This window comes from Rutilus rutilus (genome assembly GCF_951802725.1).
Source record: "Rutilus rutilus genome assembly, chromosome: 8".
Lineage (NCBI taxonomy): Eukaryota > Metazoa > Chordata > Actinopteri > Cypriniformes > Leuciscidae > Rutilus > Rutilus rutilus.
Window position 1 is genome coordinate 31,780,959 of NC_140222.1, and position 51,418 is coordinate 31,832,376.

The following is a 51,418-nucleotide window of genomic DNA, read 5'->3' on the forward strand; positions in this document are numbered from 1 at the left end:
GCGAGCCAGTCCTGGCCAGGCCCTAGCTCCTCCATAACAAGAAGAGAGGAGCAAAAGGGCCAGTGTGAGTGCATGTGCTCCCCCCTTTCAGGAGGGACCTGGTTGTTGCACACAGCCATCCAAGCCCTGATGGTCATGGCCACAGGGTGTTCAAGAGATTGTGGCACCACTACATCATGCCTCGTCTCTCTCTCAAAGCCCTCTGGGTACTGCTCTGTTTACCCCACCACCTCTGGTGTTTCCAGGGCTTTCATTTGAGCTGGAAGCCTTGGTGCAGACATGGCAGAGGCTACATCTGTACACTTTCCCCCCCAATCGCTCTGCTCCCAGTTTTTCCAGCTAGAGTTGGACGGGATAGAGTTAGGCTATTGCTAGTTGTTCTTTTCTGGCTGGTCCAGAGTGTGGACCTTTCTCAAACCTGATGTCTCTCCCTGGGAGATTCTGTCTAGGAGGGATCTTCTTTTCCAGGCCCGGGCCACGATATTTCACCCCAGGCCCGAGATGTGGAAGCTGTGGGTCTGGTTCCTGAGGGGTACCAGCTCATAGATTGCACTCAAGACCGGGTTACTTTCCAAAGGTGCCGTTTTTGAAAAGGTATCCTAAAGAATGCGCCCCCTCAGTATTTCAAGTTTACCTGTGGGACGCACAATGGGCCTCATCCCTGAGTAACAGAGCCCACTCCATAGAAAAGGACTGTGTGTCTCTTGGGAATTTATTTCATTTATTATATATGTTTGTGTTGCGGCAGGCTGGCCCTTTCCACACACACAATCATGGATATTATTGAATTGGATTGACCCCAGGCTTGAGTCCTTTAGGTTTATCCATTCCATTCATTTCAGGCCTCTATTTATGGTCTTGGTTTTGCGGTGACGCCATGTCACCTGACCAATAGAATTGGCGTTTCCACACATGCTTCAGACACCGGCTCATGCAGGAGCGTTCCCTGTTGCGTCAATGTCATCGCTCAGTGTTAGTAATGTATTATTCGGCCTATGTTGTACAGTTTGTTACAAACCATATGTATTGTTTTGTCCCATTATGAATATTTTAAATTATTAATTTTCCTAGTGGCTGCAGTACCAAAAACAGAAAATGTTTTGGGATGAGAGCTGGATCATCAACTACAATAATATCATGTTTGGTAAGAGTTTTTACACTCATCCACTGTCTTTAAATGTGTTACTGCTAAATATAAAAATATTTAAATTCACAACATTATTTTTTTTTATTAATTTAGCATGACACAACAATTTACATAATTTCAAGTCAATCTTTTTTTTTTTTTTCACTGAACATCCTGTTTTGCTTCAAAACGCAGCACATTTTACCTACATAAAAAAAATAAACAATGTTTGGGTCATATGTAAAGTATGCTACACAGGTTCTTGTAGCACCACAAGTCTTTGGACAGTAAAGAGGAACTCCACTGTGAGTAGAGTTACAGATGTGACGGTCTGCACTGCAGTGAACGCCAACTTCAAACCACAGTTCATTCAGGCCGGCATCTAGTGAGTGTTTGCTACAAATGAATGGTTTGGTTTTGTTTTATTGTATTGTCGACTTTTATTTGTTGCTTTGTTTTCTTTGCTTTGTTTTGCTGACTTTTTTGTTTTGTTGCCTTTGTTTTTGTCTTATCTTTGGTTTTTTGGGGTTTTTTTTCAGTGATGGAAGGACTGTAGCAGTGAAACACATCCAGAAGAAACACTTCACCTTGACTAAAACAATCAGAAAAGAAGTCAAAGAGGTCAGGTGAGTAGCTGTAGCCACAAATCTTATAAATTACATTAACCATACCAAATCAGTGAATGCCTTTATTAGATTTTAACTAACATTTAAATTAAAGGTGTTTTTTTTTTTTTTTTTTTTTTTACACACACCAGGGAGCTTGATCACCCAAACCTCTCAAAGTTCATTGGAGGGTGCATTGAAGTTCCTTTCGTGAGCATTATCACAGAGTACTGTCCAAAAGGAAGCCTGGCAGACGTGCTGTTGAACGAGGACATCCCCATCAACTGGGGTTTTCGGTAAATACAGTGCTATGCATAAGTTTAGACACCCATGCTAAAGTTGACTAAAAAGAGGAATAAAAAAATCATCTTTTGGAAATTGAACTTAATGCCTTAATTAAAAAAATTAGGAAAAATCCAACCTTTAAGGACACCAATTTTCTTTGTGAATGAATAATGTATCGTAAATAAATAAATGTTCTTCCTTAAAATACAGGGTGCATAAGTGTGTACACCCCTATGTTAAATTCCCATAGAGGCAGGCAGATTTTTATTTTTAAGTATTTTTAAAAAAAATTTGTTTAGGATACTATGCATCCTGATAAAGTTCCCTTGGCCTTTGGAATTAAAATAGCCCCACATCATCACATAGCCTTCACCATACCTAGAGATTGGCATGGGGTACTTTCCATAAGATCATCTCTCAATGCAAATCAAACTAGCTTTTAGGCTAACTGAAATAAAACCATGCCAATCTCTAGGTATGGTGAAGGCTATGTGATGATGTGGGGCTATTTTAATTCCAAAGGCCAAGGGAACTTTATCAGGATGCATAGTATCCAGGGTCCATGAAGTAACTGGCCTTTAAAAATAAAAATCTGCCTGCCTCTATGGGAATTTAACATAGCGGTGTCCAAACTTATGCACCCTGTATTTTAAGGAAGAACATTTATTTATTTACGATGCATTATTCATTCACAAAGAAAATTGGTGTCCTTAAAGGTTGGATTTTTCCTAATTTTTTAAATTAAGGCATTAAGTTCAGTTTCCAAAAGATGATTTTTTATTCCTCTTTTTAGTCAACTTTAGTATGGGTGTCTAAACTTATGCATAGCACTGTATGTCTTGTGGCATTGTGGGAAAGCTCTTTAGAAGCTCCATGATGGAACTTTATAAATAACACGAACACGTTTGTCTACAGATTGTCTTTTGCTACTGATATTGCCCGAGGGATGGCATACCTGCACCAGCACAAAATATTTCACAGCCGCCTTCATTCTCATAACTGTGTGATTGACGATCGGTGGGTCTGCAAAATATCAGGTACATAATGCTAGATTTTTTAGAGGTGCATTTCTTACTCATATTCTTACTTAATTCAATTATGAATTAAGACATATTTAATTATACAGATTATGGGCTGATGGCCTACAGAAAGGAGGACTTTGAGGACATGAGCACCAATTTCCAATGTCAAAACGTCTATCACATTTATTGCGCCCCTGAAGTTCTTCTGAGAATCGGCACTAGTTTCACAGCCGCGGCTGATGTGTACAGGTAGGAGAAATGGTTTTTTCAACCATCCTTTTAAATTTTGATATTTAATGATTTATCAAACAAAAACATGTTTGGAATATCTTTAAGCGAGGTTAAAAACCTGGAATATTTTTTAATTAAAAACCCTGGATCACAAAACCAGTCACAAGTAGCATGGGCATATCTGTGGCAATAGCCAACAATACATTGTATGGGTAAAAATGATCGATTTTTCTTTTATGGCAAAAATCATTAGGATATTAAGTAAAGATCATGTTCCATGAAGATATTTTGTAAATTTCCTACCGTAAATATATAAAACATTTATTTTCGTGAGTGGATGCATCACAGTCGCAAACATAAATGGACAACTTTTACGGCGATTTTCTCAATGTTTCGATTTTTTGCACCCTCAGATTCCAGATTTTCAAATAGTTGTATCTCAGCCAAATAGTGTCCTATCAAACCATACATCAACATTTCAAGAAATTGACCCATGTGACTGGTTTTGTGGTCCAGGGTCCCATATTTAAAATTCACTAATTCACTTCTCTGTTTACTTATTTGTGACAAACAAACAAAAATAAATAAATTTGTAAATAAATAAATAAGCTAATAATCAATAAATAGACACGATGGGGACTATAAAATGTACTGCATAACAGTTATGACCCTGTTTTTTGTTTTGTTTGTTTTTTTAATCTTTTATATCTTTGCACACAAGGAAATGCTTTGTATATTTTAAAGATACATCCCAGAGCTGCAATTTGTTCTCAAATAAAACACAATCTCTCAGAAGCATAAAATAAACATTCCTTTTCTTCCCGTATCTCAAGCTACTCTGTTATTTTGGTGGAAATCGCCACTCGCAGTGACCTCATTTCAGTAAGTATACAAGGATCAGGAAGGTTTGGGGGTTTTAGACAGTTATTTGGATAAGAGGTGATGATAAGAAGTGCAATTACTGTCATATGAGCAGGAACAGGCAGATTCAGTGAAGCTTGATGTTATGTGGCGTCCATCGCTTCCCAAACTAGAGGCTGGGAAATCGGACAATGATTGCCCTGATCCAGATGATTACTGTGAGGTTTGTATTGTTGTATCTGATGCATTGCACTTGAATGCTATTTACATTTCCTCTTTTTGAATCACTTCGAAGTTATGTGCTCTTGATGAGATAAATGAAAAGCACTCAGTGTTCATAGTCAAATTTCACGCAGCTGATAAAGAGATGCTGGTCCCACAATGTCGCCATGAGGCCGACGTTTGAGCAGGTGAAAAAGATTCTTGAAAAAATGAACCCGCACAAGGTCAGCCCTGTGGATATGATGATGAACCTGGTATGTATCTTAGTCAAGCCTTTCAAGATTTATTCCAGTTTTACCACACATACACGCACACACACGCACACAGTACTGTGCAAAAGTCTTGGGCACGTTAGTATCCCCCCCTGTATAATCTGATCTCACCATCATCCAGTCTGTCTGTGATTACATGAAGAAACAGAAAAAACTGAGACAGACTAAATCCAGAAGAACTGTGGAATTGTCTCCAAGACTCTTGAATAAACTTTCTTCATGTAATCTCAGACAGACTGGATGATGGTGAGATCAGATCATACCGGCTGTTGTCAGACTCGTTGTGCATTTAAAAAATATCACTGGATTATTACAAGTAATGGCAAAAGCAATGTTTGTAAATGTAAACTGATATTTCCTACCGTCACACTTATAAATAACTGGCTTAAACCATTTTTAGGGCCGAAAATACTAACGTGGCCAAGACGTTTGCACATTATATATATATATATATATATATAAAACATTTTATTAACTTTTCAAATAATTTTTCACTTTTATATTTTCACATTTCAGTTTAATGTTTAGGAATTCTATTATGTTTTTTTCCCCCCACATTTATTATTATTATTATTATTATTAATATTTTTAAATATTTCTATTTAGGTCTAATTTTTACTTTTTATTATAGTTTTATTTATTTATTTATTTACAGTTAATAATTTTCACTTATATATCAGTTTTTTACTTCTAATTTTCATTTAGTTTAAGTTTTTAAACTAACATTTATATTTTATTCTATTTCAGCATTATTTCAATTGACAGAAATGTTTCTAAAAGTATTATTATTAAAAAAAAATTAAGTCCACCTTTGTTGTTTTTATTTTCTAGATGGAAAAGTACAGTAAACATTTGGAAACCATTGTAGCCGAAAGAACACAGGATCTTCTTCAGGAGAAGCAGAAGACAGACCGTTTACTCTACAGTATGGAAGTGTATATGGCTGATGAAAGTTAATTATCCATAATAAAAAAAATTCAGAGAAGAAAAAAAAAAAATCTTTCAAGGAATGAATGTCCAAATGGTTCCACCTACTGGACATTTAAAGTACTTGCGCTGTGACTGTTTCCAGCTTGAAATGTTTGGTGCATTTATTAACGATAAATAGATAGAACGATAGATAGATAGATAGATAGATAGAACGATAGATAGATAGAACGATAGATAATGATTATGTTTGTGTCAGGCATGTTACCAAAACAAGTAGCTGATGATCTTCGTCAGGGATGCACAGCAGAAGCCCAGAGTTACTCCAATGCCACTGTATATTTCAGGTACGAATGAAAATTATGAAGGACTGAAACAATAAATATTTGCTTTTAAAGACATTGGGTTATATATACTGTACTACTGTTCAAATATTTAGGTTTGTTAAGATTTTTTTATTTCTTCTATGCTCACCAAGGCTGCATTTACAGTAAAAACAGTAATATCCAGCAACATTATTCCAATTTAACATAACTTTTCTATGTTAGTATTTTTTAAATGCAGTCAGAACAGCTTTTATTAGAAATACCCATGTTTTGTACCTGTTACTTTTGAACATGTGCATTCTGCTGAAAAAAGTTCTTTAGTAAAAAATCTGATCCCAAACTCTTGAACTCGTTAGCATATTATAAATTATTATATGATATATTATAATACCATGTAATAATAATAATAATATACATATATGATATATTATAATATAATAATATCAATTATTTTGTGTTTCTTTTGGGCAGTGACATAGTGGGCTTCACCCAACTCTCAGGGTCCAGCACCCCTCACCAGGTTGTGGATTTTCTCAACAAGCTTTACACCACATTTGATGACATCATCGACAACTATGATGTGTACAAAGTGGAAACTATAGGAGATGCTTGTGAGTGCGATTGCAGAGATTCTGCTTCCTTTGTATGTCACACTTTCGCATTAAATTGCACAAAAATCAATGAAACCCCCCTCCCTCCGCAGATATGGTAGTCTCAGGAGTACCGAAAGAGAACGGGATCAAACACACTGGGGAAATTGCCAGCATGGCGCTGGACTTGATCAGCGTCTGTCACGCGTTTGAAATCCCACACAAGCCCACCACACAGCTGAAGATACGGGCTGGCATTCACTCGGGTCAGCATGGCTTCCATTAATCATCTTTCCTTGAAATTAGCGTCAAGCTGCCTACCATTTTAAACGCATATTGTTAACTCTGTCCTTTGGATGAGACAGAATTTTATGAACTTTATTTACAGAATTTTATGTTATCTTAGGCCCAGTTGTAGCTGGGGTGGTTGGCACCAAAATGCCACGATACTGCTTATTTGGCGACACTGTAAACACCGCGGCCCGCATGGAGTCCACCAGTGAAGGTATTTGGGCAAACGCAGCTGTTTACACGGCGTCAATTAGTAACTGACCCTGTCCGACATTTCCGGACGAATGGAATCTTGTAAATATTTGTCTTTGGGTAGCCTACTGTTTTAAAGGGATAAAACTGAATGTTGGTTACGGTTGGATCCAAATATTTCCCTCTCCATACTTCTGTGCAGATCAAAAAAGCTAAAGCTATCTAAGTAGGCCTACTGTGATATTAGTACCAAAAAACTGGATCATTATACAACTTTTTGAAAACTTGTCAACTTTTTTGGGCTTGTCATTTCCTTTCCACATGCCTTTATATTTCGTATTGTTGTTATGATGCTTATAGCTTTAAAGATCCAGTGCAGTGGCTCTTCAGCAGACCTTCTACACACACTTGGCGGATACGTGCTGATGTGTCGTGGGTCTCTCAATGTGAAGGTAAGATGGTCAGTTCAGGGCACTTGTTTGTGTATGAAAAGAAGCCACCCACAGAGCTATCATTTTGCCTGTCGTAATTAGTGGCAAAATATTTCGTTCATTCACCCTGGTTGCCATGGTTAACTTGCAAACTTTGCATACTACGAAGCCCCTAAAGGGATTTGGTGATGAAAAAAATATATATTTCAGTGATTTTGCATTCTTTCGTAAAACTTCTGTATTTCCTCGAGAAACTTTGTGTTCAATCATTAAACTTTTGTGATGAAATGACACATTTCGGTACCAATTTTACATTTTGGCAAATTGGTGGCTAATTACGAATTCGTACAATCTTTCATATGTTTTCGTACGATCTGCCTACGTATGTTTAGCGGTTCTTCATGCGTACTTTTTTTCTAACAATCATACTTTTTTGTAAGATTCACATTGTACAATACATTTGTGAGAACGCAAACGTTTTTAAAAGAACGTAAAAATTTCTCGGTGGAACACGATCCTTTTGTGTCAGAACGCAAAAGTTTCGCAAGATAACGCAAACGTTTTGCGAGTGAATGCAAATGTTCTTGAGGAAAAGCAATACATTTGCAAGAGAATGCTAAATATTTGTGAGGGATTACACGGGTTTCTCCGTGGAACACAACACCTTTTTGAGAAAAAGCTACATTTTTTGTGAGCAAACGCAAACGCCAAAAAAAAAAAAAAAGTCTTCAATCTTCATATCCCTTAGGTGCTCCATAGCATTATGGCTTGACAAGATGATTAATGTGCTGATACATGTTGTGGAAAAAATAAACACTGTATTATCGGTTAAAAATAGGATAAATAGCTTACATAAACAATGTTTTTAAAAAATAAGTAATTCAATGACAGTTATGAAGTAAGAGATATTTTTGTCAAAATGATGTATGCTCATCCTCATTACTTTTAAAAAAAGTTTATTTTATTATATATTATTGTCTATTAAATGTATTAATAATAATAATTAATATATTATTTTAAAATTGTTATTATACATTATGAAATTATTATTATAATGAGTGATATTTTTATTATCATAATATTTATACTAATAAATATGCCAATATACCAATTATGGTTACAAGTTCCATCATTACCAACACAATTCAATGAAACTTGTGACTATAGTTGGCTAATGATGCTTTCGGGAAACGCAGCTCTGGTATATTATAGATCCTTCTACCAAATCAATCTTCTATTGATGTTTTTCCTTCCTGAAATGATGGTATATGGTCCCCAGAGGCTGAACTCTGACCCCAGCTCAGCTGTGCCTCTCAATTAGGGTCCGGTCTCAGCTGGCTTTTGTGTTTTCACTTGTGTGTTCATTATGTACAAGCAAATGCACACCTCTGTGCAGTCACGCTCTCTCCCCTCTTCCTTTCTTTTGTATGATGCTGTCCTTCAGGGCATTGTGTTTAGGAGATTTACTGATTGCGATTTTTTTTTTTGTTAAACAGGGCAAAGGCGAAATGACAACTTGGTGGCTGGAGGCCAAAAGAGACCCTTTGTCCCGGGAAGACGAATCTTTGGGTCTTCCCATTCCTGTTAGCAGTTAACTTATGTGCTGCAGTATAAGCACAGTCATGACAGAAACTTTAAAAAATAAAATTGTTTAGCAAATATGCTAACGGATAACAGTTTATAATTACTGTAGGTGTATATATATGTGCAAAGTATTATTTGATTGCTGCTATGCTGAAATGTTGCTGCTTTCATTGTATATTTGACTAAAATGTTGTAAAATGTTTTGTCTGGAATGTTGTAAAAATTGCATTTGTCATAGGAAGGCCAAATGTGTTTGTATAGACCTTTAATTATAATGTTTGTGATTATTTTTGTCTTCATCAGAACCTAGTTGTATTTTTAAGTTAGATATGCTGAAATAAAATGGGTAGACAAAAACGTTGCTTGTCTCATGTAAATGTCGCTATATTTAGTATTGCATTTTGGTAGATTGTTACTATAACTAGCCTATTTTAGTTTTTAGCACCTGCATTGACTGCGACGAAGTCTATTGGTCGATATTCCGCAGGGGGCATGAGTTACAGCCAATGACACACCCTCGTATTCGTTGCATGGCAACGCGTTTGCTTGTGACTGTTTTCGTTCAAGGTTGAGCCTGAGCAGAACGCGCCTGCATCAATGTAACTACGTGCCACAATAAGACGGTTTATTACGCAAACTTCAAGGGAAAATGTATCAGTCTGTGCAAATGTCGGGAAATGAAGCTGACAAGCCTCACGAGTGCTTTTGAATGCCAAAAGATACGCGGTAAGTCCTCGTTTGTTTACCATCTGTATGTTATTCCTAAATAGTAAAGATGTAAAATCGCTTTTATGTCTCATCATCATCATGTAATTTTGAGTAAATTCAGCATCCTAATGCAGAAATCCTTCTTCTCACCTTAACCTACTTTAGACCTGATAGAGGTGTGTTGCCTACTATCCAGTAATACTGAGCTTCGGATTGCAGTGTTCATATATGGGCCATTCTACAGAATTGGTGCAAACTGCTGTCCCTCATCCAAAAAACACATTTGAAAAGCATTTAATTATTAAAATCTTAGATGTTTACTAAGATCCTTCAATTATCTATTGAAACCCACAATAATATTTAAGATATCAGTAAGCTTTATATATATAAAATCATCATTTATGGGCTACTTTCAATTAGGAGGTGGCTGTCCCAAACCCTAACCCCTAAATTTCAACTTGTGAAAATGATATTGAAAAATTTTTGCACATTTTTTCCATTCTTAAAAAAACAAACTGAGACTGATTTTAACCACACCCCTACATTTTTGATCAGGAAATATTCCTGTGTCCCTCTCTCTCATGTGCTATATGGTAAGTAGATTGATCCCATCATTTTGAGGTAAATGTGTTCTAAAGTCTAAAAATCTGTGTGTAACTTTAAGGAATGTCACTACCAAACAAATTTTTTGTTTTACGAAAACTTTTTTGGATGTTATTCCATAAAATGTTGTTGTTATATGTGTTCAACTGTTCTGACCAGTGATTGCTAACCATGTGCTGATTAGCATCTTCGAGCTAGGCTCAAAAGTATCTAAAATTGTCACTACCAAAACAGTCACAACCGAAACATGTCTTGAAGTTTCGGTTGTGACATTATTGTTTTGGTAGTGACAAAAGGGAACACATAATCCTTTATTTGGAAGAATAAACTACATTTTAGTACAGTTATGCAAATAATTACTACTGTAGTATGTTTTAGTATGCGTGATTCTGTTAAAATTCTGTAATGTGATGTGGTTACAATTACTTAAGGTTGCAGTCCATGATACTAGCTTAGGTGTAAGGTTGTTGTCAGTAATGTTAATTTCTATGATTAACTTGACAGGGAGAATGACAAAACACCAACATGCCTAAAAAAAAAAAAAAAAAAAAAAAAACACTACAACAGAGAGAATAAGTGAAGACCCAGTGAAGTACGAGGAATACTTAAGGAAAGAAAGAGAAAGAAATAAGAAATGAAGGGAAGAAGGAAAGTTGAAGAGTATCAGTGAATTATCTGACAGGGAGCAAAGACATGTCAGAAAAGCACGGAGGAAAAGACAGAAAAGACACAGGATGATGGTGAAAAGACAAAAAGAGGTGGAGACATTTTGCAGGGCTTTCACACCACCTAGCACTTCCAGTGAGGGTGATCAGACACCAGTGCACATACACACTGGGGGTTAGGGTACACACACACACACACACACACACACACACACACACACACTACAGTGGTTCTGGAGATTTATCTGAATGAGGAAAATTATTCTGAAATTAATGTTTTATGTAAACACACACACACACACACACACACACACACACACACACACACACACACACACACACACAGTTCAGTGGTTCTGGAGATTTATCTGAATGGCTCATAAACAAAATGTGAAAATAAAACAAAGTGGTTCTGAAACAGTCTACATTGTAAGTTGTTGTTGTTTTTTTAGGAAGAAAATCTATGAGCATACCTCTTCTCACTTGCACCTCAAGACCCAAAGTATAGAATAGCTCTAGGTGTTCTTATACGATATTTACTGTCAGATGTGTGTCTGCTATATGTACTGACTGCATATGTGCATCATAGTTATTTATTTATATTAACATAAAATGTGGACAGTCTGATTCAGCCATGGCAAACTAAGTATTGTGGTCACTACCAAAACATTACTGTCACTACCAAAAATGTGCAGTTACTACCGTAACATGGGATGTTTTGTCAAAAATAAAGTATATTGAATTATCAACTAAGATGTTATGATAGTGTTTGGTTCAATGCATATTCAAACTAATGAATCCTTAACTTTGAAATCAGTACGATAAACTTTATGCCTTCTACAAAGAAAGATTGGGTTCAAAATACAAAAAAAATCTCATAAATTACACTTAAAATATTATTAAAATTATAATCTTTATTGATTTAACCTGTAAAAATATTTTTAAAAAATAGAAAAAATATATATTTATAAGGGAGATGTAAACAAAATCTTAATAGGTCATTATAAGCCTTCTTAATAAATTATTTAATATTGTGTTTCGGTAGTGACAAATTTGGGGAGAAGGAAAATATTCCAGCATTTTCTGAAAATACAATATGAGAATTAACTGCACAATTACTAGAAAAGCGTACCTTGGATATTATACAATTTGCATACATGCAAAATTTGTGGGGAAAAAAAACAAAAAAAATTCAAGATGTTTCCAACTCTGACTTTGCACCAATTCTGTAGAATGGCCCATATATATATATATATATATATATATATATATATACAGTGAGGAAAATAAGTTTTTGCAAGTTCTCCCACTTGGAAATCATGGAGGGGTCTGAAATTGTCATCGTAGGTGCATGTCCACTGTGAGAGACATAATCTAAAAAAAAAATTATAAATCCAGAAATCACAATATATGATTTTTTAACTATTTATTTGTATGATACAGCTGCAAATAAGTATTTGAACACCTGTCTATCAGCTAGAATTCTGACCCTCAAAGACCTGTTAGTCTGCCTTTAAAATGTCCACCTCCACTCCATTTATTATCCTAAATTAAATGCACCTGTTTGAGGTCGTTAGCTGCATAAAGACACCTGTCCACCCCATACAATCAGTAAGAATCCAACTACTAACATGGCCAAGACCAAAGAGCTGTCCAAAGACACTAGAGACAAAATTGTACACCTCCATGACACACATGGTAAAGGTTTTAATTCTTAAACAAAATTTCAGTCTGTTCTTTAGAAAAATCTATCGCTAAACTTAATTCAGACTTTGGATATGGTGCATGAGTCATTGTTTATATCTAGAGTGTTTTCATTTAGTTTTTTCTCCATTTTTGAGCTTGGCAAATATGGTACCAGATGCGTTCACGCCATGCCATAATTACCATAGTAATTCTGATCTGTGAAAAGCCTTCACGTGCTTGTAGAACTTGTAGGCCTAATTAAAATCTTAAAAATACTGCCTTCGGAGGACGCATTGCAAGGTAGGAAGGCATCAAGGAATCTCCGAATTCAACTTTAGCTTCCTGTCTCCTGAGATCCCTTCATCTGATCGATTTTTGAAGGCAGCATAGATGTATCCTTCGCTGCCTTTGATATCCCACAATCCTGTGCTTTCCATTCCGTGACAGTTAAATAATAAAGATGGTGTCTGAAAGTTGCGGTTGGTGGTCAGTTTGTTTGTAAATATACGTTTTTGACCACCGTTTTCACTTTTGATGTAATTTCTAGCTTAAATATTCGCTTAGTTATCACTAAACCTCGCTTTATTTTGCTGTATATCATTAAACCGTTACTGTGCCTCAGAAGTCTGTCCGAAATCAGTTTTGTGAGGGGCCCTCGTGCACAAACGCTATCTGCAAAGTCATTGCCTGATAGGGCAGTGAGGCAACAAGTCACATGCCTTTTGTTTTTGGACGCAGCCAACACTTAAACTCACAATTTTCTGAGAGTTACGACTTGTACTATGTGGCTGCTGTACCACTGCAGATGTAAGGTGTGTACGACTTGAAGCGACTCGTTGTTTTTTTACATCAAAGTACCGTGAGAGCAATTCGAAAGCATACGGAGCTCTTTATTTATGGTAATTATGACATGGCTTGAATGCAGCACATCATACAGGTTTTGGAATGACCAAGGCAAGTAAATAATGACAATGGTCAAAATATTCCTTTAAATTAATTGCATTTGGCATATTAAGTCATTACTTAGAACATAGTTGATATTAGTAACAGAGATTTCAGATCCGTGCTCCAGATAACCAAAGTCTTGTGGGAAAAGGGAAAGATTAGGCGACTCAAAATACTGTGGAAAGTTATTTTAAGGACAGGTTCCCCTCCTAACCTCATTTAGAGCAGTATTCACATTCACTTGTTGTAACTGTAACAGCATGCACAAGTAATCTTGAGAGAAATCTTTACACTTATTAGTGCGTTTTTTTATTTTTATTGTGGATTATTTTATGTATGTGTACGTTTCTTGTTCATTTCCAGAACTTATACGCATTATTGACTAGAATGTCTCCTTCAAGACTCTACACAGCATCTGTGATGCCTCCTCTGGCTTTAAGTTCTTTCAGTGTCTCAAGCAACTTCTGCACGGAAGAGAATATCTCTGAGTGCATTCTGTACATCAATCAGGTAGGTGCTCTTATATTTGTCTGCAGCTTGTCTTGTGGGTTCGAAGAAGAAGACTCTAGACAAGAACAAACTTGAATCTCGTATTGTAAATGGACTCACGTGGCAATGGCATGAGTACTTTTGCCACTCTTTACATTCGCAGGAGTTGTCATCCCTGTGCTTTCCGCCAATTTTCCGTAACTCAGACGGCATTCGTGATCTGGATGCTGTGGTTGCCCTAAACAACATACATGACTTGCTTCAGCTACACCGTCGAGGTGTTGGAATGATGGAGGAGCTGGAGGTGGAGCAGCTCAAGTCCAGCAGCGACCTCCACTACCAACACCTCACCAACTCCAGACTAAAGGTTTGACTGTGTTACTACATACAAAAAATTAATCATTTTTTTATGGAAGCTTGTTTTTGCCATGGAATAAAAAAAATTTAAAAGATAATTGCAACTTTTTATCTCACAATTTTTTTCTATCACAATTGCGAGTTATAAATGATGGGATATAAACTCGCAGTTGCGAGAAATTAAGCTTTTTGTTCCGCAATTCCGAGTTTATATCTCACAATTCTGACTACTTTCTCTTTCTATAAACTCGCAATTGGGAGAAAAACATCTGAATTTTGAGATATAAACTCGGAAGTGATTTAAAAGCTTATTTTCTCGCAACTGAGTTTATATCCCATAATTTATAACTCGCAATTGTGATAGAAAAAAATTAAGATAAAAAGTTGCAATTATCTTTTCAATTTTGCAAATTATCTCGAAATTCAGACTTTTTTTCTTTAAGAAAAGTCACAATCTCAGACTTTAAACTTGCAATTCTGACTTTTTTCTCAGAAGTGTGATATAAACTTGCAATCTGAATTGTGAGATACAAATTTGCAATTCTGAGAAAAAAGTCAGAATTGCAAGTTTGTATCACGCAAGAATTGTGAGAAGTCGCAATTACCTTTTATTTATTTTTTTATTCAGCAGAAACAAGCTTCCATAGTTTTTCCAGTAAAACTAAAAAACAACAAAAAAGTTTCACTGTTTTGTAGGACCAGCTTGATCTTTCGAAAAAGGAAAACATGCGCTTGCACGAGAGAGAGCGTCAGCTGGAAACAAATATAAAGACTTTGCAAAATTGCCTAAAAGATGCAAAAGAAGAGGTATGAAAATTTAATGAGAAAGTTGCAAAGTTGTTGTTTTTTTGGTTCTACAGCGGTGGTTATCCTCAGTCTTTTGTCAAATCAGATATGGTCTTTACTTTAATAGGTGCAAAGGCTACAGGGTATCATTGCAAGCCGTGCCACACAATACAACCATGACATCAAAAGAAGAGAAAGGGAGCACAACAGAGTAAAGGAGCGCCTCAATCAACTACTCATTGCCAAAAAGGAAAATAAACAAGGTAATATGTATTACTTGTATATCAACCAATAATATTACTGTATATATAGTGTATATTTTTAATAATAGATACAATATTAGGAAGGCTGTGTCAGGCTGCATTTATTCGATCAAAAACAGTAATATTGTGAAATATTATTACAATTACTGTACTACTGTACTTTGTCAGGAATGGAAGTTTTGAATTATGTTGGAAGGTCGGACGGGAGGAGATGTCTTTGGAAAACTGGAAAAACTGAATCCAGGTAAAATACATACCGGTAATCATTTGGGTTTTTTTGTTGTTGTTGCGGTTTTAATTGTTCTCCTTCAGTATAATATGATATAAAAAAAAAAAACATTCTTTTTGTTTTGTTTCTTCAGACATGAGGGAGAGATGTACAAAACTCTTCTCAATGAATTTGATAACCGTCAGAGGGAGTTAATGATGGAGAACATAGAGCTGAAGAAAGTGCTTCAACAAATGAAACGAGAAATGGTGGTGGTTTTGAATTCAAAGAAGACATGCCAAAAGGAAGAGAAACAAAGCAATAATATGGATCAGGTTTGACTGTCATGTTCATAACTACCATTTTACACTAAAGACTTATGTTTTATGTGCTTGCTGTATAAGTGTTTTTATTTTTTAAGACGAAGAGTTGATCTCTCAAACGGTTTGCACTTTATAGCACGTCTTTTTGTTGCCTCTGTTGAAGTATAATAAACGAACAGTTGGAGCGCCTCTGCCCTATTCGTTGTGTACAGATTTCGATTTTTTTCTTCTTTTTGATTTATGCACCCAGTAAGTGTTGTGACATTGGACTGTCCATATACATTTGACGCTATACCATTTCTTTCACCATATTTTTAAGCTATTGAAATTAACCAACAACAAAAAAAAAGAATGATTTTGGTCATATTTCAGTTGACTCTGCAGACAAATTCAGATGACGAGGAACCTTTGAAAGGACATCCTGAGATGTCCTGTGATCACGCTCGGGAGAAACTGACCAACAGCATTCGTCAGCAGTGGAGGAAACTCAAACATCATGTTGAGAGACTGGACAGCCAAGGTAGATGATTAGAATTAAGGCTGTGTTTACACTTGGCAGGTTTGGTTCGATTAAAACGAACTCTGGTGCGATTGCTCTCCCAGCACAGTTCATTTGAATAAGCATGAACTTTGCCAACTGAACCCTGGTGCTATGTCTCCTTGCAGCAGATCTTCATTTGTGTGCAAGGGAGGAATTTCTGCCACTGTTTTGACTCCTTTGCACATTTTATAAACTCTTCATGAGTTCTCGGTAGAGATGCACCGATTGATCGGCTGGTGACCGGAATTGGCCGATTTTCACGTGATCGGCCATGACCGGCGACCGGCCGGTCAGTCTGACATATGCCAATTTTATGCCGGTCAAATGCACTCGGGTGCCGCATGATTAACCTTTTGAGAGGTACGGTCTCATATATGGGATTTTTATTTCTGTGCCCCTGAGAGTAACTTACGGTGCCACATTTAGAATGTTAAAGTCCAACTGAAATCAAAATGGACCCTATTTACTTTGTTAGCGCATATTACTAGTCTTGTGGTGAACAATTAATCCGTGCAAGTTAAAACACGGAAAGAAATGTTTTGGCTTCGTAATCTTTAATCAAAATCTGAAAATGCCCCTCCCCTCTGCATTGGAGGACCTTCCCTGATGACATATGCTTGACGGCTTGGGTTGAGAAACGCTTAACCACTCCCCTCAAATCGTTAGTCTGTAATGAGCGAGAGATGGAGAGGAGGAGCACTAGAGTAAAACCCTGCCCTCTGTTCAATATTCCTTTTCACTGGGAAATACGTCACAGCACTGGAGAAAAGTCGTTTGCAACTTCCGGTTCACGCGGACTTTAAGTGACGTCGCATAACTGCCAGATTCAAACTGTGCTTTCGCGCGTTGGCTGGCGCTGAGCCAGAGTCGGACGCGTTCAGCGCTGTCATAGATCACAACTACCATTAAGCAGTGTTTTCAACCTCATAATGTTTATTTTAGGTTTCAGATATTTAAATACACATAAGCACGAGTAAAACAATACATTTGGAGTTTGTAAAATACACACTGATGTCTGTGGAAGCAGCAATAACAATCTATTCAAATATAATTTGCCGACATGTGTTATTCATATCAGACAAACATAGTGGAAGTAACTATAAAGTTTACTCTATTCTTCTCAGTTCACCGGCCACTTTCTTGCATTTATTTCGGGAGAAACTGATGAATTCACGTGCTGTAAATCCGACTGACAGGACAACATTGCGGCGCCCATCTCATATTATAGATCAAGATTATTTATAAAGGTTTTTAAACGACCAAACACACTCACTTACACGTATTTGAGAATCGGAATATCAGATAGGCTAGTTGATGACATGGTAAGCAAGTTTGTGAATATTTTGAATAAAAAAAGAAAAGCGAAATAAAAGCGACACATCTGTCATACAGTATTATTGTGGCTGCGGTGTATCGCGTGACGCGTCGCCATGGAAACATTAAAGGGAACGTTCGCCTTGAAAAAACTCACTCTGGGGGAGGGGGGAGGGGGGTGGGGGTGTCAGTTAGAATATTTTAAACTTACGCGTGAAAGGGTTAAAGACAATATCGAAAATAAATATTTGTGTGTGCTGTAAAGTGGTTAGAAAAAAATGTAATCGGAATCGGCTAAAATCGGTATCGGCAGGTCAAACTCAATGAAAAATCGGAAATCGGAATCGGCCTAGAAAATTGTAATCGGTGCATCTCTAGTTCTCGGCTGCTAAAAGTACCATCATTTGTACGCACATACAATGAGCGCATTTAGTCCAGCACACAGCATTGTTTTGGATGTTCGGTAAAGTCCGTCGCAAAATATACATCATGAAAGCTGTTATTTGTTTTGTTTCATGTTTAGTAGTAAAAATGGGTCTAAAGGGCCGTTCACACCAAAAACGATAACTACAAACTCTTAAAATGCTCAAGCTCATAAAAAAGAATGGATTCTGATTGGTGGCAATTTTTTTATCGTTCTGAAAATGAATGAACGATATTGAAGTGTGGACTCTGCTATTCTTTTACTGTATGTTTAGAATGATTTTTAGAACTATATCTTTATCATTTTCATTATAGTTACAGTATAGCCTCAAATGTTTTGGTCCGGACCAAAAGAACTGAACTACAAGTGCAAAACACACCGTGTCTAAGTCTCACCTTTTTGTTCATCACCGCCTTTTCTGATTTATTTCTTTTGTGGCTTTATCAGCCAATACACACAACTTAGACACACAAAGCTACTGTAAAATAAATATACAGATGCTGTTATTATATTTTGTTATGCAACATCAATGGTGCAAGCTGGAGACAGTGAAGAGATGATCGCCAAACAACTCCATGAAGAGGAGATAGAGAGGCTCAAACAAGAAATTCAGCAGTGCAAAGAGTTTATTCAGACTCAACAACAACTTCTGCAAGTAAGTAGAGGCACAGTCAAAAAAATCCATTCCGATTTGAAGCTTGTGACATATAAACACGACCATCAACCCGATCACTTTATTTAGCGTTCAGATTCATTAAGATGTCTATTTAAATATAGCTATTAATGCTTAAAATTACAAGTAAACACAGCTGCTTTCCTAGAAGCTATTTATTTATTTTTTTACAGCAACAGCTCAACACACCCTGTGATGAGGAGACTGCAGCTGTTCTGAATGATTCCTACATGCTGGAAGAGAAGGAACGCTTGAAAGAAGAGTGGAGAGTGTTTGAAGAACAGAGGAAAAACTTTGAAATGGAAAGGAGAAATTTCACGGAGGCTGCCATCAGATTGGGCCATGAGGTTCTGACCTGTGATCGGTTTTTAATGGACTTCTGAATTCAGTTCTTAATTCATCTTGATTTTACCACATTGTTCTCTTCTTTCAGAGGAAGTCTTTTGAGGACGATCGTGCAACGTGGCTCAAACATCAGTTTCTGAACACAACATTTGCAGACCAGATGAAACCACAAAGTCGCACGACGGAAGAATTTTCAAAGCGTGAGTGATTATTTTTACTAGTTTAATTTCTCTTTAAAATAAAACTTGAAATTTGTTTTCTGATTTTGCAGACTCCGCTCATGAGGAGAAACTCATTTCAATTTCTGGTAAAGTCAGTAAATCTCATCTTTAGTCTGTCCACCTATGGAACTGCTTGCAGATGGAGCTACATTTTCTTCCAACGTCAGAGGAAAGATCTCGGAGCAAATATGAATGAGTTTGAATGTGATTAAAGTCCACCAATATCTTTATGAAGAATTTACAACAACCAGACATGAATATTTAACAGAATTGTGTCAATTTTGGATAAGATTGTCAGAGACTTAAGCCTGCTGATTCTTATAAGCCTCTGAATTGTGTACATTTTTGAAAAAATAAGCAATGTTTTAAATATGGCCATGTTGACTTTTTGAAAAATGTTTCATTTAGAAAATCCATATAGAATTTTATTCATATTGTGTTTTGCTAGTAGAAATTAATTGTATTAGTTATAGTTTTGTATGGTTTACTTCTAAGTACTTGGATAATCTTATGCATCATTTTAAACAGTGTTGTTACAAGTGTATGTTAATGAATATGGTCGTAAAGTCCCTTCAATCTAAGTTCTAAGGAAAAAGTATTTGACTTATCTAGATCAAGTAGTTTACATGTTCATTGTATTTATTGTGCATTTGCATTTAAACGTACATTTTTATTTATTTTATCTTTTAGAGTAGACTTTTTATAGTTAATCAGTGCACCACCATTATTGTTTACATCACCTCCAAAACCACAAAGTTTTGATTTCCTGTTTCATATGAATAAAGTGCTTAATATATCATACTAACAAATAGGGACTGAACCTAAAATTAATGTATTTTAGATATAAAACGGGCTATTAAGGAATAAGCTTTGTTTATATAAAATGGCAAACTGGAATAATACTGTAGAGTAGACAGTGTTTCATAATGCTTTAATATTTATTCAAATAAAGAAAGTAACTTGTGTAAAAACGTGGAATAATTACAAATTCATAGTCTACAAAAGTGGTCCGCACCTCCTGTTGTCTCAATGCAATGAAAAATGTTAAAAAATAAAACATTTTACGTTTTGAAGGATTTGAATCTACCTTGTCCGTTGGAATGTAAACTTACTTTTGGTTAAATGTTTTTTACATTTTATGTTTTCATTTTCAAAATGAAAGGATTACGTTGTACCTTTCCTTTGATGCAAAGGATTCCTTTGAATCGAATTACTGCTGGCGCAAAACTTGTTTAATTCAAATTCAAATTTCCAATAACATGACCTTCCGTTATAGGTCTGTTTTTTTTTCTTTTTTTTTTTTTAATTGCTTATGCTTACAAACTAAAAGTGGTACTTGACGGCCAACCATTCAGTCATATACCTAATCTTCAGACATGCGTAACTGCAAGAACATGATCTGCTTTACACTCGGTTTGCAATTATTGTAAAATAAACTTTTTGCAAAACACTAAACACAGTTCTTCAAATAACAGCTCTTTTGAAAATCTGCCATTTAAATGCCACACTATCATATACATATCCTATTATATACACCCAATAATAATTTGAAAACACTTAGGCTATGTAATTTGTTCACTTAGAAATCAAAATGTAATGTTTCGAGAAACAATAAATAACAATACATTTCACTTTAGCATTTCTGTTCATTTTGTAAATATATACTGAATATACAAGTCACCGGTTTTTACACATTTAATATTGTTATGTAGTTTGACGTAGGCTATATATAATCATTGATGGTTTGTGTGTAGAGTTACTATGCAAAGAAAATTGTAAGCAATAAAATAAAAATAAAAAAACTGATATGTGGTAATCTGAGAATTGTCCTCCATCTTGAAAGTGGTTATTCTTGACATACAGTATTATTGCTGTTCTTGATTATGAAGTTATCCGGTTAAGTAAAATCATTCTTCTTAACAAGTTTAAACACTGTTCCTGAACGTTAGGGTAGAGTGGGGGAAAACGCCCCCCTTAAGGAAAATGTGACATTACAGTGAAACAAAACATAAATGTGACTAGAATTGCCATCCAGGTGTCGTGCCGAATTTTGACTCCTGCCAAATTATTACCCCCCTAGTATTGGTAGGTTTAGGATTAGTTGTGGGGGTGGGGTTAGGATTAGGGGTGGGGTTAGGATTAGGCAATCAGGTACTGACTTCAACGAGGGGGGTAATAATTTGGCAGGGGGTCGAAATTCGGCACAACACCGGTTTTGAGTGACTATGGCAGGAGTTATTCACCAAATATTAAAATTGCTCAGCCTTCATAATTAATTAGTATTTTCACTGAAAATATTTTTGTACAAAGGGGGCGTTTTGCCCCAGCGGTGGGGTAAAACGCCCCCCAAGGTGGGGTAAAATGCCCCCTTTCTTACCAACCAGTTTGCTTCATAGATCAACAGCAAAATTAACAGACAATAGTTTTTAATCTCTAAAGGTAAAAGGCAAGTAATGTATCAACATGTATATATATTAATATTTATTTCAGCAATGTTCAAAATAGGCAAAATTAACTACCGTCCATCAGTGAGCTGTGCTAGCAAGCTAGCTAGTTAATGCTCACTTGAGGTAATTTTTTCATGTTTTGTTCAAATATTTTGATTTTACCACCTAGTTATACTGCATTAAGTGTAAAACAAAGGATTTGATAGACAGAAATATTTTATTATAGTAATTATGATAGAGAAACTATGCCCCCAGGGGGGGCGTTTTACCCCACAAGCTATGACTTTTTAAAAAAATGTTTTTTTAAAATATAATTATATTCCTTATAAATAATATATGATCTCAAACAGACTTCACTATTCATCTATCATACATCACTGCGATATCCTGCAGAACAATATTCTCTTAAACACTTATTTACTAATATCTGAAAATTATAGCATTTACCATGTAATCCTCTTCTCTTCAAATGTGTCGCTGGTGTCAGCTTCTCCATAGAGATTTGTATATCCCCGTTATCAACGTAGTGCATAGCAACAGTAAAAATGTATCTTGACTACTTTTAGTGGTTATTTTGGGAAAAACAGGTGGGGGGCGTTTTCCCCCACTCTACCCTATAATCCCAACGTTTATGTGTGCTGCACATTTTACGGAGAACAGCTTCCAGAACCTAAGAAACTACAATGCAGGCTGCCCAGAAAAGCTTCTCCTGAAATGGAGCAGTTCCCACTGTTTGTGGACAACAAGTTGTAAGTAGGCCCTATGTCTTATTATTTTTAGCTGTGTTTTCTATTACCAGTTCCAATTATAAGTTTTATGTTGTAGCTACAATGTTGGGGCAAAGGGCAAAGCTATGGAAGCTTGTTTCCGGCAAAAAAAAAAGAAAAGATAATTGCGAATTTTTATCTCACAATTGCGAGTTTACATCTCGCAATTCTGACTTTATTTCTCAGAATTGCGAGATATAAAGTCAGAATTGCGTGAAATAAAGTCGCAATTGCATGTTTTAAAGTCACAATTGCGTGAAATAAAGTCACAATTGCGTGTTATAAAGTCAGAATTCTGACTTTTTTTCTCTCGCAATTGCGACTTTATATCACGCAATCTGACTTTATATCTCAGAATTCTGACTTTATATCACGCAATTGGGAGATATAAAGTCAGAATTGCATGATATAAACTCGCAATTGCGTGTTATAAAGTCAGAATTGTGAGATATAAACTATTCTAAGGTAAAAAAAAAAAAAAAAAAAGTCCGTCTTTTTTTTTTCCTTAGAATTGGACTTTATCTCACAATTCTGAGAAAAGATGTCAGAATTGCGAGATATAAACTCGCAATTATGTGTTATAAAGTCAGAATTGCGTGATATAAAGTCAGAATTCTGAGATATAAAGTCAGAATTGCGTGATAAAAAGTCAGAATTCTGACTTTATAAGACGCAATTGCGACTTTATATCTCGCAATTCTGACTTTATATCTCAGAATTCTGACTTTATTTCACGCAATTCTGACTTTATATCTCGCAATTCTGAGAAATAAAGTCAGAATTGCGAGATGTAAACTCGCAATTGTGAGATAAAAAGTCGCAATTATCTTTTAAAATGTTTTATTCAGTGGCGGAAACAAGCTTCCATAGAAACAAGCTTCCATACAAAGCTGTTTGACTCACTCGCCAACCCAGTCTATGGTAAAAAAATTGCCTTTGATCCTGAGATGACAATGGATTTTTGAGTTAAAACGAGTACCTTCACATCTAAATGATTGTATTGTCTTACCGTCACAGTCATATTGACTTTAGTGAAGCTCTAAAGCTTCCCGGTGTGGTGGATGTGATCACAGCCAAAGACATACCAGGGAAAAAGTTCAGAACCTTCACAGGCATTGATGAAGACCTGCTGGCTGAAGATGAGGTCTGTGTATTATTATATTTTTTTTATGTAAGGCATTTCTTTGAAGTATGAATTTTAATTACATACAAAATTTGCAATCGTATTCTCCTTTGTGTCCTCAGGTGACTGTGTGGGTCAGATGGTTTGTGCTGTGGTTGCAGATTCCAAAGATCGCGCTAAACGTGGGGCGGCAGCGGTGAAGATCGGCTATGAAGATTTGCAGGATCGCATCTTCACAGTGGAGGTGAGAAGAAATAATCTGAAATGATCTGCTCATTTTATTCCCGTCTAACAAGATCCATTCTTAAAGAGCTGTTCTGGGATCTTCTTGTTTTCAGGAGGCCATCGAGAAAGAGTCTTTCTTTCTACCTAAAAGACAGATTGAGCGAGGAGATGTGGAAAAGGCTTTGAGAGAGGCTGAAAAGGTGTTTGAAGGTTAGATTGTGCTACCATATCCATGATCAAGCACACTGATCACCTGATTCATGTTTTATAACATGCGGCTTCGTGTTTCATAGAAGAGATTCGGATCGGAGGACAAGAGCATTTCTACATGGAAACACAGAGTTTTCTGGTCATTCCAGTTGGGGAAGAGAAGGAGATGAAAGTTTATTTGTCCACTCAGCATCCTACATTTACGCAAGTATGTTATTATGATCTGTTACATTTAGAAATGATTATGTCATTATGTTATGATTAAGTCGGTAGCTGAGACTTTATTTTGTTTATATATATTTTTTTATGTTATGTTATTTTGATTTTATTATATTATATTTAAGGGTGCTCCGATTGATTGGGCGCTGATCGTTATCGGCCAATAATGAGGACAATTGAGGGAGTCAAACACAACTAATAAAAAAAGGTTCAAACATTCACTGATACTCCAGAAGGAAACACGATGCATAAAACTTTTGAACAGGTTGAAGATGTCCAAATTTTTCTTATTTTTTTTCATTTAGTACTGTCCTTCGGAAGCAACAGAAGATTTTCCCAGAAGACAAATTAACTACAATTAACCTTCATCTTCAAATTCAAAAAGTTTTCACCCCCCGGTGTGTTCAGATGAGACAAAACTAAAGACAAATTTAATACGCATTGAGACATCATATTATATTATACATTTAACAGTTTATATTATATTACATTTTTATTTTATTTTTGCAGATCATGGAGATAAACATGCACAAGAAAGTATAATACAGTAGTGGAGACTTTTTTATTTATTTTGTCTTATATTATATTTTATTTAATTTAATATTATTATATTATATCATATTATATTACTTATATTTTATGAATTAGATTTTATTTTACTTTATTTTTGCAAATCAGGGAGATTAGCATGTAGAATAATTTTTTTCCCTTTTCTTTGTAGGAGTCAGTAGCTGAGACTTTATTTTTTTGTTTTGTTTTCATTTATTTCCTTTTATTATATCTTTTTTTTAAAATATTTTATTACATTTTTATTATTTTATTTTATTTTACTTTATTTTTGCAAACCAGGGAGATAAACATGTACAAGAAAGTATGTTTGTTCCAATTTGTTTTAGGAGTCGGTAGCTGAGACGTTGGGAATCCCGTCCAATCGCATTTCTTGTCACATTAAGCGACTGGGCGGAGCTTTCGGAGGCAAAGTCACCAAAACTGCCATTTTGGCCTCTATCACTGCTGTTGCTGCTTGGAAGTGAGTCGAAATAAGTCGGACCCCAATCATCAGAATGAAATAATTTATTTAAATTAGATATTAAATATTAAAACTCTCTCTCCAGGACTGGACGGCCAGTACGATGCGTTTTAGAGAGAGGAGAGGACATGCTGATAACCGAAGGGCGTCACCCAGTGTGGGGAAAATATAAGGCTTATGGTTTTCCTAACACTTATTAAAAAAATTACTGTGAATGTTTATTAGCTGTTATTAGTATATGTATTAGCTACTCTTTATTTATGTAATTTACTGAAGGCATGTTTCTGACTTTGACTCCAACAGGTGGGATTTATGAATAACGGGAGGATAACAGCAGCCGATTTCCAGTACTACGCCAACTCCGGAAACACAGCAGATGAGTCCGTACTGGTGAGATCACTTCCTGCTTAAGTGGTTTAATAGTGGAAGCTACATGTTCAGGGTCAATGCAGACACCTTTGTGAAAAACATTGGAGAACGTATATTACAGAATTTGTACAGTATCATTATTCTTATATTTCACTCTGCCAGGTCGCCGAGAAGATCCTCCTACATCTCGATAACGCCTATAATATTCTAAACTTGCGTGGGCGATCGGCGACCTGCAAGACCAACCTGCCCTCCAATACTGCATTCCGAGGGTTCGGTGTGCCCCAGTGCATGCTGGTCATTGAGAGTATGATCGATGATGTTGCTCTTAAACTCGGCCGTCTACCTGAAGAGGTCGGTGTCATGCAGTCACAAAACAATGTTTTGCTTTTGGCCTGTTTACATCATTATACTTCATATATTACTATTGATCGAGCTAATGAACTGTTGGTGTTAATATATGGGGAATATACTGTATATTTTGCATTTTTTCAAATATTTATATGTATATTTCCTTTCATCATTTATTTACGGGCATGAAAATATCCTTTCATTTTGATACCATCTGATATTTATTGATGCATGTATGTATGTATGCATGTATGTATGGATGGATGGTCATAAATATAGCCTTTGATGCTGATATGGTAATGAATATGTATTTGTTTACTGGTATGAAAATAGCCTTTGATGTTGATATGGCAATGCATTTGTATCCATTTATTTATTTATTGTTATGAATATAGCCTTTGCTGATATGGCAATTAATTATGTTTTACATTTTTTAATTAATTTATTTATATTTATTTATTGTCAACTTTAAATTGGTCATAAACTCTGATGCTTATATGGTAATGAACATATATGTATTTGTTTTTAACAGTTAGTTAGTTAGTGGCATGGACATAGCATTTGCTATATGGCAATTATTATTTATTTAATTATTTATTTATTCATTGATTCATTGTCATGAATATAGCATTGCCTTTGCTGATATGACAATTGACATTTATTTATTGATTTATCACTAATTTAGCCTTTTTATGCTGATACGACAATATTGGATATAGTCCTTACTGATATGGAAATTAATTTATATTTATTTATTTATTGTCATGAATATAGTCTTTGCTGATATGGAAATGTATACATTTTGTATTAATTATCATAAATTTACAGTCAGTAATTCATGCATACATATATATTTATTTTCATGAATATAGTCTTTGCTGTTATGGAAATTAATATGTATTTGTTTATTGTCATTAATTTAGCCTTTGATGATATAGTAATAAATATGTATGTATTAATTGATTGATTGATTGTCACGAATATAGCCTTTGCTGATATAGAAACTAATATTTATCTATTCATTTTATTTTATTTTTAATCTTTCATTATTTTATTGTTTTAGATCAGGGAGATAAACATGTACAAGGAAGTTTCCCTCACTCACTACAAGATGGAGTTTGACCCAAAGAATCTCGTGCTCTGCTGGAACGAGTGTATGGAAAAAGCTGCCTTCAGTCAGAGACGGCAGGCCATCGATCTCTTTAACCAGCAGAACCAGTACAAAAAGAGAGGAATTGCCATAATACCCATTAAATATGGCATTGGGTTTTCAGAGGGCTTCCTCAACCAGGTTACTGTAATCTAAAACATGCTGCTGAGACTTTTAAGTTATTTTAAATGAACTCCAAATGATATTTTGGTGTGTGTGTGTGTTTATAACAAAGGCGGCAGCTCTCGTGCATATTTATAAGGATGGATCTGTGCTATGTTTCACTTGGTCCCCTTAAAGTTGCGTTGGATTTTTCTCCTTATCGTAAAGATCGAGAGGTCCATCTATTAATGTTTGTAGAGTTCGTTCATGTAGTAAATTATGGGCCCTATCTTGCACCCAGCGCAATTGACTTTGTACACGGACGCATGTATCATTCCTATTTTGCACCCGCGCAAAGCGGACTTTTCCCTCCACAGAAGCACGTCGGTTAACTAAGAAATACACTTGCGCTCCCCGGGGCGGTTCAGCGCAAAGAGGAGGCGTGTTCCGGCACAAACGTTCCCTCATGCTATTTTACAGGTTTAGAAAACAATTGCGCCACTAACCGAAAAAAAAACAGTTTAAAGTCAGTGGCGCGTTGCGCATGTTATTCATATGCTATTTTAAGGGCGCATGCTTGGCCTTAATCAATGTAGCGTGTGCACAGCGCGCATACACTTTGATTCTCTCATCTACACACAGACGCAGCAGTTATCATTTTTGCAAATCATACATTATTACGATAAATAGATAGATAGATAGATAGATAGATAGATAGATAGATAGACAGTTTATTATAAAAGCATACATCTAGCTTACACATTTACCCAAATTATCATACGCCTGTTTAACTGAAGTTAATTTGGGTGTGTTTCTCCATCCCCAACGTCCTTGACGGGAACGTCGGTCTCCTCGGCTGTGAAGCGCTCCTCGCGTGCGCCTGGCAAATCCGCCGTTATAATAGGAATCCGCTTTAGAACAAGCGCGCCTGCTCTTAAAGGGAATGTGAGATGTCGCTCTGATTGGTTTATTTCACGTTACGCCCAAACCACACCTATGAATAATGAAGCTACTTCAGACCAACCCCTTTTAGAGTCATTTATCCCGCCGGGAAAATAGCAACAGTGCCAAGACGCGCCCACAAAGTTACTTGCGCTTTGCGCTTTGACACTTGCGTTTCAGATCGTTAAAATAGGGCCCATACACTATAATCTGTGTTTACACAGCTTTTTTTTTTTTTCAAAAAGTTCCGAATTCGATTTGACAGAAGTTGTGTATTTTATTTTGTAGTCCAGATGTTATAATCAGTTTTTGCAGAAAAATTGCTCTAATTTTATTTTGATCTTAACATCACAGACAAGAAGTTCTGAATCTCATTTACGTAGAGATTCTGGGGGGGAAATGTTTTCTGGTAACTGCTCTTACATTGAGTGATTTTGTTCACCTACAATGCCAGAGCGTTCCCATCTGTCGTGTAACGTACGTGTTCAAAAGTCCCGCTCTTATAATTTTGTTATCCCCCAGCAAACAGTAACATCGTTTATGGTATCATTAAGCTGCTTTTTCATTTGTCACCTCCATGGATAGGAAGTAGATCCCTGATCTTGATATCATTCTTGTTTGTAGCGATTGGTATTTTCTTGTATCTTTGTCAGTATGCAATTTTTTAACTGTTCTTCCTCCAGTCAAATAGTTCCACGATAACTAACATCATCTCTGCAACACACACCCGACACCGCATCGGCTCTGGCTCTTTTCACACTGATATTTTCCACGATTTATTCCAGTAATATTACTAGGGTCTTGTATGAGTGCCGAATTTTCCAGCATTCTGGCTCTGGCTTGTATTCACATAGAATGCTCCCCGGCAATTTTCTGGAACCAAAGTTCATTGTGAACGCAGCCCTTATTTGCACCAAAACTTCACGCCATGTCAAGAACTGCATCTTTGGCTGACTTTGTGCTTCAGGTGATCAGATTTATGTCTGCTTGGGACTTTCTCAATCTTTGGCAACTTTGAAAGTTGAATTTATTTTACTAGAGGATGCAAGAGCGACTGACTCCAGAAGAGGGTCTCGGCACAATAAAGGTCTTTAAAACTGAGGTATCAAACGGGAAAACTCCCTTTTCAGCTGTGAACATATGATTACACCAGAACTAAATCTCAAAAATCTTTCCAAAATCTACATTATAGCATTTTGCCACAAAAAATTTTGTTTTAAATTTTAAAATTGTTAATTTTGTTGAAATGTATAAATCATATACTGTGCCCAGTCCTCCAGTTCTCCTAAGGTTAAACCAGGTGGCTTTAATTAGGCTGCAGGAGAAGCTTAATACTATGACACCTTTAATGTTGCCATCAAGCACTTTCTTAAACTTGACATTGAATCGCAAATAAAGTATGAGTTTGTCTTGCAGTGTAGCTTTATTTTTCCCAACCCAACACAACACATTTCAGAAATCCAACACCATTAAAATACAGAAACATAATCTCATTACATTATTCATCTACAGACACATGGACTATATAAAATGATGTGTGCAAGCCTCATCATCAGCATCCATACAGCTTCTGAATCCTCAGAATGTCAATTTTGGACAATCCCTGCCTCTGTCCGATTTCCACAGTCGCATCAGGAATGGGAGTGATGGTTTCCAGCCAGGGCTTATTGGCGAAGGCAGTTCTTCCATAGTGCATGATGGAGCTATAGTCGTATGGAGTGTTTTGATTGTTGGTGTTCTGTTTCTGGAAGTTGTAGGCCATATCAGGTAAGATGTTCTCAAAGTTGATTCTGACATACTTGTCACGGTCGCTCCTGGTTTGCTCGTGGTAAAAGCCCATGGCATGATTGAGCTCATGTTGTACGATGCCATTGTAAATACAGCCGTTCCTTTTGAGGGAGACCACCTGTTTGCCACCAGTTCTACCTAGAGCAGAGAAGCACCTGAGAGAAAAGAGGAAATAAAGGGGTTAAATATTGATCTGTTAAAGGTCTGTTAAATGTTTCTTGTTGGTATAGTACGATTGTTCTTACCCATCTTTGTTCTCAATACTGATGTAGTCGGTCTGAGATGATTTGGCCACAAAGCGGATGCAGGTTTTGGCGTGAAAGACCGACATGGCGCTCGCAATCACTGATTTGTCCGAATTGGCTGTAAAAAGGGTCCACAGGTTTAAAATGGCATCTAAATGAATCAAAGATATGTTCAATGAATGAAGGAGATTCACGTACAGAATTCCCTGCTCACTATGTAAGGGATCTCCACTATGTTGTTAGAGTTTTTCTTCCAGAAACAGTCGTTGTTGAGGCAGTAGACAGCATTTCTGGTTTCGGGAAACAGGATATCTCCTTCAATAAAGAGCTCAGAAGATCCTGTATTTGAAGAGCAATATATTGATGAAATAATGCAATATATTCATGAATCCCAATCACGTTTTTAGAAATGTGACCCATTGCTGGCTTTATCTACAAGATGCTTCACCATTGTTGGTTTCTAAAATCCTTGTAGTGATGTCCACAGGTTCAGGCTCTGATTCAAACACACCATTAAACATCTGCTCCTGGTGGTAGAAACAGAGATGTTTAAAACGACTCATTTGAGGACAGTTAACCGTTTAAGACTAGCAGGGTGACCAGCATTGCCCAGAACTTTCAGAGCCAAAGTCATTTCAGGAATGTCATTCTTAGAAATGGCCTCTGCAGCAATATCATGGATGGGCTGAGGAGTTTGAGGCACATACAGTTAGACAAATATCAAATATTATAGTATGTCCATGACAGAAATTTGTGGATATCTTGAGGAGCTCGGAGGGGCAAGTAGGAACTACAACACAGTGTTTGGCAATCATGGAACCATATCCAAGCATGACGGGTTCACGAATAGCTGGGATTGTGGCGATTTTCTCGTGCATAGCCAAACTCTATTCAGCAACATACATAAATGATTAATTTGATTTTGGTCATATTTGAAGAACAGCACTTTGAGTATGGTAAGATATACCCACAACTGTCAACTGGATGGTGTCCAAATCAGCAGTGACCATTTGCAGAGCAACTACAAGAGCCTGAATGAACTCAGGAATGGTAAGTTCACCAGCCAGAAACTTCTCCTTGATGAATTTTACAATGACTGGTGTGCCAACAGCAGGAAGAGCATCCAGAAGCCAGCGCCTAACAGATTCATTGTTTAAAATATATTCATAATAAAAAATTGCCCTTAAACTATATTTCTTATTGCTAAAATACTGTACCTGTAAACTGGTTTGTCTTTGAACTGAGCCCAGATAGCCTCAATATTCTCCAAGGTGGCAGCACGCAGGAGCTGGATGAGCTCAAGAAACTTAAGTGGAGCATCATCATGGACCATGGTCTCATTGTTTGCAACAAGGTGATTTAAGACCTCAATAATCTAGAAAAAGGGCAACACTCAGATGATGTCTTCATGGATCAAAGGCTTTGACTTAGAGACTGTTAAAGATGTTAAGTAATTAATAATACCTTAGCTGGTGCATCACTGATCTTCAGGAGTTGAATGGGGGTCTGAAGAATTTCAGTTGAAAACTCATACTGCAAGGATCCACGGGCCAAGTAATCAGCTGTGATTGGAACAACAGGCGTCTTCTCAATCTCAACAAAAGCCAAGTTTTGTCTGGGAAAAAAATATATTTATTTATTTATTAGTAATATTGTTACTTCATATTTTATTTTATACACAGAGGATCAATATTACTTTGCTTCCATCTGTGCAGCACCATGGATCTCATTGAAGGGTGAAAACTGATGCACTTCCTCAACTGTTGCTTCAGCGATCAGTACACCGGTGGCAGATGGTTTCATGATGTAGTTGTAAGATGCAGTTTCAATCAGACTCTTGAACCTCTGTTGGGAGAAAGGTATGTGACCATTTGACTCTTGGCATTTTCATTATATTGAATAAATATTTGAATTCTTTCCAGTCTTCTTCATTACCTCTGTGCATTCAGCACACCTCTCAGTGTACGCCAAACCGACGTCCTTCATGATTCTCTCCTGACAGTGGCTCAGATCCTTAGACTTGGTGACAATAACATGGTTGGCCTTTGGATCCTCACTGATGACGTAGTGGGTCCTGCACACTCCCTGAACTCCATCCTTGAAGGACAAGTCTAAACAAATTAGATTGCAGAACTCAAAATAGATCAATAACGTACTAGGATAATTTTCTCACCTCTTGAAGTTCATAGATGTTCTGGGTCTTTTTGAGGTTGAGCTGAAGGATGTTGAGGATTCCTCTGTGCAGGTTCAGTATTGTAGGGGAGACTCCTGCAGGGGCGAATACCTTTCCAACCACACCATTAGCATACTCAAACTTGATGGGAATCTGAAGCTGAGCAGCCAGAGCTGAGGTGAGCTTAGTGGCAGGAACAAATGGATCCTTGGGCCAAATGCCAGCATACTCTTGGAGTAAAGGATCCATGAGCTGAAAAGGAACATCTACACTTTAAATAAGGGAATTGTTGCTATTGCAGCTAGAGCTTGCCAACACTTTTTTTGTTTCCTGTCAGTGTGGAACACCTACAAAGTTTACAGTTCTTAATAGTCATTACCTTCATCAGGAAGGTGTTCTCTGTCACGGCACTGAGGTGAACCTTGCTGCTGACTTTTATTCCTGCTCTGGCCAGACCTTCTTGAGGAAGACCAGCCAAGAGCAGAGCCTCATACTTGTACACATAGGTCTTATCAAGGGCAAACTCAGGAACTGAAAAGTGTACAGTATTTTTGATCTTAGTCAATTGTTAGGGTCATTATTTTTATGCAATAATGCATTCTAAATTACCACTTAAAACTAATTTGCCATATCATATTACTTACCAAGGTTGATCTGTTGACTCGCTGAAAGAAACAGAAAAAATATTCTATGAAAATCTTGTTTTAAATTTGGTTTTCAAGAGGTTTTTAATTTTCCAAACAAGTTCTTCTATAAAGCTAAAAAGTGAGAGAAGTAAAAATATATAAATATATTTCGACTTACCCACAAGGGCTACCGTCAGGGCAAGCACAACAGCTCTCATGGCTGATGGTGTGTGAAGAGCTCCTCAGAGAAACAGACCTTTTATATCATTTTCTTGCTGACCTAGTACTAATTCTTAAATTAATTATTAACCGATGTATTTAAAGGAATATCAAATTGTAAACAAGACAAGACCTCTGTCAACTTATTTTAATATAAATATCAGTAGAGGTTAGGTTACCCTGGCCTGTCATCATATCATTCTTCAGCCAATGTCCACAGTGAAATCATGCTGATCATTTGTCTTTCATGTTTAAAAAGGTGATTTTTTTTTTTTTCATCATATAAAATAATGCTGAAGCAACAAAATTATCTATGGAGGTATATTACAGAAAACTTAAATTGTGGTTAACAGCCTTGGATTGAAGGCAAATCTTAGCTATCAGTTTTGGGTTAGGTTACCCTGGCCTTTAATCTAAAAACTTGTTAAAAGTCCATATTTATACATTTTATGTAAAGACTGGTGAAATAACATTGGATGAACTTTGGAACTAGACTTGGAGTGATCTGTGGACAGTTTTATAATTGTTAATGCAAGTAATATTTGTAAACACATGAAGAAAAACTATTAGTGCAACCTACAAAGAAAACCTGCAAAGTATTCAACAGCAGTAGACTGCATATGAGCTTGGCACCTCGCATTAAAAAGTCAACAGTGATAGAACCAGCGGCGGCCAGGAGTGCTGGAGTGCCGTCCCCTTCAAGTTAGCCAGAGAAGAAGGCTACTTTAACATGTTAAAAATAAGATAACTATATATTGCAAAATAATTATTAAATAACATTATTTATAGTCATAATAGTCATAATATTCGACTGGTAGTCATGATAGCATCTCTTAGGCAAGGCAAGGCAAGGCAAGGCAAGTTTATTTATATAGCACATTTCATACACAATGGCAATTCAAAGTGCTTTACATAGAAGAAATTAAAATAATAAAAGAAATAATTAAAACAGTTTAGAAAAATAAAATACAGTACAGTACAAACAGTCGGACGAACAGCGGCACAGTGCTCATTCAGTAAATGCATAGCTAAACAGATGTGTTTTGAGTCTGGATTTGAATGTGATTACTGTAGGAGCACGTCTGATCTCTTCTGGAAGCTGGTTCCAGCTGCGGCTGGCATAATAGCTAAAAGCGGACTCGCCATGCTTAGAGTGAACCCTTGGTATTTCTAGCTGATATGATCTGAGTGATCTGTTGGGTTTATATTCAGTGAGCATATCTGCAATATATTGAGGTCCTAGGCCATTGAATGATTTACATACCAGTAATAATACTTTAAAATCAATCCTAAATTTAACTGGGAGCCAGTGTAAAGACCTGAGGACTGGTGTGATATGTTCATATTTTCTGGTTCTGCTCAGAATCCTGGCGGCAGTGTTCTGTAGCTGCAACTGTCTTATGGTCTTTTTGGGAAGACCAGTGAGGAGTCCATTACAATAATCCACCCTGCTGGTGATGAAAGCATGCACAAGTTTCTCTAAGTCTTGTCTGGAAACAAAGCATCTAATTCTTGCAATATTTTTCAGATGATAGTATGCTGATTTAGTTATTGCTTTGACATGACTACTGAAACTAAGGTCTGACTCTAGTGTCACACCAAGATTCCTGACTTGATTTTTAGTTGTTTGACCCCTAGAGTGAAGGTATGCGTTCACCTTAAGAACTTCATCTTTGTTTCCAAACGCAATGACTTCAGTTTTGTCTTTGTTTAATTGAAGAAAGTTTTGACACATCCAACTGTTTACTTCATTAATGCATTGGCACAGGGAGTCAATGGGGCTGTAGTCATTAGGCGATAGGGCTAAGTAGATCTGTGTGTCGTCTGCATAGCTGTGGTAAGCAGTTTGGTTCTTTCTCATTATTTGGCTCATTGGGAGCATATACAGGTTGAACAGGAGTGGTGCAAGAATTGAGCCTTGAGGGACTCCGCATGTCATGGATGTCCACTCAGACTTATGGTCTCCTATACTCACATAATAACCTCTCCCATCTAAGTATGACCTGAACCATTTTAGGACTATCCCAGAAAGCCCCACCCAGTTTTCCAGCCTGTCAAGAAGTATGTTATGATCGACAGTGTCAAATGCAGCACTGAGGTCGAGTAGCACCAGCACTGATAATTTGCCTGAATCAGTATTTAAGCAAATATCGTTTATTATCTTTATGAGCACTGTCTCTGTGCTGTGGTGCGGTCGGAAACCAGATTGAAAATGGTCAAAGGATCCATTCAAGCTCAAGAATTTGTTCAGCTGATTGAAGACAACTTTTTCAATGATCTTGCCTATGAAAGGAAGATTTGAGATCGGTCTATAGTTGCTTAATATGGTCTTACCCAGATTGCTCTTTTTCAGGAGGGGCTTGACAACTGCAGTTTTCAGGGAGTTTGGAAAGCTCCCAGAGAGAAGTGAGGCATTTACCACTTCTAGAAGATCTGCTTCTAGACTGTTTAACACACTTTTGAAAAAAGATGTGGGAAGTGTGTCAAGAGCGCAGGTTGATGTTTTAAGGTGCTGTACGGTTTCTTCCAAAATTTTGCCATCAATTTCTTTGAAATCAGACATAGTAACTACTTTCTCAGGTGGTCTGGTCTGTCTGACCCCAGTGCAACTCAAGGATGTGCTGATCACCTTTCTGATATTATTGATTTTCTCAGAGAAGAAAGAAGCAAACTCACTGCACTTGTTGTCTGAGAGCATTTCACTGGGAATCTGGCTTGGGGGGTTTGTCAGTCTCTCTACAGTAGCAAAAAGAGTGCGTGTGTTGTTTAAATTACTGTTTATAATATTTGAGAAGAAAGTCTGTCTAGCTTTGCCTAGTTCCATATTGAAAGCATGAAGGCTGTCTTTGTAGATGTTATAATGGACTACAAGTTTTGTCTTCCGCCACATGCGCTCTGCTTTTCTGCATTGTCTTTTCATATTTTGCACTGCTGTTGAGTTTCTCCAAGGTGCTTTTTGTCTGCCACTCTTCTTCCTGACTTTCACAGGAGCAATTTCATCAATTACACTTTTAACTTTTGAGTTAAAAGAATCAAGGAGAAAATCAACAGAATCTGCAGATATGCTTAGTGTTAAGTATATAGCCTTCATAAATAGGACACTAGTGTTCTCATTTAAGCATCTCTTCTTGACAGACACAGATTTCGCTTCAGTGGCAGGAGAGATCAATATATCAAAGAAAATACAGAAATGATCAGACAGTGCTACATCCTTAATAACAATCAATGAAATGTTTAGACCCTTACTGATAAGTAAATCTAGAGTGTGTCCACGATTGTGTGTGGGTCCATGTACATGCTGATTCAGATCAAAAGTTTTTAAAACAGTTTTGATTTCTTTTGCCATATTGTTTTCTGCATTATCTATGTGAATGTTAAAATCTCCAGCAATGGCAAAACATTCAAACTCTGAGGTAATTGTTGATAACAGTTCTGTAAAGTCCTCAGCGAAGGCTGGAGAGTATTTTGGAGGCCTGTAAATAATGATAAGTAAAATGCATGGAGCACCTTTTAACACAATACCCAGATATTCGAAAGAAGGGTAATTCCCAAATGATATTTGCTTACATTGATAGATATCTTTAAAAAGAGCAGCTAGACCCCCACCTCTCTTAACAGCTCTGCAGACACTCATAAAAGTAAAGTTAGGAGGGGCTGCTTCATTAAGGATTGTTGCACTGTAGCTGTCTTCTAGCCAGGTTTCATTTAGAAGCATAAAATCTAGGTTGTTTGTGGTTATTAAGTCGTTAACTAGAAGTGATTTATTTTTAAGTGAACGAATGTTTAAAAGTGCTAACTTAACAGTCATACTTTTTGTCCCCACATCAATCTTACTTTCACATGTAATAGGCACCAGATTAGATGGGTTTGCTGTACGGCTATTAAAGGCCTTAGACTTTCTATCTTGTATTAGAACAGCAATAGAGAAAGATACAGGCACACTGGGTTCCCGCTTGTTTTGTAAACATTTGAGAAAGTTACTGTTATCAGAGCGGGGACCCGACACATATCACTGAGAGCTGGTATCAGTTGTTTTTGGTTCACCTCGAGCAGATGGAGGAGGGTGTGGGCCCTGGCGTTGTGGCAGAGGCCGAAGAGCTCTCACAGGAGGAGGGGGAGGGCGAGCTGGGCCCGCAGGCTTTGGTGGCAGCGGTGCCTGTCGTTTTTTGGTTGGTATCTGGGGGCTTGCAGCAAAAGAGTGGGATAGTTTGGTTCCAGCATACACCAGTTCTTCCATTTTCTGTGAGAAGCACAGAAGTGGGGATGCTGGGGAGAGGGAAAAGGTGTCTGGTGAAAGGGGCTGTTGCTCTGGTGTTAAAGGAGGCTGGGATATGCTGTCCTGGCTTCCCTGGCTGTTTTCCAGGAAGTCGTCCTTGGGTGCTGAATCTTGGAGCATTTCTAATATGTGTGTCTGTGGTGAGCTCTGTGGGCAGGGCTCAGCTGAGATTGAGTCCGTGAGCAGAGGTTGTTGTGGCGGAGTGGTGTTATCATTGTCCTTGTGTGATATGTCAACCGCATGTCCATTTTGCTGCTGAAGTGAAGTCCTGTGGTCAGTCATACTGTGTCCAGGTGTGTGTGTGCCATTCAGATTGAGTGGATTGGCACACATTGCAGAAGGATGATTGAGGGAGAAGTAGAAATTGTCCTTTAACACTCTTGAACCAAGTTTGTTTGGGTGATGGCCATCCCGATGAAAAAGTTGTCTCTGACTCCAGAAAAGATTGAAATTGTCAATGAAGTTTACTCCTTTTATATTGCAGGTTTTTTGCAGCCATGTATTTAGCCCAAGCAACCGTGAAAACCTGTTTGTTCCTCTTGCTGGGAGTGGTCCACTGATGAATGTTTGAACTTTCAGTCTTTTAAGTGTTTCAAAAAGTTCATTGAAATCCTTCTTAAGGAGTTCTGACTGCTCTTTATGAATATCATTCTTCCCCACATGAATTATGAGTCGATTTGCAGTCTTATGTTTCATAAGAATGTTCTGAAGTTCAGTGTTTATATCAGAAGTTGTTGCTTGTGGAAGGCAGCACGTAGTTGTATCCCTGCTGCTAATGTTTCTGATTATGGAGTCCCCCACTATCAGAGTCCTGGGCTCGGCTGCGCTCTGAGCTGAGTGCCGCTGTCTGCTCGACCTTGAGTGCCAGTTAGCATCAGTGTTAGCTACTGGCCCATTCAGTCTGTTTTCGATCACATTCATCACATTTGGGGATTCCTCATTTACATTCATTAGTACTTCAAATCTGTTCTCAAGATGTATAGGCGGTGGTAGCAGACCAGTGTTTGCAATCCTTGTCAGAGCTGTATCTGGGGTAGAGGATGCTACTGCGGCAATATGTAATGCTCGTGACAATCTGATGTCTCGAGTGCCTTTGGGTCTCGCTCCCTGTTTGTGCCATCGATTTGTAAGTCGATCGGCTTGTTTCTCTACCTGTCGAGGAGCACTAGTTTCATGGGACTCACCGGTATGCTGAGGGTGTCCATGACGAAGCTCTGTTGTGTGCTCCGTCTGGTTTGGTGGTCCCGTAAGTAACTTTGTTTCAAGAACTGCAATCCTTTGTAAAAGTCTGTGGCAGTTGGTACAGCAAGTAGATTTTCTCTCTTATCCTTATGAATGTAGGCAGTTGTGTTTTCCTTTCCCGGAATGTAAGCTGGTCGGGTAAAAGAATTCTGCGTTTTTGTAGTAATCCAAACTTTGTTGTCTGAGCACTGTGCTGTTTGCTGAAGATAAAATTAGGTGATAAAAGGAAATAAAATATAAAAATATAGGAGATAAAAAGTAAAAGCGATAGAGCAGAGCGCGGAGCAGTAAGCAAGAGCGTCCGAACAGTAGCTGAGCAGGAAGTAGAATGATTAAAAATTGTTTTATTGTATTTCGTTTGTTTTGTGTGTGCGGGTATGGACAAATGGTTGTCTATAAACTTTTGAAATGCTTGTGACTTGAGGCTGAGCTCTAATTGGCTTATTTCAGATTGTCCTCAGGGCGCAGAGCGCTGCACCCCAGACCCTCCTACTTTTGATTTTAGCTAATCAATATAGGGTAAAGTTCGAACATCACATGACCAAACCGGAATACTGGGCTGTGTTCAGCCCCGACAAAAAGTTGCAAAAAGTTTTTTAAATGGAAATGGTGGTGTGTTGAACATCCTGTTCTGATGACGCAAGAGTTGCAACTATGGCAGCTGAGAAGGCCATTCTTTGTGCTCTTTTTGAAGAATTTTGGATGAAAACGGTATAAATACGTGTTTAATACTGCAAAAAAAAAAAGTTACTGCCCTTGCCGTCCAGAATAAAAGAGAACATCCCATTCGAGTGAAGGGATTTGTGGAAACTGTGGTTCCTAATTATTGTGATCCAACATTTGCCTTGCATTTCAGAATGAAAAGACAAACATTTCAGGTGAAGGATAATCCACTTCTTACCTCCGAGACTGTTATGATCTATGTGACCTATTTTTATTGTGAGTTTTAGGCTTATCATTATTGCTGATCACTGTTGATATTCTGTATTTTTACTATAAAACTCATATGACAAACATGTCTTCTAATATCTTCAATTGTTGCATATACCAAGCTGCAGCGGACACATTTGTAAACGTCTTTACTTGGACCCATTGTGCGAGCTGTCTCTTTAATACCGCGTGGTTTATATACATGTTGCTGCTGATTGGGCTTACATTTTTGACACACCCACCAAACAAAAGAAAACGTATCTCAAACCGTGTTGCACACTGTTTCCAGGAAACATGTCGTTCAACCCGGAAACCGTAGCAAAACGTTGCATACTGGTTTTAGCTTGAATGTGCTCCTGGTCTTATCACATCCGCTTGTCAGAGAAAGTGTTAACAGCTGTATAAACTGATGCCCATATCTATGGACTTTTAAGGTAATCAGCTAACCTACCTGGTTCACTTGCTTTTTATTCTATTTAAATATCTAAATGTTAGTGAGAAGAAGAAAAATGAACAAACTTTTTGATATAACTCTGCATATGCGACATTGGTTATGCTCGTCTTTGCTCGCTCCTTTTAAGTTATCTTGAAACGGAGGATGAATCGAGACATGAAAGTACATGTCCTTCAGGTCAATCGCTGCAAACCAATCTCGGGGACGGATGCATTCGAAAATGCGTCTCTGCGTGAGCATTTTGAACGGTAGCTTGTGGAGACTCCGATTCAAAACTCGCAGGTCCAAGATCGGTCGTAACCCACTGCCTTTCTTGGGTACAATGAATTAGGGGCTGTAGTACCCTGACCTCATATCTGCTGGAGGGACCGGCTCTATCGTGTCCTTCGCTAGTAGGACTGCAATCTCTGCCCACAAGACATGGGCAAGACAAGTGGATGGCCCGAAACTTGGGGGGACGCCGGGCGAACTTAATCGCATAGCCGAGCCTAATGGTCCAAATGAGCCAGTGAGACGGACTGGACAGCGCTAACCAGGCTCGCAGAGACCATACAAGCGGGACTAAAGGGACCGTAGGCGTACCTGCAGTGGGGCAACGAGGTCGAACGCAGGGACGCGGCTCGGGAGGCTCTCTATGGGAGGTGGCCCGTAGCGGGGTCTGAGTGTGCTGTGCAACACTTACCTGGTTCCACGGAGCAGGAGGCGGCTTGAATGCTTTCTTGATCTGCACGGTGCTGCACGCTGGCGATAGAAGAGTCGGATGAGAGTGGTGAGGATTCTCTCCTCCCACTGCTCTCCTGGCCCTCTTCGAACCCAGAGATGGAAGAAACTGCTCTTTTATTGAAAAATTGGGTACCGCTGGTTTAAGGCCAGCGGCGGAACACAAATAAAAGGGAACAAAATATTTTACACCCGGCCCTTTACCGGGGGAGGGAGCGGTGCGGTCACCGTCTCCTGGAGAGCAGTCCCATCCATCTCCGGGTTGCCCATCCTAGGGCCGCTTACCCCTGGCTTTGCTGTCTCTCTTGGCGACTGGCTCCTCGGCGCCGCTTAGGTGGAGGCTGCTGCTGCTTGCATGCTGGAGCGAGGGCAGATGCAGGAGGACGCCCCCGACGATGAGCAGGCTGAGGGGCCTCAGGCGATGGGGTGGAGGCAGCAGTCGACCGTCGCGGCAGGATGTGTCTAAATGCCTCAGTCTACTTTTGTACAGCCAATAAATGCTGGGTGAAGTTCTCGACCGCGTCGCTGAAGAGGCCGGTATGGGACACGGAGGAGTTAAGGAACCGGAGCTCCCTCATGTCAGCCAGACACAGCCAGAGATGGCGTTCCTGGACCACCATAGTGGATATCGCACGACCCACTGACGAAGCGCGAGGTCCGTTGCGGCATGAAGTTATTGGAGAACCTTGGACCCTCATGCAGGTCCTTCAGTGCCTTGGCCTGATGGACCTGCAACAATGCCAGGATGTGTATGGCATAGGCGGCTTCCCCACAGGCCTTGTAAGCCTTGCCGGTTAAGTCCGATGAGTACTTACAGGCCCGGGAAGGGAGACAAGGTTCTCCACGACAAGTGGAGTTAGGGCACAGTTGCATGGCAACAGCCCGCTCCACTGGTGGGATACGCGTGTAACCCTTAGCCGCCCCGCCATCAAGGGTAGAAAACACAGGAATCAAAGTGCTTGGCTCCAAAGCAAAAAGCTGAATTGCAATTGCTGCTCATTATATACCTGCGCGGCTAAACAGCCGATGCAAATGATTGCACGCCAAGGTGCATTGGCTCATTTAGTTTCACTCAAAGTAGATTGGCCTCTCTAGCGAGATTCCTATTCAGCGGTCACGAGCGGTCAGTGAGGAAAATAAGTATTTGAACACCCTGCTATTTTGCAAGTTCTCCCACTTAGAAATCATGGAGGGGTCTGAAATTGTCATCGTAGGTGCATATCCACTGTGAGAGACATAATCTAAAAAAAAAAAATCCAGAAATCACAATGTATGATTTTTTAACTATTTATTTGTATGATACAGCTGCAAATAAGTATTTGAACACCTGAGAAAATCAATGTTAATATTTGGTACAGTAGCCTTTGTTTGCAATTACAGAGGTCAAACGTTTCCTGTAGTTTTTCACCAGGTTTGCACACACTGCAGGAGGGATTTTGGCCCACTCCTCCACACAGATCTTCTCTAGATCAGTCAGGTTTCTGGGCTGTCGCTGAGAAACACGGAGTTTGAGCTCCCTCCAAAGATTCTCTATTGGGTTTAGGTCTGGAGACTGGCTAGGCCACGCCAGAACCTTGATATGCTTCTTACAGAGCCACTCCTTGGTTATCCTGGCTGTGTGCTTCGGGTCATTGTCATGTTGGAAGACCCAGCCTCGACCCATCTTCAATGCTCTAACTGAAGGAAGGAGGTTGTTCCCCAAAATCTCGCAATACATGGCCCCGGTCATCCTCTCCTTAATACAGTGCAGTCGAAATTCCCAGGTGCAGAAAAACACCCCCAAAGCATGATGCTACCACCCCCATGCTTCACAGTAGGGATGGTGTTCTTGGGATGGTACTCATCATTCTTCTTCCTCCAAACACGTTTAGTGGAATTATGACCAAAAAGTTCTATTTTGGTCTCATCTGACCACATGACTTTCTCCCATGACTCCTCTGGATCATCCAAATGGTCATTGGCAAACTTAAGACGGCCTTGACATGTGCTGGTTTAAGCAGGGGAACCTTCCGTGCCATGCATGATTTCAAACCATGACGTCTTAGTGTATTACCAACAGTAACCTTGGAAACGGTGGTCCCAGCTCTTTTCAGGTCATTGACCAGCTCCTCCCGTGTAGTTCTGGGCTGATTTCTCACCTTTCTTAGGATCATTGAGACCCCACGAGGTGAGATCTTGCATGGAGCCCCAGTCCGAGGGAGATTGACAGTCATGTTTAGCTTCTTCCATTTTCTAATGATTGCTCCAACAGTGGACCTTTTTTCACCAAGCTGCTTGGTAATTTCCAGATTCACCCAGATGAAGGCATGGTACAAAGGGTAGTTTAAAGAGTAGACTTCAATCAATCACCCTCCTCCCCTTCTGTGCAGCAGAGGTGGAAAGAGTAATAAAATATTCTACTCAAGTAAAAGTACTATTACTACAATACAATTTTACTTAAGTACAAGTAAAAGTACCAGTCGAAAAATCTACTCAAGTAAAAGTAAAAAGTAGCTCATTTAAAATGTACTCAGAGTAAAAGTTACTGAGTTACTTTTTAACAGCTGGGGTGGGTTGGGGAGTCCCCCGAGTAGGGTTGTTTCGGTGTGAGATTTTCACAGTATGATAACTGACTCAGGGAATATATGTCATGAAATATATCATATATCATGAAATATAATGGTTTACGGTATTAAACAATTATTAAATATAAAAACTGTATTATTAAATTATGGTTATTATTATCATCAGTTAAAATGACAGTTAAATCAATGAAAAGTTGATTTCGAGGTAACACTAAGAGCTTTTGAGATTTGTGTAAGATTTTGAATAGTAATTCCTTCCAATGGATTTGGTAACACTTTAGTCATTACTAGTGTGTTCCCATGATCTTCACTTTAGAATACTGATCCAAATAATTAGTAGTTCCTTTAGAAAGATGTAGTAACACTTGAGTCATTACTATCAAAAACCTTACAAAAGCCTTAAAACTTACAATGACTTCAGTCAATTTTAGGTATTTATCATGTTTTTCACTTTAGAATACTGATCCAAATTATTACTAGTTCCTTTAGAAGGATGTAGTAACACTTGATTAATTACTAATGAGTTACCATTACCTTATTATATATTATGCATTATTAATATTAATTATGAACCTGTATATAGTAGTTCTTAGAAGTCTTCAGTGAGGTATGAAAAATAGTAGTTACTGATTAGCTAATAGTGAACTACCACATTCGACTGAACGCTATGACTTACTAATTCGTTAATCAGAGTTTCTTGTTAGTTAATAGTAGTTACTACAATGTTAATAGTGCGTTACTCATTTGTTCCTGTGTTATTCATTAATGAAGGAACAGTATTCTAAAGTGTTACCAGATATTCATATTTAAAACTTTATAAAGTAAAATAATTAGTTTCCGGCCAAACGAACATATGGATTCGACTTAAGTCTAAAGCGCAACTTATGCGAGTAATGCAACATACTGCTGATATTTACAGCAGTTACTGACGCTACTTCTGACGTCATGAGTTGCAGGAATATATTTCTTACACAAACTTTAACTGGTAAAAATTAGTGAGGGTGGAGCCCAGTGTAATGTGATTAAAGCAAAAAAAAGCATCTGTGTGTAGAGTTTGGAGCCTTGCAATTGTATAATGAATGACATCACACGCTGTGTCTGGAAGGGCTCGTGACGGAACGTAAACACAGACAACAATGGCATGCGAAAACGCCCTCGGCATATAATACAGTCGGAGAATAACTGCTAGTAACTCCACATCCTTACAGCATACCTTTAACTGTAACATGACTGGGATTACACCGTCTTTTGTTTATGTACAGCACCAGTCCACCTCCCTTCTTCTTGCCCGAAAGTTTATTATCTCTGTCCAAACGAACCACACTGAAACCAGGCAGCTCAACGTTAACAGTGGGGATGCAGCTAGTTAGCCACGTCGCCGTAAGGCATATCAGACTACATTCCCTGTACAACTTCTGATTCCTCACCAGGGCAGCCAGTTTGTCAGTCTTATTAGCCAGTGAGTTCACGTTCCCCATCACTATCGATGGAATTGAGGGCTTATATCTCCACCTCTTCTCCTGTCACCTCGTCCTCACTTTAACTCCCGCTCTACAGCCCCGAAAGCACCACAATTCACGTTAACATTTCTCGAGGATGTTAACATGAACACCGCCAGCATTCCTTCGTAGCGCGAGCAGCTGATTCCTTGTATAAACAAGTTTGTTGCCGCCAGAGCATTGCAATAACAGTTCCATATCCATAGGATAGTGTGTAATCCAAGAGTTGTGAAGTAAAAAAAGTAAAACAAAAGACGAAGACGAAGAAAAAAATATGCTGCCACTCTTATTGGCGCCCAGGAGTGATGGGTAATGTTTGTAAATTAGAAGTATATCAGATATTTCAACAATCTAAATTATTTCGTAAAGTTATTTCGAAAAAAATCTAATGGAGATGAGTGCTTATATGTAATAAATATGCAGATAATATATACTAATAAATATAATTCAGGAATCAATTACCTATCAATATTTATTTATATATATAAAAAAAAAAAAAAAAATCGGTCAAAGTCCTTAGTTGACCACAACCTCAAAAACCGTAACTGTACACAAGCCGCGGTTCAGCTGCGCGCGACAAACGCTGCCAGTGTGAAAGCAAAACGTCTCAGGTTACAAATGTAACCTTTGTTCCCTGAGAACAGGGAACGAGACAATACGTCATCGACGTTATGGGGAATCGCCTCAGCGTGACCAATGACTGAAGTACCCGTGGAAACCCCCCAATCGCATTGGCCCGCGTCAGCCATGACGTGACGCCCTGGCGTGCCCAGGAAGTATAAATAGAGCGCCCAGAGAACATGTCATCCTCTTCGTCTGAAGGGACTGAGCAAGCAGAACCGAAAGCATGGCAGGGAGACGTATTGTCTCGTTCCCTGTTCTCAGGGAACAAAGGTTACATTTGTAACCTGAGACGTTCCCTTTCGAAGGGAACCTCGACAATACGTCATCGACGTTATGGGGAACGCTGTACCCACGCCGCCATGCTAAGGGGATGCCTGACCACTACAATAACCCAGGTAACAGCCCCTACTGCTTATACGTCAGGCTAACAGTAGCATTTCTCCCTAGGGCCAACGCCGAGCTTTAGCTCAAGGCCTGGATACCGTATCAAGAAAGGGGTTCCTTAAAGGGAGTACAGCCCTGAGCCAGGGCTCTGGCCTGCTACTTTCGGGGAAAGTAGCAGTCCTCTCTTCCCTACTATCCCAGGGAAGCTATCACATTTTTATTTATTTTTTTAGCCAACAACCTGTATGTATGTGGAAGCTTCAGCAGTACGACTCTTGTATGGAGAGGAAGCCTACTGCACATATGATAAAAAACATCTCAGGTTACGTATGTAACCCTGGTTCCCTGAGAGGGAACGAGACGCTGCGTCGAGACACGGTGGGAACGCCCTGCGTGATTGCGTCGTGAAGCACGTGTATAATCAGTCCAATGGAAAGGCGGAACGTCATCAGTGACGTCACCGACCAGGAAGGTATAAATCACCCTTGAGATCAGACCGCGCTAGCTTCTGATAAGCCTGAAGCAAGTCGATCAGGGCAAGCAGGAAGTATGGCAAGGCGACGCAGCGTCTCGTTCCCTCTCAGGGAACCAGGGTTACATACGTAACCTGAGACGTTCCCTTTCAAGGGAACTCGAGCTGCGTCGAGACGCGGTGGGAACCCCATACCCACTATGCCATAATGACGATGTGCCTGTTCTGTATGAAGTACCATGCGCATACTAAGAAGCAAGCAACCTGACCCCAGGAGTGGAGAGGTCCAAGTCATAAAATCTCACAAATGTATGCGGAGAAGACCATCCTGCCGCATTACAAATATCAAAAAGGGAAACTCCCGAAATTAAAGCCGTAGAGGCAGCCATACTCCTCGTAGAATGGGCCCGAACAGTCAAAGGTGAAGGCTGTCCGGCCGCTTCATATGCAAGTGAGATAGCCTCAACTATCCACTTGCTCATTATCTGTTTGGATGCAGGGCAACCTTTCTTAGGTGCACCGAAGCAGACAAATAATTGTTCCGATTTACGCCACAGGGCAGCTCTGTGGACGTAAGCATCCAAAGCCCGAACGGGACAAAGCAGATTAAGGTTTTCCTGGTCTGGGGTATTAAATGGTGGAGGATAAAAGGCCTGCAGCACTATTGGGCCCCCAACATTAGTAGGGACCTTAGGGATGTAACCCGGTCTAGGGTGAAGAAATGCCTTCACCATACCAGGTGCAAATTCCAGACATGATGGAGCCACCGACAAGGCTTGTAAATCTCCAATTCTCTTGATAGAGGAAATAGCAAGAAGAAATAAAGTTTTTAGAGTGAGGAACTTTTCTGAAACCTCTTCAATGGGCTCGAAGGGAGCCAAAGCCAGACCCTCAAGTACAATGGCCAAATCCCATGCCGGTGCTCTAGAGTGCAAAGCAGGTCTCAACCTCAAAGTACCACGGAGAAAACGAATAATTAGAGGATCTCTCCCAACTGAAGTGCCCGCCAGAGGGGTGTGATACGCAGATATAGCTGCAACGTACACCTTTAAGGTGGAAGGAGATAATCCAACAGAGAAACGGTCTTGTAGAAAATCGAGAACTGTACCAACAGGGCAGTTAACAGGATTCAAATTACGATCTCCACACCAGGTAGAAAATAATTTCCATTTCAAAGCATAAAGTTTCCTTGTGGAAGGAGCTCTGGATTGCAGGATGGTCTCAACGACCTCAGTCGAGAGACCGGATTCTATGAGCTGGGCCCCCTCAGAGGCCAAGCCCACAACTTCCACAACTCTGGGTGAGGGTGAAATATCGTGCCCCTTGCTTGGGACAGCAAGTCCCTCCTGACGGGAATCTCCATCGGAGAGCCGTCCAGAAGAGATACTAGGTCCGAGAACCAAACTCGTGTCGGCCAGTACGGGGCTATTAACAGTAGATGAGCCCCTTCCCGGCGAACCCTCTCCAGAACTCCCGGGAGCATCGATACGGGGGGAAAACCGTACAGGGGTAGCCTCGGCCACACCTGCACCATTGCATCCAGTCCGAGAGGAGCTGGATGTGTGAGAGAGAACCAAAGCGGACAATGGGTCGAATCTGCAGATGCGAAAAGGTCTACTTGAGCTTGACCAAATTTCTTCCATAGGAGCTCCACCACCTCGGGGTGAAGCCTCCACTCCCCGGGCCTCAGCCCCTGCCTTGACAGGATATCTGCTCCTACATTCAGATGCCCTGGAATATATACTGCCCTCAGTGACAGCAATTTCCCCTGGGCCCATAGGAGGATCTGATGAGCCAGATTGCATAATAGTCGAGACCTCAGACCCCCCTGATGGTTGATGTACGAAACCACCGATGTGTTGTCCGAGCGGACCAACACGTGATGGCCTCTCAGGTCTGGCAGGAAGTATTTCAGAGCATGAAATACGGCCATCAATTCTAACCGATTTATATGCCAAGACAGTTGATGGTCCTGCCAAAGACCTGACACCGAGCGACCGCTCGTGACTGCGCCCCACCCCGTGAGGGAAGCGTCTGTCGAAAGCGTTACGCGTCGACAAGAAGCCCCCAACACTGGGCCCTGGGCGAGGAACCAAGGTTTCTTCCACATGACCAAAGCACGAAGGCATCGCCGCGTGACCTTGATCATGCGAAACGGATTTCCCCTCGGAGAAAACCCCTTGGTCCTGAGCCACCACTGCAGAGGTCTCATGTACAGAAGGCCAAAAGTAATTACGTTGGACGCCGCTGCCATGAGCCCCAACAGTTTCTGAAACTGTTTTACAGTGAGTGACTGGCCTAGTTTTATTCCTTTTACGGCTGTGAGAATCGCTGATATTCGTGCAGGAGACAGACGTGCCTGCATTGTTGTTGAATCCCAAATTACGCCTAGAAAAGTGGTCCTCTGAGCTGGGAGGAGCACACTCTTTTTGGCGTTGAGCCGCAACCCCAACTTTTCTATATGAGACAGAACGACACCTCGATGCCGAACTGCCATCTGCTCTGACTGAGCTAGAATCAACCAATCGTCTAGATAGTTTAGTATGCGAATGCCCTGGAGTCTCAGAGGAGCCAGCGCTGCATCCACACATTTTGTAAAGGTGCGGGGTGATAAACCTAGGCCGAAGGGAAGAACCCGATACTGGTATGCTTCGCCCCCGAAAGCAAACCTCAGGAACTTCCTGTGATGAGGATGAATCGATACATGGAAGTATGCGTCCTTCAAGTCTATTGTCACAAACCAGTCCTCGGACTGAATCTGTGATACAATCTGTTTGAGCGTAAGCATCTTGAACTTGAGTTTCTGAACTGTGCGGTTTAACTGACGCAGATCCAGAATAGGACGTAACCCCCCATCCTTCTTTGGAACAATGAAATAACGGCTGTAAAACCCTGACTCTCTGCTGGGAGGAGAAACCCTTTCTACAGCTCCTTTTCGAAGAAGCGTCATTACTTCCTGCTCCATAACCAGAGCCTGCTCGGAGTCCACCACTGTGGGCAGAACTCCCTGAAATCTGGGCGGACGAGAACCGAACTGAATTCTGTAACCCTTTTCCACTATATGCAGGACCCATTGAGAAATATTTGGTAGAAGTTTCCACGCTACCAGAAATTCTGCTAAGGGAACCAGTCTCTCGAGACTGGTCTCTGGATTTAGTCGAACAGACATTTCGGTGCCCTGAAGCGGCGAACCGGCAGGGAACAACCGAACTGACCGTTCTACGACCCTCCTCGGAGGATCGTACGGGGACGCTGACACCTCGGTGCCCTGAAACGGCGAACCGGCAGGGAACAACCGATGTGGCAGCGCTGCGACTCTCCTCAGAGAGCCGCCCCCCAGAGGGCGCAGAGGAGAAACGATTCCTCGAAACCGTCCCTCCCCTGAGGGGACCACCCTCAACATTTTGACACCAAAGGCGTCAGGACTTCTTCTTGTCCCAAGCCTTCCTAGAGAGGACAGTCCTCAGATCTTGCCTACCTCTAACCGGCTTAAACTGCGCCCGCCCCCTGGGCTCCCCAGATTGTGGAGGAGCCCGAGAGGCGACGCTCTGTTTTTGTTGCACTCTGTGCTGCTGTGCGGAGCTCGTAGACGGCCGAGACTGCTCTGGTTTAATATTACGCCCAGCAGTCTCTGGGACACTGGATCGGCGAGGAAGAAACCTCTGGAATGCCGCCGCTTGTTTCTTAGATTCAGTAAATCTATCGACAACACAATTTATAGCATCGCCGAACAAACTCGAAGGCGAAAGTGGGGCATCCAGAAGAACAGATCTATCTTTATCCTTTATATCAGACAAATTCAACCATAAATGACGCTCCGTGGCCACCAGGGCTGCCATAGAACGGCCCACAGATTTTGCCGTCTCCTTGGTGGCCCGGAGAGATAGATCTGTTGCCCGACGCAATTCTCGAATTGCGTCAGCGCTAACTTCCTCACAATCATCCATGTCCCTCAGCAGGTCAGCCTGATATGCTTGTAAAATAGACATAGTGTGTAAGCACGCTGCTGCCTGACCTGCTGCCGCATAAGCTTTACCCACCATCATAGATGTAGCTTTTAATGGCTTGGTGGGTAACGTCGGGGCTTTCAGTGATGATGATGACTCGGGGGAGAGATGGCTCGCAAGCGTCTCTTCCGCCGGAGGCATCGTCAAATAACCATAGTGTGAAATATCTTTAATATTACTATAGTTCAGTGTTTGTGGATTATGCACTCTGAAAGAAGCTGGTTTAATCCACGATCTCGACACCTCAGTATGGAGATCGGGAAAAAACGGCAGTTCCCGACGAGGAGGTCGTGTTTTTGATGGCAAAAAACGTTCATCTAAAAGACTCTTTTTAAAAACAGTTTCAATCTCATCAGATGGCCATTCAATATTTAACTTGGCAACAGCACGAGTTAAAACCTCCATAAGCTCCTCATCCCCAGAAATACGAGCTGGCGAACACTCATCTTCAGTATTTAATTCAACACTGACGACATCCAGTTCCTCAGAACTGGATAGCCGCAACATTGGTGCCTCAACCTGGGAAGGAGAAGCCGCAGAGCGGGCTCCTTCCTGGGCAGAAGCACCGGATTCAGCAGGTAAGGGTTGAGAAAGGGCGGAGCCCGTCTCAAGCCCCGCTACTAAATCCATATGCGAACCCCAAGATGAAAGCCTCCGCTGTGCCTCGGCAGCAGCGGGACCCGCACCTCGGGGAACGCGAACCGAACCGTCCTCCTCAAAGAACGCCCGGCGAGAGCGGAGCGT

General features: G+C 39.4%; 4 protein-coding genes across 9 annotated transcripts; 3 read left to right on the plus strand and 1 right to left on the minus strand.

Moving 5' to 3' along the window:
- The first annotated feature begins 4,490 nt into the window (after positions 1–4,490).
- LOC311296310 (atrial natriuretic peptide receptor 1-like) lies at positions 4,491–9,326 on the plus strand. The gene is made up of 8 exons (XM_084418013.1): positions 4,491–4,606; positions 5,456–5,549; positions 5,811–5,898; positions 6,349–6,488; positions 6,581–6,733; positions 6,874–6,972; positions 7,311–7,402; positions 8,878–9,326. The coding sequence occupies exons 1-8, from the start codon at positions 4,520–4,522 to the stop codon at positions 8,974–8,976; spliced, it is 852 nt and encodes a 283-aa protein (XP_084274139.1). The 5' UTR covers positions 4,491–4,519; the 3' UTR covers positions 8,977–9,326.
- Positions 9,327–9,503: 177 nt separating this feature from the next.
- On the plus strand, positions 9,504–20,317 carry LOC311294906 (afadin- and alpha-actinin-binding protein-like). Of its 6 annotated transcripts, none has more exons than XM_084415989.1 (12): positions 9,504–9,691; positions 13,936–14,082; positions 14,225–14,428; positions 15,115–15,225; positions 15,332–15,467; positions 15,636–15,711; positions 15,830–16,010; positions 16,371–16,518; positions 18,817–18,932; positions 19,124–19,297; positions 19,384–19,495; positions 19,567–20,317. In XM_084415989.1, exons 2-12 carry the CDS (start codon positions 13,960–13,962, stop codon positions 19,626–19,628), a joined length of 1,443 nt encoding a protein of 480 aa, XP_084272115.1. In that variant the 5' UTR covers positions 9,504–9,691; positions 13,936–13,959; the 3' UTR covers positions 19,629–20,317. The 6 variants fall into 6 exon arrangements, with proteins under 6 accessions (XP_084272115.1, XP_084272113.1, XP_084272111.1 ...); XM_084415987.1 differs by lacking the exon at positions 9,504–9,691 and adding an exon at positions 10,203–10,266; XM_084415985.1 differs by lacking the exon at positions 9,504–9,691 and adding an exon at positions 12,456–12,639.
- A 2,277-nt stretch (positions 20,318–22,594) lies between these two features.
- On the plus strand, positions 22,595–27,781 carry LOC311295581 (aldehyde oxidase 3-like). Its single transcript, XM_084417048.1, has 11 exons — positions 22,595–22,712; positions 23,748–23,874; positions 23,976–24,097; positions 24,192–24,288; positions 24,372–24,496; positions 25,404–25,537; positions 25,623–25,710; positions 25,841–25,927; positions 26,069–26,260; positions 27,321–27,548; positions 27,643–27,781. Exons 3-11 carry the CDS (start codon positions 23,993–23,995, stop codon positions 27,703–27,705), a joined length of 1,119 nt encoding a protein of 372 aa, XP_084273174.1. The 5' UTR covers positions 22,595–22,712; positions 23,748–23,874; positions 23,976–23,992; the 3' UTR covers positions 27,706–27,781.
- A 2,071-nt stretch (positions 27,782–29,852) lies between these two features.
- On the minus strand, positions 29,853–33,509 carry LOC311294669 (vitellogenin-like). Its single transcript, XM_084415666.1, has 13 exons — positions 33,462–33,509; positions 33,302–33,322; positions 33,037–33,188; positions 32,658–32,909; positions 32,420–32,581; positions 32,181–32,329; positions 31,949–32,099; positions 31,702–31,859; positions 31,456–31,621; positions 30,933–31,011; positions 30,683–30,823; positions 30,485–30,602; positions 29,853–30,394 (listed from the first exon to the last, which is right to left on the minus strand). Exons 1-13 carry the CDS (start codon positions 33,499–33,501, stop codon positions 30,004–30,006), a joined length of 1,980 nt encoding a protein of 659 aa, XP_084271792.1. The 5' UTR covers positions 33,502–33,509; the 3' UTR covers positions 29,853–30,003.
- Between the last annotated feature and the right edge of the window lie 17,909 nt (positions 33,510–51,418).

Coding starts and splice junctions, on each gene's coding strand:
- LOC311296310 (XM_084418013.1), top strand. CDS start 4,520: ATGAGGCCGACGTTTGAGCAGGTGAAAAAGATTCTTGAAAAAATGAAC. Junction 5,899..6,348: donor AATGCCACTGTATATTTCAG/GTACGAATGAAA, acceptor TCTTTTGGGCAG/TGACATAGTGGGCTTCACCC. Junction 6,734..6,873: donor ACGGGCTGGCATTCACTCGG/GTCAGCATGGCT, acceptor ATGTTATCTTAG/GCCCAGTTGTAGCTGGGGTG.
- LOC311294906 (XM_084415985.1), top strand. CDS start 12,496: ATGCACCTGTTTGAGGTCGTTAGCTGCATAAAGACACCTGTCCACCCC. Junction 15,468..15,635: donor CAAAAAGGAAAATAAACAAG/GTAATATGTATT, acceptor GTACTTTGTCAG/GAATGGAAGTTTTGAATTAT. Junction 15,712..15,829: donor ACTGGAAAAACTGAATCCAG/GTAAAATACATA, acceptor TTGTTTCTTCAG/ACATGAGGGAGAGATGTACA.
- LOC311295581 (XM_084417048.1), top strand. CDS start 23,993: ATGGTTTGTGCTGTGGTTGCAGATTCCAAAGATCGCGCTAAACGTGGG. Junction 24,289..24,371: donor GGCTGAAAAGGTGTTTGAAG/GTTAGATTGTGC, acceptor CGTGTTTCATAG/AAGAGATTCGGATCGGAGGA. Junction 24,497..25,403: donor AGCATCCTACATTTACGCAA/GTATGTTATTAT, acceptor AATTTGTTTTAG/GAGTCGGTAGCTGAGACGTT.
- LOC311294669 (XM_084415666.1), bottom strand. CDS start 33,501: ATGAGAGCTGTTGTGCTTGCCCTGACGGTAGCCCTTGTGG. Junction 30,824..30,932: donor GATTTTAGAAACCAACAATG/GTGAAGCATCTT, acceptor CTTCAAATACAG/GATCTTCTGAGCTCTTTATT. Junction 30,603..30,682: donor CATAGTGAGCAGGGAATTCT/GTACGTGAATCT, acceptor CCCTTTTTACAG/CCAATTCGGACAAATCAGTG.